At 37.3% G+C, this 72,089-nt stretch overlaps 2 protein-coding genes across 3 annotated transcripts; both read left to right on the plus strand.

Annotated features, from left to right (window-relative positions):
- The first annotated feature begins 15,649 nt into the window (after nt 1-15,649).
- On the plus strand, nt 15,650-44,655 carry SEC62 (SEC62 homolog, preprotein translocation factor). Of its 2 annotated transcripts, none has more exons than XM_059920504.1 (8): nt 15,650-15,719; nt 24,516-24,624; nt 25,665-25,770; nt 31,457-31,661; nt 31,907-31,999; nt 34,835-34,895; nt 39,493-39,612; nt 43,433-44,655. In XM_059920504.1, the coding sequence occupies exons 1-8, from the start codon at nt 15,684-15,686 to the stop codon at nt 43,900-43,902; spliced, it is 1,200 nt and encodes a 399-aa protein (XP_059776487.1). In that variant the 5' UTR covers nt 15,650-15,683; the 3' UTR covers nt 43,903-44,655. The 2 variants fall into 2 exon arrangements, with proteins under 2 accessions (XP_059776487.1, XP_059776488.1); XM_059920505.1 differs by having other exon boundaries at nt 44,490-44,655.
- Nucleotides 44,656-49,612: 4,957 nt separating this feature from the next.
- On the plus strand, nt 49,613-49,904 carry LOC132365293 (DNA-directed RNA polymerases I, II, and III subunit RPABC5-like). Its single transcript, XM_059921993.1, has one exon. The coding sequence runs from the start codon at nt 49,614-49,616 to the stop codon at nt 49,788-49,790; it is 177 nt and encodes a 58-aa protein (XP_059777976.1). The 5' UTR covers nt 49,613; the 3' UTR covers nt 49,791-49,904.
- Nucleotides 49,905-72,089: the final 22,185 nt, after the last annotated feature.

Genomic DNA, 72,089 nt, shown 5'->3' on the forward strand with positions numbered 1-72,089 from the left:
ACGGTCAGGTTCTGGCGAGAGTCGTCTTCCAGGTTGCAGACTGCTGACTTCTCGTTGCATCCTCACATGGTAGAACTCAGAAAGCCGGAGCAAACTCTTACGACCCTTCTTAGAAGGGCATTAATCCCATTCTTGAGGGCTCTACTCATGACCTCATCACCTCCCAAAGGCCCTACCTCCTCATACCATCACATTGGGGGTTAGGATTTCAACATGAATTTTGGAGGAACACATTCAGTCTATAACACCTTCACAGGCCCATTTTCTGTTAGTCTTCTCTCAACATTCTTGGGTTCTTTATGTCTAAAAAATTATTCAGCAATCTCAGATGCCCTTCTGTGTCTTTTTGGGGTAGGAGAAATAGCCAAATTTCTGAACTTTTTTTCCCCAGTTCCACTCCTATATAGAGAAGAGCTAATTTCACTTCAAAAAGGATATTTCGCTCCTAATAGGCTGGGCCACGAACTGCCTTGAATCACAGACTAGAAATGCCTTTCAACTGCTCTTTGAACACTGCAAAATGTCCTGTAGAAGCTAGAAATTTCAGTGCTTTCTATATGGGCCAGGTAGATAATTTGCTGAACGCTCAACTTGTTTTTTGACATTTGTGAGACTAATCCAACCAGTTTTGTGAAGGAAGCGCAATATTTGTTGGAGTTATGTCAAATGCAGTGCTGTGTTTTGCCTTGGTAACAGAACTCTGCTGCAGTTTTTTTTTTTACTTTCAAAACAGGTATGATAAGTGTTTATGAAAAGCATTTGTATAATTTAGTAAATAGTGGGAAACAGTTCCCTGATATTTTCAAAACTTCAGTTGCAGACCTCTACTATGGCAACATCTTTTTCATACATTTAGGTCCCCAGACACTGAATAAATAGAAACAGCTTCATTCCAAGCTGCAGAAAGAAATTTTGTCCATGTTAGGTTTTTTTTTATGAGTTAGATGATCAGGTGGTGCACTGTGTTAATGAGATTGGAGTTATTATTGTAGTCTAATAGTTGGTTTAGAATCCTTTAACACTCAGCTTTTCCTAAATTATCATCTTGGCTCTTTGTGCTTTAACACCAGTGGCTACCACTAAAACCACTCATTTAATTGAGTAAGCAAATAAATATTCACAGCACAGGAATCAGAATGAACCATCCAAAATCTGGTTGTATAGGCTGTATATAAGAAAGATATCAACAATTCCAAAGAATAAATCTATAACAGGCAACATTTTTTTTTTTTAAAGAAATTCACGTTCTTTTATTTATTTATTTATTTATTTATGACTGTGTTGAGTCTTCGTTTCTGTGCGAGGGCTTTCTCTAGCTGCGGCAAGTGAGGACCACTCCTCATCGCGGTGCGCGGGCCTCTCCTCTCACTGTCGCGGCCTCTCGTTGCGGAGCACAGGCTCCAGACGCGCAGGCTCAGTAATTGTGGCTCACGGGCCCAGTTGCTCCGTGGCATGTGGGATCTTCCCAGACCAGGGCTCGAACCCGTGTCCCCTGCATTGGCCGGCAGATTCTCAACCACTGCGCCACCAGGGAAGCCCCAGGCAACATTTTTAATACTGGGAGAATATGATAAAAAGTCTTTATTCCAGGCCTGATGACTGCTCCCATGCTAGAGGCATAAAAAAATCATTATTCACCAGCCTTTGTCTACACTCACCAACTCTTTAGGTAAATCATGTACAGAATAGATTCTAAGCATTGCTTCCCTCATAGAGAACTTTCCAAAGTGAATGGTCTGATTAGGTTACTTCTTATAATTACTATCCCTAAAACACTTGCTAATTCATAAATCAGGGCTTTCTTTTAAAATTTAGGATGAAGAATAACAATAAAATGCAAGCATTCTTGTGAAGACTCACTTTTCATGTTTGAAATCTTTAATTTGAAATAATAGTTTTTTCAATTATCTTATTTTAGGGTGGTGTATCAATTAGGATACTCTATGATGCAAATGACAGAAAACCCAATTCAAACTGGCTTAAACTATAAAAAGGAGCTTGTTGGATCTTGTAACTATAAAGTCTAAATGTTCGGCTTCAGGCGAGGCTTATCCAGTGGTTCAAATGATGTCACCAAGGATCCAGTTTCTCTTTGTGCTGCCTTCCTTTGACTCCAATGTTAAGTTCTACAGAAGTGGCTTCTGAGCAGTTCCAGGGCCTCTTCTCCTGATAGTGAAATGCCTCTAGCAGTCAAGACCTAATATTCTCAAATCACAGGATAGAAAGGAAGAGCATGTCTCTTCTAATAGATTCAAACTCCTGGGAGTCACTCAGTTTCATTGATTCCTTTGGCTCCTGTGCCCAATACCTATGAGCTGGATACAGATTGGTTCATCCCTAAAGCCTGAATTTGTACGTATATTTTAGCTCCTTAATTTTGTTTTTCATTTGTAATATCTCATCTCACTCTTTTGGGTATTAGCCCCTTGAAAGCAACTATGGAATCTAAATTTCTTGCACTATTTCAAAGTACCCACAACAATGAATGCTCAACAAATGGAACTGAATTATATGTAGCAGTGATCATAATGATCATTCTTTTATTTATGCACTGTCTCTAGCATCCCAAAGTACTTTGTAAAAAATATGTTAGAGTCACAGGATGACGAATGTTCTCCATTGGGAGTGGGAGGAAAGATAAGTTAGAGTGTTTGTTTATTCCTTGGGTTACTTTCCTGCAAGTCTGCTTTCCTCATAAAGCCCACAGCTCCTGTCAGGCAGCCCTCTCTAGAAACAACAGCTATGGCCCTTCCTAAGTTCTGGATTGTGGGAAACCAGCCCCTCCTCTTGTCATTTCAGGCGGGGGGGAGGATGAAATGGTTTCCTGCTATTGCTAGTTCTTGTTGGTTTCCCTTAACCCCACTCACACCTGTGTAATTGGTCCTTCATTAAACTCTCCTCAATTATCTGGTTTAAGTGTGCCATTTGTGTCCTGCCAGCATCCTGACTTACACACACACACACTATTAGAAAATCAAACTCAAACTGCCTTAAATCATCAATGGAATTTATTGAATCATGCAGCTAAAAAAAAAAAAGATGTCTTGCTTCAAGTCAGTGCAGTGGCTCAAATGATGGCATCAAGGCAATTAGAACTGGAAGAAACTTTATTAATCAGATTGTTATCTTGATTATAATATAATTAAATTTGTGTGCAGGAGGGATGAAAGGAAGGGGTTTTTTTGGTTTTGTTTTGTTTTTTAAGGGTTTTTTGCTCCGTTTTGCACTAAAGAATAAGGAAAATAGTTTACTGGCCCAGTTGTTTCTGAATCCTATGTTAGCACTCTGTAAACATTTGAGATAGATAAATGAGAACTTTCAGAGGCCAAAAGCAAAACTAACTCCACAGAACTATATGCAACCTAAAGGAAAAGTAATTGTTTCATCATTTTTATTTTTGCACATCATTAACTCTTTTATTCACAGTACCTGACACAGTCCTTACAGCGTAGGTTCAGTAAACTGATGGATGATGGAAAGTAGCCACTAGCTCTTTTCTCTCACGTGATGCTGGAGATGGTATAGCAACTGATGCACCTCTCTGTTCCCAAACAATTGCTGGCCATTCCTGCCAATTTCGTATAATGGAGAGACTGCGGAAGACCAAGGGCACTACTAGTAAATGATTTATAGGAACCAAGGACAGCGAAACATACACTAGTTTTAATTTTTTCAAATAAAAAGACTTTCACTCTGTACACAGTATTTCCAATAACACTATAATGTCAAAGTTAAAGAACAAGATAACAAAGTATGCTTAAAAGTTTCCCATTGTTTCAAGCACTTTGTTTTTCCCTGGGAACAATGGACAATTGTGCCTTTAAACTGAAATACTTGTATGAGATTTAACACAGCGGACTTTCTCTCAAAAAAAAAAATTCATCTTTTACGCTTTCTAAGTTAGGAAAAGATTATTTAAATGTTTTTGATTCATTTATTTCTTTTTTAGGTAACCAGTGAGTGTGTCTCTGTTGTTCCATGCTATGCCAATGACAGCAGTTTGTCCCTTATTTAGCATGGACGAGTATAACAATCAAGAGAGTAATGTGACCATGAGAATTAATGCAAAGCACTTGCTGCCCAAGAGGCAGTAGCTAGGGTAAGATAGGGCCATGGGAATACAAGAACAATCCCCTCCTCGTCCATGCTCCCACCCAGCCAGGGCTTCCCGGAAGCCAGACCTTTGGGGGAGGTGAGAGACCACCAAGGACACTTCAACCACAGCCCAGTTGGCTCTCTGAAGAACCCACACAGCATGACTTAGCCAATTTTTTAAATTAAAAATAACTTTTTTCCCTATTCCAAAAGCAATGCATGTTTATTATGCAGAATGTAAACATTTAAGATTAACAACAAAAGAAAGAAGAAGGTGGGAGAGAGTAGCCTTTAATTACCCCTCTTAGGAATGACCATGGTTAACTTTTTGGTGTATACGCAAAGCTCACTCACTCAATGTCTCCCTCTCTCTCTGGGATTTTACTATAAATATCCTTTTGAATATCTTTATACGCCATTAATTTTATTCATCTTTTATTCCTCACAGAACTTAACACAGTCCTGCATGAGGAGGTATTCAATAAAAGGATGAATGGCTGAAAGTCCAAATCAGCTCCTTTTATTCATATGCTGCTGGAGGTTAATCTAGAAACTCCTGCACCACTCTGTTCCCATGTGCCTGCCAAAGGAGGACCAGGTATTGGGACTCATCTGAAACCATCAAGGAATCACAGTATTTGCTAACTCCACTAGAAAACCCCTCCTTAAAAGGAATGCTTCACAAGTGAGAGAGCCCTTAACTTGGAGCTAGAAGATGTAACTTTGAATTACAACTGGTCATTTTATTTCTCACTTTACTTCTTTAAGCCTCCATCTTCTAATCTGTGAAATGAAGGCGTTGACCTATGATGTATAGGAACCCTAGCAGTTACTATCCTATGTTATCTATATGTGTCTGTCTGTCCATCCATCCATCCAACCAAACATACATACATGTTTGTGTGTAGATATTTTTAAAATTTTTTTAGTGAAGAAAGGACCCAGGTGCTAGGCCTTGAGGTGCTAGTATGACAAAATCTGGTTTTGTTTGCCTGTTTTGTAAAAACTGAAAGCCTTATAGGAAACCCAGCCAACATGCTTTTCCATGCCCACAAACACTCTCTGTGGCTAAATTGGGAAAATCAAAAGCATGAAAACCAAAAAGAAAAATAGAAAATAATGAAAGCATCTCTCTACATGTGGCTTTTATTAATTCTCAGATTCTCAGATGATTGTTGTATTCTGTCTGAGGCTCCCTTTCTTGTTTCATAGCTTTACACTCTGTTGTGTCATTTTCAAAATACTCCCTCCCCCCATTTCCAAGGTTACAAGCAGAGAATAGCTCTTCACTGATCTGTGAACAATGAGCTCTGTTTGGTAAGAGAACTTGACAACTGAAGCAAAAGAAATCCTAATATCAAAACAGGTTGAGACAGGAAAATGATTAGTAACTCAAGTGTCTGGGTGGAAAGGGAGTATGAACTATCACCACCTACCCATTCCTTCTCGTCAAGCTCAGAGCCATTTTAAAACCCCATACCAATTCCTGAGAGCATTTAAGAAATGATGTGTTTCCAACACGTTCTGGCTGATGCTGAGGGCTCCTCCCCACATGTGCCTCTTCACTCTGCCTAAGCAGAGGGGATGTTAAGCATGGTGGAGGGGACCAGAGGGAACCATACTTGGAAAACCCTGCTGCTAGAAGTTTGTCCACGCAAGTGCACCGAGGCTTTTGGAACTCACCACCTCCAGAGTGTTTGCTTTTTCCAAATGATCAATCGGAACAAGTTTGTTCATTCCTAATACAGGTGAAATGCACTCAATTCTTGCTCACTTCCTCTAGCTTGGGACATTCTGCCCCTATGCATGTAGCACCACTGTGCTAAGCCTGGCTGGAAGTGTTGTCTTTGATTCCTAGGGTCTAGGCCAGGCCTTGCTGAGCCAGCTATCACTGCTGTGGCCCCCAAATGGGAGGTGTGCTTAACACCTGGGCCCTCCTATCCCTGCCGTGGTGGGGAGCCAGTGCTGCTTCCACCTTGGCTAATAAATGCTGCTCCTCTTCCTCCTTCTTTTGCTTTTGAAGCTTAAATTTTTTAGTTTAAGAAAAGTAGTGCATAGGGTCACATGGCTCAAGAGGGTAAACCATGAAAAACCTCTGTTCCATCCTTCCTCCAGCCACTAACTGCCCTCCTGTAACAAGCAAAAATGTACATCTATTTTTTCACCCTCTTTTTATGCAAATGTTAACATGCTACATTTGAGAGGTTTTTTTTTTTCATGTAACAGAATATTACACTGTTGCCAGCAATGAGCGAGTGCCTGTTATTCCAGCTCTCAACAGCTTTTTTTTTTTTTAAGTTGAAATACAGCTGATTTACAATGTTGTGTTAGTTTCAGGTGTACAGCAAAGTGATTGGGTTTCATATATATATTCTTTTTTAGATATATATTCTTTTTTAGCTTCTTTTCCATTATAGGTTATTACAAGATAATGAGTTTAGTTCCCTGTGCTATACAGTAAGTCCTTGTTGGTAATCCATTTTATATGTAATAGCATGTATATTTTAATCCCAGAGTCCTAATTTATCCATCCCACACACACAGTTATTTTCATTAATACACTAAGCGACTTTTACCAAGGGTCACACTAAAGCCAGAGGTCTGTGTTCTACAGCAGAGGTAAGTGCTACATCAGTGATCTAAAATCTATACCTCCTCTGAAGCTAGCACTCTGTTTGGGTCTGACTTACCAGATCAGGCTCCTTTTTCTCTTATCAGGAGCTCCCATTGCTCTCATGCCCCACATTGTTCCTTCCAAAGCTCTGGTCTCCATGAGGACCACATCCATCACACTTGTTGTATATGCCTTCACAGAGTTCAAGGTCTTTTTCTTGGAAAGATGTTCAGCCCCAGTGCAGATCCATGGATGCAAACAGATTCATAGTGAGAGATGAATCTTCTCTATGATCCTCTCTAGAAAACCATACAAGTTCTTTTCCAGATCAGCCCCAATTAAAAAAAAAAAAAATCATCTCTTCAGATATCACAAAAGGAAGCAGTTCTTGGGGGGGTTGGGGGGGGAATGGAGATTACAGTACCCAAAGGTCATATTAATTCTCATTCACAAACCATTCCTAACTGCTGGTCTCTAGAGAGTCAAGCCAAACTGATAATTTTAAAAGTAAATAAATAGTGGCTGTATCAATTTACATTCCCACCACTAGTGCAAGAGGGTTCCCTTTTCTCCACACACTCTCCAGCATTTATTGTTTGTAGATTTTTTTGATACAGCCACTATGCAGAACAATATGGAGGTTCCTTAAAAACTAAAAATAGAACTACCAGATGATCCAGCAGTTCCACTCCTGGGCATATACCCCGAGAAAACCATAATTCAAAGAGAGACATGTACCACAATGTTCATTGCAGCACTATTTACAATAGCCAGGACATGGAAGCAACCTAAGTGTCCATCAACAGATGAATGGATAAAGAAGATGTGACACATATATACAATGGAATATTACTCAGCCATAAAAAGAAACGAAATTGAGTTATTTGTAGTGAGGTGGATGGACCTAGAGTCTGTCATACGGAGTGAAGCAAGTCAGAAGGAGAAAAACAAATACCGTATGCTAAAACATATATATGGAATCTAAAAAAAAAAAAGGTTCTGAAGAACCTAGGGGCAGGACAGGAATAAAGATGCAGACATAGAGAATGGACTTGAGGATACCGGGAGGGGGAAGGGTAAACTGGGATTGAGAGAGTAGCATTGACATACCTACACTATCAAATATAAAATAGATAGCTAGTGGGAAGCAGCTGCATAGCACAGGGAGATCAGCTCAGTGCTTTGTGCCCACCTAGAGGGTTGGGATAGGGAGGATGGGAGGGAGACGCAAAAGGGAGGGGATATGGGGATATATGTATATGTACAGCTGATTCACTTTGTTATACAGCAGAAACTAACACAACATTGTAAAGCAATTATACTCCAATAAAGATGTTAAAATAAATAAATAATAAATAAATGAATGAATAAACTATTTCTTATAATATTATCCCAATTAATATATGTAGAAGGAATGTTGACAATAGAAAATCAGCATTTAGCAACAGAAATAATTATTTCAGGCAAAGATAATTAATGAGTGCTAAAATGAGTGGGCAAAAGTATGATGAAAAGCAGGATATTTACATAAAGTATCCTCTATTAGATGCTAATTAATTTCAAAGGGAAGACCTGTAACTTGACAGTAGTGAAACCTGGCAGATGCCGTCTTAACTAAGTGATCAAGGTTAGCATCACCAGTGATGGAACACATCAACTATATTCCTCCTGATAGAATGTATTGAGCAGGGCACGATGTCACTTCTGTGACATTCTTGCCAAAAATTCATAACCTGAATATAATCATGAGGAAACATCAGACAAACCTAAATGAGCAACATTTTACAAAATAACTGGCCAATACTCTTCAAAGAGTCAAAGAAAGACAAAGAAAAACTATTGTTTCATTGTCATGAAAGACAAAGAAAAACTGAGGACTGGCCCAGATTAAAGACTAACAAAGCATGAAAACTAAATGCAGTCTAAGATCTGGGATTGAATCCTGAGCAAAAAAAGTAGTAGGACATGACAAAATTTGAAAAGGTCTGCAGATTACTTAGTAGTACTCTGTCAAGTTAATTTCCTGTTTTGAAAATGGTACTGTGGTTACACAAGATGTTAACATTTGTAGAAGCTGGGTGAAGAGTATATGTGAATTCTTCTATTTTTTTCAACTTTCTCATAAGTCTCAAAGTATTTCAAAATGAATAGTTGAAAAAATTAAAAATAAATTCTAAAAAACATGGTTGAGAAAAATTCACTTATAATATTGGTTTGTGGACAGAGTAAAAAATACATATTAATTAAAAGAAATATCTTCACTCTTGAGTTTAAGACTAGACAAGAAAGCTTTTTCTTTGATTAGTCATGTGTAGAATTATTCAGGCATTTCTTAAAATCACACTCTAAACTCTCAGCATATACTTTATTACCAAAAGTTGAAGTTCAGTATAGCAACTGTATGTAAAAGTACTTAGATAATCTTGGTCTGTCCTTGTTACAATATCAATAGACCTCTGCTGGGAACTGTTTTATTATGACAACCGAGCACTAAATTCACTAATCTTCAGGTCAGCAATTCCTGGATGTATAGAAGAAGAAAGTTTTCCATTTGGCAGATGAAAAATCAAGACCCCCAAATCCCTCTCCTTAGGAAGTAGAGCTTAGGAAAAGAGCCTAGTACTTTTTTGCTGTTTGCTCTGAAATATAGCACTTTAAATGCACTGAGTTCATTTCCAGTGGGGGTAGGGGTGACCCTGCATAACTCAGAAGCAACCTGTAGGGGAATAAAAAAAAAGGCAAGTGCAGTCATGGGAAGCAGAAGATTTTACATGTCACATAGGAATATAAAATGTTATAGTTAGTAGTTTCTTATATAGATATACAAAAAAATTGAATAACTACGGGGGGTAGACCCATAATTACCACAGCCTCCACCAGATTATTTAGATAATTACCTAAAAGTTAACATATCTACTCCGTAAGATTTACTGGCCTTTTGTTCTTTTCATTTTGGAGAAATCAGCATTACTGGACCAGTTCTTGAGCACAAGTGGTGTCTGAAAATTTTCTGAGGCCAATATAATGTGAACAAAATATTAATCAATAGTTGATCTAAAAAAGAAATGGAAAATTTTATTCGAGCCAAACTGAGGATTATAACCAAGGAGACAGTCTTTCAGAAAGCTCTGAAGACTGTTCTGCCCATTAGAGATCAAAACACAGTTATATAAGTTTTTGAGACAAAGGGTTATATGTCAAATGACTATTGACAATTTACATAATCCAGATCTAAACATACAAAGCAAGTAGTGGTCATGCTAACTTTTTTTGTTTTTTGTTTTTTTTAAATTTATTTTTGGCTGCATTGGGTCTTCGTTGCTGCACATGGGCTTTCTCTAGTTGTGGTGAGCGGGGGCTACTCTTCGTTGTGGTGCGTGGGCTTCTCATTGTGGTGGCTTCTCTTGTTGCGGAGCACAGGCTCTAGGCGCACAGGCTTCAGTAGTTGTGGCACATGGGCTCAGTAGTTGTGGCTCGTGGGCTCTAGTGCGCAGGCTCAGTAGTTGTGGCGCCTGGGCTTAGTTGCTCCGCGGCATGTGGGATCTTCCCAGACCAGGGCTCGAACCCATGTCCCTGCATTGGCAGGCAGATTCTTAACCACTGTGCCACCAGGGAAGCCCCATGTTCGTCACAAGATTAAGAAGGAATGTTATTTCCTAAGGAGGGCTGGTTAATGCAGATCCACAGTACACACTAAAGGGAAGGTAGGAGGCCCAAACAGGCAAAGAAAAATTTTTATGTTTAAGTTTTTCTTGTCTTGACATAAAATATGAATTTTATTTAATCAACAAGAAGAAAAAATGTTAGGATTTTTCTCCCAATCTGCATGTGAGGTCCAGGTCTAGATGCCCTGGTTTTCTTGGCCCTCCTGACTTCAGGTTCCATGAATTCTGTGCCAATTGAACTTCTGTTCTCACCCTTGCCATCCCTCTCCTCTCTTCCCATCTTCATAGATGTTGGGTTTGAACAGAAAACAAGCTCTAGATATATTAATAACCTATGAGGTTTAGCTTTCTTTCCTTGTCCAAAAGGTTTTAATGTGGGGGATTTTTTGCTTCATCAAACCCTGTATTTTCTCTCAAATTGCTGGGTTGGAGGTAGGTTGAGAAGGTGGATCCTTACACGTCTCTGTTCTCAGGTAAGACTACTATTATACAGGAAACCAAGCACAATGACTGAAAGCTAGAGTCTCTCGTCTTGCACAAGAAGTGCTTCCTGCATCAAATCTAGGGAAGCTTATTAAACCGGTTTTTTCTAATTTCATAGAGGACTATAGAGATAATAGAGGCCATGTATATAATGAAGACTTAACATAATTTTGTCCGTCTTGTAAGTATATTTCTCTCCATTTACGAAAGCTGTAGAGGATAAGGACTATGTCATTGTCATCATTCGTTATTTACTCCATTGACACCCATTCACACTAAGCCAGGCACTGGACTAGATATTGAGAACAGCAGAATAAGACATGGTACCTGCCTTTAAAAGGTTCACAGTCTGGTAGAAAGAAAAACAACAAATTATACTATTTGTTGTTTAAATTGTATTATATATATATTATATATATATATATATATAAATAATTTATATAATTATTTTACATATAAATATATTAAAACTATATTAAATTATATATACTGTAGCACTGATTGTATGAAATGTTGCAGAAACCCAGAAAAAAGGAACAGCTAATTCTACTGAAGAAAGAATTCAGGGAAGGTTTCACTGTGGAAGTGTTAGGTTTCTTGACCCTTGAAGGATCTGCCAAGAGAGAAGGGGAAGAAAAAAATAGGAAACATGTCGGTATGAAAAGGCATTTGGCAGGATGGGGGAGTAGGAGGAGAAGTGTGGTCTCACAGTACCAAAGATGAAGCAGGAAAGGAGTGAACCAGGTGATTCTAAGGAAGAAGATGATGGTTGGATATGGTCAGCTGGCACATGGCAAAGGATAGAAAGCTAAAGTCTTCATTTCTCAGACTCCCTTGCAGCTAGAGTCTGGTTCTAATTCAATGCACTGGTTGTACATCAGAAGGACAAAAGTGATGAGGAAGCCATCCTTCTGCTGCCGGCTGGCTTTCACTTTGCTGGCAAGCAAGGTCATGGAGACACAGGGTTCTTCTACAGCTCCAGTGTTCAGCCTTGATTGTGGGAGTTAAGAGGCAGTTGCAGCAGTGCTGGCAACAACTTCTGATCCTGGCTTCCTGGCAGGTTGATCACAGCTATCTGGTAATTTCTTGAACTCAGCGTTGCTACTGTGGACTCCTCACTCCTCCAAAGTAGAGATTCCCCTGAGTGGTTAGTTCTGCAGGGTCTGACAGGCCCAGGCTTGATCCCGCTCTTGCAAACTTCCAATGATTTTGGAAGCATCTAATCCCCCTAATTAAGTCTTTACAAACAGCAACATTAGTAGTACCATCTTCATTCACACACACGGTACTCATGATTTCCTTATCTTTGCTCTATTAGTTAGGGTTCAGTGCAAAAAAAGAGAAACTAATCTGTGTATTTTAACAAGGACTTAATTAGGGGAATGACAAAACAATTACCATTTCGGTTAAAAAGTCAAAGTGACTTTTAAATATGTTCTTAGTCTAATATTAGCGTACTAAAAATTCATGTATTGTGCTTTTTTCAAAACAAAATATTTACACTCATTTTTCAATAACATACTCGTTGTCTTATTTATGCTGTTTCCTGAGTGGAAGTCTGAAGAATCAACTCAATTTAAAACATTAACTGAAATTTTAAATAAAATTAGCTTTACTGTATTTTATTTTATATTAAACATATCTATATAACATTTTTTTTCTTTGTGATAACAGCATTAAGTAACTGATATTATCAATTAACATATTTTAAAGTGCTTTTACAAAAATAATGCCCCAAAAGGCCTGGGCATTATTTGCTATACTTCCCTACAATTTTTTTCTTTTCAGTTTAGTCACACATATATATTTAACATACAAGATGGACCCAGAGAAAGTGTTATTTAAAACAAAAACCTAAATGTATCAGTTTCCAGTTTGGATAAGTCTGATCAATGGGAATACATTTCTATATACTATTCCATTCCACTTACTGGGATGGTAGATCCCAGGAAACTGACTTTTTCAAGTCCCCACCTAATCACCAGTCCTCAAGCGAGGGGATCCAGATCAGAGAACCCTTTGTTTAGCAGAGCATGGTAATGAGTTTTTATATATTTATGCAGCCCAAGGAATCCAGTAAAGAGCAAAGACCTCAAATTCTCTACTCTATATAGCAAGAAAAATTCTGAGTTTCAGCCCCAAGGAGAAGAAGTGACAGAGTCCAGGGATAAACAGAAGTTTTGCTTTGGCAAAAGAAAGGGAGAGGAGCAATGTGCCTCAATTGGGTGAGAAATAAAAGTCAAGTGACAGGAATGAGATTGCAAATTCATAAGGAAATCAGAGCAAGAAGTGGCCAGGAGAGACTCCCCACTACCACCATCAAAGATATAAATGGGGTGATGAGAAGAGTGCTTGAGCTATTTTTATATAAATATTAAATGGAGGGAGGACCCAGAAACGTGACGTTTGGGTTATATGTGCAAACAGTAGCCATCCTTAATGTTGCTGTACACTCTGGGGAGCAATGGTGCCTGGCGGGTGGTTAACAAGGGAGTGGAGGATGGTCTGGAGCGTAGAGAGGGTAGAGTTGGGGTGGAACGATTAGCAGGCTTTTGCAACAACGTTTCAGGTAGGAAATGATAAAGACCTAATCAAAGCAATGGCAATAGGAATGATGAGGAAGGGAAGAATTCCAAACATCTCAGTTGCAGAGTCAACAGGATTGCTTACTGATTGGCATGGTTGAGATACCTCCAAGGTTTCTAGCATGAGTGATTAAGTGAACAGTGATGCAGTTACCAGAGTTGAAAAATACAGTAAAAGAGACAGGTTTTGTGGGGGGGGGGGGGGAAATGGTGATTTCTAGTTGGACGTTCAGTGGAGATATCCAGAAGACAACTAGAAATAAACATTTATGCAGTATTTTGGAATTAAGCTGTAAACATGAATAAGAATCCCCAGAATGCAGGGAGAAAAGGGAAGAAGGTGAGAATGGAAGCTTGGTGGCCAGGAACATTGAAAAGCTAGGTAAAGAGAGAGGAGCCAAAGAGAGATCAGAAGGAACAACCTGATACCATGAATGCCAAAGGAGGAGAACAAATTAAGTGCATGGTCAATATTGTCAAATCCTTAATAAGATGCTACAATTTCACACGAATTATTAATGGATGGTAGAGGTAGAAACCAAATTGTTGTAGTCTAAGGAGCGAATGTCAGTGAGACGTGGGGAGCGTAAATTAAACCTCTTCTGAAGAAAAAGGTGGTAGGGCAGTAGCTAGAGAGGTAGTTATTTTCCACGAAGGGCTTTCATTCCCCATCATAGTCCTAACCTAGCATTTTGCATCTAGTAGGCACTCAACATCTGTTAAATGCAATAATATTTTCATTTATAAACTAGCTTTCCTATGAAGAGAATCCAGTGTTCTCCAAATAAAACAGTACAAAACAGATCTACCCTCATTTTGAATGGGGAGGACTGAGGGAAATAAACACATTTCATATTCTGTGTTATGTTTTGGGTTAATTGGTAAGAATCATCATTTTCTCTCACCCCTCTCTGACTACACACACCCTGATTGTAGATTATAGAAGGAAAAGGAACCAAATGACTTGCTGATCCTGTCCCCAGACTGCAGAATTGCATAGTCCAAAAATGAACTTTAGCTGTTACTTTATAAAAGACTAGGCATCAAGATGCCACTATTTGCCTTAATTACATATTTAATTGCTATTAGGTTACATATATATGGGAAATGAAGAATTTTTTAAAGATATAATATATGCTCAGCATAACATTAAGTGAAAAAGGCATATTATGCAATATGATCTCAATTAGGGGGAAATATATACACACAAAGTATGAATAAATACTAGAAGAAAATAAACTGTTAACAGGTCTTTGGACGGTAGCGTTAGGAATTTTTATTTCCTTCATCTTCTCTGTAAATTCCCAATTTTCTATTATTTAGAATCTCCATTAAAGTCATGGTAATTTCTATCTAAAAACACTAACTAGCAATTTAAGCCCATTCTCTTTGATCTGGGTAGCTCTAAAATAACAATAGTTATAATAGTAATTCACCAGACTCCAAGTACCCTGCAGTCTTCTTAATTCCAACTTCTTAGAATCTCTCTCCTTATTCATCGTATTAGTTGCTTGTACTTCCCTGAGTTCTCTCTGACTCGGATTCTAAAGGTGCGTTTCGAGAAGCAACGTGGAGAATGGAATGGGGAATCCAAAGTTTGTTTCAGATGAGCCCGACTACCCCCTATATTGTACGGGGAGATAATTTGGCTTAGGTCTCGTCTGTGCCATCTACCAACTGTGGAGCCTTAGATAAATCTGTTCATATCGCTGCACCTCAGCTGTCTCGGCTTTCCCATCTTCAAAATGGGATTAGGAGAATTTACACGTGGGGAATAGATGATGCAGGGCTCACTGGCAAGAAAAGAAGTGCCACAGTTAGAGATGTCTAGAATTCCATAGGTCTCAGGAAATCATCTGTAAAAGGCTCCACCCCAAACCTACTGACTCCGAGGGGCGTGGGGCCCCCGGAATCTGTATTTTAATAGCTTCCCAGGTGATTCAGATGCCCAGTCAGGTTTGAGAACCAAGGACTCTTTCCAGTCCTCCTGTTCTTTGATCCACTTTTCAACTTCCTTCTGGTCCCAGCGATTTCCAGTTCCTGCAACAAAAGGAGCCAAGGAAAGAGGGGAGAGAAAGCGCAGCCAACACCCTCCGAGCCCTCCTCGTACCGGCCTCTCGCCAGCCTCCCCGTTCCGGCGCTAGCCGGTAGGTTACATAACAGCCCCGCGGCCCGCTCTCGCGATATTTCCGCTGCCCCCGCCTACCTCCACGTCAGAGGGAACCGGGCGGAGCGGCCAACATGGCGGAACGCAGGCGACACAAGAAGCGGATTCAGGTAGCAAAGCCGAGCCCTGGGATAGGGGACTCTCGGAAGTGGAAGACGCAGGGAAAGCTCCCGGGAAGGGCGGGCGAAATCGAGGACGAGGTGGGGTGGGGTTCCCCCGCGAGGTCGCCGGTTGCGGGCTGAGTCGTTGTGAGGGGCCTGAGGAAGGGCGGTGTTGGCGACGGCGGAGACTGAGGCGGAGGTGCTGGGGCAGCGGCGGAAGGCGGGAGGAGCGGCCGCCAGCCCAGGGTGGCGGTGGCGGTGGCGGTGGCGGCGGTGGCGGCGGCGGTGGCGTTGCCGGCCTGGGCCTGTGCCTGGAGGTCCGCGTCCTCCGAGCGCAGACACCGACCCTCCCCGGGCTCCTTCCCTCCCTTCTCCACGCCATCCTTTCGCCTTAGCTGTCCCGAAATTAAGGCCGCGATAATTAGGGTAGAAGGAGGCGGAGGACTGACCTAAAGCTGCCCGTTCTTTGTGCGCAGATTGAAGGACCGTAGGAGGGGGGAGTGATCGGGGTTTGGTCAGCTGCCCCAGGGGCCCAGGCGGCGATCTGCGTATCCAGATGTTCGTTTGCGTGCAGCCTCCTTTCTCCTCACAGTTATTAACTTAAGCGTCCAACTGAAGCTTTCCGGCTTTCTTTCAGCGACACAGTGTAAATAAACAAAACTCCCTTGGTACTGCAACGAGCGGGTCCCGCCCAGAAACCTTTCACATGCCGGTGTGTCATCCTCATAACCTACATAGCATCCCTCCCTCATTCCACATGCATGTCATCTGTGTATTTCTTCCTTGCAATTTTCCCCCTGTTGTTCTTGCTCTTTGCCGAGAGGATTAAATATGGGGAACATCTTGGACTCAGGATGTTTTGTTGTCTCCTTATTAGCTCCTGTGCCTAGAAACCTTCGTATGTCGTCATAAATTGATGGCGTGTTGTAAACTGTTAATATACTAATCACAAATTGTTACACTCGTCATTGCCTTTCTGTTCCTTACTATTTCATTGCTTAGATGACTTTCTAATGTTTTTTTCCCCCATTTTTATCACTTAACTGACTGACACCACAGGTGATTTGAGCTATGCAAGTTAAAATTCTCCTGAAAACTTTGAAGTACTAGGGAAAAAAACGATGCCAGTGATCAGTAAATTTGGAATTTTAGAATTAGGCAGAAATAAGAAAGTAGTTTCAAAAAGAGTGCAGAAGGGGACCAGAGACAATTGCCCCCCAAGTTCAGACAGGTCATAAAACCAAGGCTTAAGATTATTATGGAAGAAGTTTCTAATTATACTATTTCTAGTCTTTCAGAATTTAGTGTTATTGGTCAGGTATGGATACAAAATATACTTTTATTAGAATTTGTATTGAAGTTGTCAAATTAGGACTTACTGGACTTATATTTACACACATGGTACATTTTATGGCCTTAAATAAACATTGTTTTTACAGTTTCACCTGTTCTTTAATATTGTTGTAAAGGTGATCCTAATTCACTTTGAGTAGCTGCTCTATTTCAATTGTGATCTCATATTAAGCAGAAAGATAGATTTAAAAACCTGTATAGTAGTGGTAGTGACTGGGAGCTAAAACTTGTGCCTGTTTGTACCCCAGTGTCAATAATTATTGGCCGTGTAACTTTGGTCAAGTTACTTAACTTTTTTCCTCTATTTCCAAATCCATAAGAAGGAATATTTACCTTAAATATCCTCATTGGGTTGTTGTGGAAAAAATAGGTGCGTGGGTGACTTGTTATTAAAGGTTATAAAAGCTATTAAAAGAGTGCTTAGCACATAACTCCTTTTTCCCCTTCCCCAAGGATGAAGGCTTTAGGATAATTTGTTTTGGTTTTTGTTAAGCACTCTGATATGCTGAAGAAAGATTAACAGTTATCTATTCAGTAAATAAACCTTTGAGTTGTGAGTTCCGTAAAGAATGGCTATTTACTTACTGTTGTTTAATTGAGGATTAGATAAGTGTGTGAGGATCTGATTGTTAAAAATCAAGTTGGTATACTGCTAAGTGAAAATAAATAACATTTTTCACCTCCTCCAAGTTCTCTACATAGCTGTGCTATGTAAAATGTGGAGATCTTGGGAGTGCTACCTGGACTACTACTGTGCAGTGTCAACAAATTAATAAAAGTGTACAATATCTTATAAAACTCCTTGGTTTTTTTCCCTCCAGAGAATCAGAAACTCTATAATATTGGCATTACTTTAGACAAAAAGATCAAACGTAATGACCAAGTTCAGAGTTGAAGTTACAGAAAAAATTCTATTGTGAGACTCTGGGCAAAAAGATCTGTAATATTAACTCAGTTTCCTGTTGCTACTTGATGTTTCATGTTTAGAAAAGATTTTTATGTTTAGTAGATTTACTGACCTTGAATTGTAATTTGTATATTGGGGGAAATGATTGATACAAACAAACAAGTTCAGGGTTTTAAAAAGTAGTTAATTTGTATGCTTTTTCTTTTTTTTTTTTTAATTTGTTTTATTTATTTTTGGCTGCGTTGGGTCTTCGTTACTGCGCGCGGGCTTTCTCTAGCGGTGAGCGGGGGCTACTCTTCATTGTGGTGCGCGGGCTTCTCATTGTGGTGGCTTCTCGTTGCGGAGCATGGGCTCTAGGTGTGCAGGCTTCAGTAGTTGTGGCTCACAGGCTCAGTAGTTATGGCACGCGGGCTTAGTTGCTCTGCGGCATGTGGGATCTTCCCGGACCAGGGCTCGAACCATGTCCCCTGCATCGGCAGGCGGATTCTCAACCACTGCGCCACCAGGGAAGCCCTGTATGCTTTTTCTAATGTAGCCTAATTTTAGATTCTGGTATTCCATCAAAGTTGGAAGCAAGAAGACTATTTTGTCACATTTCCTTCTTGGGTTCACTTTACTGGTCACTGAAAACCAAAAGTGAGCTACGTGTTCACTGACGTTATATTGCAAAGTTTTCATGATTGAGATTCTCAAGTGAGAGTGATCTCAATTCAAATTAATAAAACATTTGAAAGTAAATAATTGTAAGTTTTCTAAGAAATGCAATTATGTAAGTTTTTAAGAACATTAAAATCAGTGCTTATAGGTTAACAAAGTGCTGCTTACTAGAAGGGTTAATTGAGAATCCTAATACCATAAAATTTTAGAGTTGAAAACGATTTTCAAATAGTAGGGGTTTTTGGAATCCTTTTGCACAAGTGGCAGCTCTTATGTAAAAGCAGAGGGGTGGGCCCAAAGCCCTATCACCTCAGTACCCCACTACTTCACTACCATTATTCCTCATCCTTAAGCTACTTTTAGGACCTAGATCTAAAAGTATTACTAGGTATAAAACATATTGATCTAAACCATTAACATCATTTTACAGATACACTGAGGTTCAGTGAGGTTATGTGGCTTGACCCAGGGTCACTCATCAAGATAGTAAAACCAGATTTAGACCAAGTCTTCTAATTCCAGTTGAATGTTCATTCCACCGCACCATTGATAAAATAAAAAATAAAAATAAATTGTTTTGACTTACTTTAATCTTGCAATCTTTATATTAAATTGTACAACAAAGACTTAACGAGACTTGTCCCTGCTAAAGAGACTCATCCCATTTAGTATTCTGCTTATGTGTAAGGTATCTAGTTGAGTTTTGGGACATTGAAATGGCTTATTCATTCCTAGAAATTTTAGAATACCTGCATCTCAATTAACTTTGTTGCACCCATCTGTCTCCCTGTCAGTAAAACCCTGACATATTACGAACCAATATGCTTAATTTCAGAAAAGGGAAAGTTTAGGATTATGCGCTCTGACTCTGGGACTTTCTGAAGGAAAGAGATGGAACCCAGGAAGCCAGTCCTAAGTGAAAACTACCCCCAGAGGCTTAATGAAGGGCTTACAATGGCAGGGGGTGGGGGATTTTAGAAGGGCACTGCCCAAGTCAAGATACAGAGACTCTTGTAAAGCTCTGTGAGTAACATACTGTGTGACTTTAAGCAAATGATATATCTAAGATCTCCAGCTTTCAGATTTTAACCTGTTAACCTATTTGCATTTTCACAAATATTTTATACTGTTTGTATAAAGATACAAATTGACAGTTGGTGAACTAATCTTTTTCTTTTGCTCAATTCATTCAACAAACTTATTTATTACCTAAGCTTATTTCTATTGAATATAGCAATTTTTAAAAATTCTAGTTGTTTTTGGGGGTGGGAGGATGGGGAAAAAAAATTCTAAGTCAAAAATTCTGTAAGATTGAAGTCCATGGCTTACTGACTCTTGATCTAATATTTTTTTTCTCAAAAAGATTATCTTAAGTACCAAAAATAATATATAGTTAGAAACGGTAACCCAGTTTCATTGTAGTATTTGAGTGTTGAAGTATTCTAAAATAAAAATAGTATTTGTTAAATAATTTAAAAAGAATGTTCTACCCAAACTTTCAATATTTGTAATTTTGGATTAAGAGTTGCAACACCCGGCATCTTGGTGTTTGGGTTGGCAGTCCAGCCTCAAAACGTACTGGTTCTTTGCTTCCTCACTCTAAGACATTTGAGCTCATTCATTGAGCTACAAAGTTCTCTTCATTCAAGGCTTGATGAGCTGGTTTCTCTTTATTAGTGGGTGATGCTATTCGCAAAAGGCCTTCACTTTTTGTCAGAAGGTTTCTAGAAAAGTTAGGAAAATATTCTGAAGATTTCTTCACATCAAAAGGGAACAAAGAGGGGAGGTACTATAGTCTAATGTATAAACAGGAAGAGGATAAGACTGTTTTAGCCTGCAGCAGGGGAGCAGTGAGAATGAAGATTCCTTGGCAGGCTCTTCTATATTACTAGCTTCCCCAGGTCATATTCTCTTGGTGCTCTTCTGTAGCAATCTTTCTTTCTGGCTTTAAAGCCCCAGCAGATGGCACAAATCCTGTACTGTTAGAGGCAGTCTACAGTATGTATGACTTATATGTGGTATAATGAATATTTCATAATATTTCACAGAGGATAATAGAAACTTTTTAAGGATTTGAACTTGAAGGAGGAGCAAGGAAGAAATCAGTTCTGTTGTACCAATATGTTGATAGAATTCACTACTTTTCTAGTCAGATGTTTAAGGGAAGTTAACTGATACTTTAAGAAAGTATCAATGAATAAGTAACTCTGTGTCTGGTTGGGAGAGATTATCCAAGTCCATGTTTTGTGGGTCTGTTCTCTTCATTCTTGCTTTGTAGTGCCTTTACCAAGGAGGGGAAGGGAATGCAAATAGAATACTTGAGTCTGTTTTTGCAGTTGTGGAAAAGAGTTTGGTGAACTTGAAGTTAATTGTTAAAATGAGATTTTAAGATGTGGATTTATGTATTATCAGATTCCCTATTATATCATAATAGAACTGACTTTTCAGTTTCTTGGGTATTCTAATAGATTTTACGTCTGATGCCTCTTATCAACAATCAGTAGATTAGTACCTGTATGCCTGTGTTCAGTAAGTTGTTTGAGTGTTAGTATGAGTGTAGACTTGTCATGCCTAAAGTTGATGTGATTGTTTTTCCCCCCAGAATCACCTTCCTCCCAAATTTCTGTTAATTGAAAAACTGTCCTTTCAGTTGATCAAATTAGAAATCTAACATCTTTTACTAAGCCATTTCATTCATCTTTTATCATTGAGTCCTATCTGTTCTACATTTGAAATGTTTCAAATGTCAAAATCCTTCCCATTCCTAGTCTAGTATCACATCACATCTTACTTGAATACTAAGTAGTTTCCCTGCCTTGTGCTTTTTTCCCCCAGTTCATTCTACATACAGGCTCCAAAATAGTGTCTAAGTCATTTTTTTTTCTCATTATGTCCTCCTTCTATTCAAAAACTAGTTTCTGTGACTTAAGGAGTAAATTTGAAATTTCTTAGACTGCCTTGAATACTGCTTAGCCCTATTATACATACTTAACCTCACAATTCTTCTTAACTTGTCTCTACTAGAGCCAAATTTTATGCTCTTTTAGCCACAGTATTTTTATGCTATTCATTTAGCTTATCCCAAATTTGTTCATCTTTCAAAATCCAGGTCCCTCTTCCAAGATGTCTTTTCATAGCTATTCTCATCCACATTGATAATCTCACTCCTTTTGTACTCCTAAAATATTTTTTCTACCACTCATTTTGGAAAATAACAGTTGTTGTTTTGGAAGGTTGTAACAGTGTAGGTATCATGCCTTAACAAATTTTTGGTATTAAAGGTAGCACCCGAAGTTATTATAGGGTAAACACTCAGTAAGTATGTATTTGAACAATTTATGTTTATTGAGACTTCTCCCCCACATACCATTTTTAATCAAGCATATCCCAGTAACAAGTTATCAGTTAATTGGATAAATCTTTAAATTGGCAACAGGTGTATCAACTGAGGGAAAAATTGAACATATATGGGTGTGATTATAAAATAGAATTGGTTTCTATAAAGCCAATTATAGTATCTCATTATTTCCAACTATTTATATAGTATTACTTTTTTGGCTGTACGTGAATATATAGGATATTATTTACTAATAGATAAGGCTCCTAGAAATGCAGTGCGTTACACAGACATAATTAAATGCTATCGTTTAACATATACTAACATATATGTTAATAATTTTAGTGTGATTTCAAAAACTGAAATATAGAATTTTTACTTTTTAGTTTGTCAGAAACTATATTTTGTGACTAGGACCCAGATTAAATAATTATGAACATTGTAGATGTTACTGAACTTGGAGTGTTAAATTTTGAATTTACAGTTTTTTAAGATTCTATTTTTTTGTGGTATGTGTTTTTATATATAAAACTAAAGCTTTTTTATTCACATAAATATTTGGTTTTTACTATAGTCTTCATTTGGATTGAATGGTTTGGGCTTTTTTTTTTTCTTTTTAAAAATTTTTATTGTATATTGGAGTATAGTTGATATACAATGTTGTGCAGGCTTTTAATTTTTATTGTCACAAATAGTAACCCACAAATGGGGTAGTACGAGAGTATAAGAATCATGCATTGTTAATTGGCTGTTGGAAGTAGAGAAGTTGGGAAGTGCAAAGAAGGAAATACGAGAAGTAGCTGCCAGGTGACCCAGCAACCACGACACAGATTTTCACTTCATCTCACAAATTACTCCTCTTCAGAATAAAATTAAAGCTGAAACTTTGATTTGTTAGTTGTCCCTTATTTTCAACAAACATAACTGAATGCAAACTAACTTGAAATTTGTGGGAAAACTGACGTAAAGATAGATGATTTAGAGAGTTTATTTTTCCTGTTTTGTGTTATTAGAATGTCTTGCCTAAAACATAACTGTCTTCAGCATTAATTTTTCTCAGCAGACTAGATTCTTGGCAGATGATTCTTTACTATTATTTGGCACTTTATTCATCTTAAGAAATAGACCTTCCTGAAATCATTCACATTTAAATTGTATATTGCTAGAAATATTGCTTGAGTGCTCTATGTACTGTGCTTAAACATGTAATTAAAGATAGTACTTTTATTATGATAGCTTACAGCAATAAGACAACTAAAAGTATATATATAAAAGATATATGCAAACATAGACTGACCTCATTTTCTTCAGTATATGAGTGGGGAGAATAAGTATACAGGAACATAAGTTCAGAATGTAAGGAAATAAAAGCAAGATGGGGAATGATAAACAATGAAGGTGGTAGAAAGTTTGGAGGAGGGAATGGAAAAAAGAAAACAAGGAAGGATTAAAGCAGCCTTTCCAAAACTCTTTGTGCCCTTCCATTAATCAGTTCTTAAATGAGATTGTAATTTATTTGTCTATTGCATTTTTATTTTTGCTTTACCCTGTTCAGAAAGAAAAGAAGAAAGGCAAGGTGAGAAAAGATTCCCTGACAGTATCTAGAATCTGTAACCACAGGGGAAAGGGAAGGGAATACAAATCTTCAGCATCTCTGATAGTAATTTGTATCTGGGACCACACTGGGACAGCTGTCTTTGGTTAATTTGAGAACTCCTCCTGCAATCTGTTGTCCATTGTTCAAGGTACATGGCTTTGGCTGTTATTTAACATTTATTTATGGCACCTGTTTCTACTTACTTTGACATTTGGGCACTCACTATTGACAACCTCTTAAAGTTTTGAATTATTGCCTTACGGCTTTTAAAAAGAGACCAGCTGGGCTTCCCCGGTGGCGCAGTGGTTGAGAATCTGCCTGCCGATGCAGGGGACATGAGTTCGAGCCCTGGTCTGGGAAGATCCCACATGCCGCGGAGCAACTAAGCCCGTGCGCCACGACTACTGAGCCTGCGCGTCTGGAGCCTGTGCTCCGCAACGAGAGGCCACGATAGTGAGAGGCCCGCGCACCGCGATGAAGAGTGGCCCCCACTCGCCGCAACTGGAGAAAGCCCTCGCACAGAAACGAAGACCCAACACAGCCAGAAATAAATAAATAATTTTTTTAAAAAAAGGCTAGAAACAAACAAACAACAACAAAAACAAATAAATCAATAAAAAATTTTTTAAAAAAATAAAAAGAGACCAGGCAAGAGTGAAGGTGAACTGGTACAAAATGATTACCATACTGGAAAAACAACTGAAAATAAATGCCTTGTAGCTGAGGCCAAGAGGCAGACAGGTTTGGGCCCTATCAACTTGTATTTGAAAAACGTGATTTTAAAAATCTCCATTCTGTCTTCTGTATACATTACCAGGTCTGCTCCAGAAAAAGCTTGAAAGAAAGGCCTGTAGTAAACTTAAAAAGATTTTCAGAAGAGATCTGTAAATTATTCTTCAGTGTATCAATGTCATAAGTAAATGATTACGTTAAATTAATATTCTTACTTTGCAGGAAGTTGGTGAACCATCTAAAGAAGAGAAGGCTGTAGCCAAGTTTCTTCGATTCAACTGTCCAACAAAGTCCACCAATATGATGGGTCACCGGGTTGATTATTTTATTGGTAGGATTACATCAATAAAATTATATTTGTGTACATATCTTATGAAGATACCTAATTTGGGGATAGGTAGATATTTTTTAAATGCTCTCCAAGCATGATTGGTGAAGCTAGGTGATGAGCATATGACAATTGATTATCCTCTTCTTTCCTTTTATGATTGAAAATGTCAATAAAAATAAAAGAAAGTGCTTTTTAGTAACGTTTCTTGGAAATTTTTAACATAGGATTTATTTTCATTACTAACATTTATTTTCAGTACTAACACTTATTATTCAGATAGTACATGTACTTAACGATACTCTTTGTAAAACTCTGGCATAGAATTCAGTGTGAAACAAGTGTGTCAGAACCAACTTAGGAGTGTTTGTTCTTCACATAATCGAAACAACTTCATAATAAGCTAATATTATCTGTAATATTGCCCCATAGCTTATAAATCAATAGTTGTTGAGTTTGCCTGTCTGATCAATTAAGGTTGAATTACCATTATTGGGAAGAAATTTATTTATCTTCTCTTCAGTGTTATGATTAATGATTTTGATAGTCCTTAAAAGTTTATAAAAATAGACATGCTGTTTTTTTCACATCTCATATATTTAGCTTCTTCCAGTGATGGTAGCTCGTTTCACAGAGCTTATTCCTCGGTGGGTTACAATAAAGCTTGGTGACAGAATTTCTGTTACTGTGGTAGAGGAAGATTTTTGGTTTGTTTATCCTATATTATGATTATTTGATAAGAGTGTTATTTACATTTATTTTGAATTTTTTAAAGAACATTTTCTCATTTATCTTGCTTTAGTTAATATTTTTGAATGTCATTTATTTCACAGCATTACTTTAAGAAAGATGCTTAATCAGTATGTTTCACAAATTGAGGTTTTGAGGAACTATTTGTCATGATTATGTCAGACTTAAATTTTCTGTTGAACTTGGTTTTATTTTCGGATGCCAGAATGTTGAAATTTGCCTTATAGAATATTGTTTAGATAGACACAAATTCTGCTGTATACTAAATTTAAAATAATAAATTTCTTCTTTAGCTTCAAAAGCAGTGGATTGCCTTTTGGATTCAAAGTGGGCGAAGGCCAAGAAAGGAGAGGAAGCTTTATTTACAACGAGGGAGTCTGTGGTTGACTACTGCAACAGGTAGTTTTTATTTCTTAGTGAAGGATAATATGAATAGTAATTTAAAAATATTCTCCATGGTCCTGAAGCTCCTTCCCTATTTCATAATTAAGCATAGCTCAAGTATAGCTTTTACATGTAATCTGGATTTCTTCAGTACCTCTGGAAATGCATTTATTTGGTGTTAGGCTATCATATTTTTATAACTTTTATTTGTGTTCTGTTACATTTGTACATTTGCCAGGCTGAACTGAAGGATCAGCAATAAAAATCATATACCAGTGCCTGTCGTGAACAAAAAAGTTCTTTCTTTTCTAGAGCAAAAGTTGGGGAATCTTTTCCAAAACTTTGTCAGGGATTCCTAATAGACCTGTTGTCCCTGTTTTGTTTTGTTTTTTCAGTGCCTACTGAGCCATTAGCCAGGCACCCTTCCCTATTTTGTTTGTGATTGCTAATATATTCCTTGTGAAATCAAGGCAGCTGAAACATCTGTCTTTTCTTCATTCCAAGATGAAGTATAGACAGTTCAGTAACATATCCATGTTTTTTATAATAAGTACTTCTCCTTTGGGAAAAACTTTTCATGGTGAATGGTGTACAAAAATCACTTTTCTGGGGAATTCCCTGGTGGTCCAGTGGTTAGGACTCCTCGCTTCCACTGCAGGGAGCACAGGTTCGATCCCTGGTCAGGGAACTAAGATCCCACATGCTGCACGGCGCAGCCAAAAAGAAAATCACTTTTCTCTTGGAAAGAAGTATGCTGGGGTTTTTTTTTTTGTTTTTTTCCTCCTATTTTTCCCTTGGTTTATTTACTACTTAAACATATTTATTAAGATGTTAGTAAATCAAATTTTGTTTTTGTGACACTGAATTTTATAATTGGTGGGAATTTGACATTTTAGATTATTTTATATGCTTAGCAGGGAGATGCACATAGCATTTACTAATATATTGCTTAATGGCATTTAAAGTATCAGCCACATGAGACCCCTCTTAAAAACCACTATTTTACAACCTGGTTTCTAAAGCTGTAAAGTTGAAGAATTATTAACTATTTCTTAAAATTCTTAGCTGCCAGGGACTTGCCTGGCAGTCCAGTGGTTAAGACTCCGCACTTACACTGCCACGGGCCCAGGTTTGATCCCTGGTCAGGAAACTAAGATCCCACAAGCCACACTGCACAGCCAAAAAAAAAATTCTTAGCTGCCGTAAACTAGAGTCACTAATGGACCTTTCAGAAACAATGGAAATTTCATTGTCGGGGCAGGGATTAGCTAACAGTGGTGTAGTCGGTATTTTCCTTTACAGCCACCTGTGTATTAGAACTCCAAAGTGCAAATTTCCCTGCCTGCCTCAAAACAGACTTTATTTTTTATATATATAGTGTAAAAATTAAAAGATGCTATAAATGCAGAAACAGAGAAGTTAAATCACTTACCCAAGGTCATACAGCTAATAAGTGGCTGAGCCAGAATTCTAAATCCAACAGTCTGACTTCATAGTCCATGCTCTTAACCACTGCACTATACTATCTCCTCCAAAATGATGATGCATTTAATGAAGCAAAAATTAAGATGAAGGATTAACCTGTCAATACTATTTGAATATTAAATCTGAGCCCAAGTCTCTGAGGAGAGCAGCCAGTATTAATACACTTCACTTGGCCTTTTAGGAGACTTGATACTTCGTTATATGAAAAGCCAAAAAAACCTGAGTACAGAGGTTGTCCTAGCAATACACTCACTTTCTGTTGTATATGTTATTCCCATTCATATCAAGCTTTTTGTGTCCTTTTTGCATTAAGATAGAGAAGCATAACTACCTAAAGTTTTCAAAGCCACTTCTAATAATAACTATGGTGACCTCATGATGGCCAGCCCTCATGGGTTCCTGCCTGACTACAGGCAAAACCACAAAGGGACACTTGTCCTGTCTCATTTTCTGAAGTGGTCTTGAGGGAGTCTAAGGAAAAACAAAAGAAAACAGGAAACTGTAGGATGTGCCTCTTTATGGCCTATTTCAAGTACAGACTCTTCAACCTTTTATCTAGCATCATCCTAACCCTCCTAGTGACTTTGCATCTCCAACCCCCCAGTCCAGTAGTGTCCTTCTCACTCTCATTCATATACCATACTCATTCTCTCTTCTGGTCTTTCTTTGATAATAACCTGCCACTTTCCGCAAACAGTTCTTGCTCTATCCTGCCTGCCTCTCAATATAAATATCTCTCAAATTCCATCTCAGCCATTTAGTATTCCCCAGATCCTCTAGCCCACATTAATCTAATGTTCTACAGAATTTACAAAGGTAATAGCATACAGTTTAGTCCTTAACTATTTAAATAGGATTGTTGCATGTGTGTTAGTTTTTCTAAATTTCTTGCCCGCTAAATCTGAAGGCAATTGGAGGACTGTTTTATACTTTATTGTAACTCCACAGCAATTAGCACAATGCGGGCATTCACCATTGTCAGATAAGTGAAAGTCCTAAACATATGTCTGGCATTTAATAAACGTTTATTAAACCTGGTAAAAAAAAATGAAGAGGTGAAGAAAAATAATAAGCAATTTAGTAACTTTTTACAAGCTGCTTTTAATCCATTCATTTATTCTAGAAATACTTATCAAATATCTATTATAGGCCAGGCCTCAGGAATACAGAGATAACTGTGACTTGGTTCCTGCCTCCAAAGCACATATTATCATCTGTTAGAGAAGATTTGTGACTACTTACAATACAGTATGTTCTGTAAGAAAGACAGAAATGGGGAAACTTCAAGAATGGCCTCTCAGGGAAAATGTTTTAATCAAATTTTGAAACAGAAATAGGTGATTACCCAGCAAACAATAGGAGAGTGGACATTTGATCCTGGCAGAGGGCACAGAACATACTGAGATAGGAAAGTATGAGTAGTCTGTGAAAATGTCAGAGTTTATGTAGATGATCTGTACTGTACAGTGTGTTTAAAGCTAAATAAATGGAGGCACTGATTTTATTACAATAGTAAATGTCATCTCATTTTTTGAGGCATAGAGTGAATTGAAGTAGACATTCTCTAAGGAACTGTCAAGGAATAAGTGAATGATTCTATTTATTAATGAATGGAATGAGGGTATAATGTAACTATTTATAAAACCAAATGTGTTTGTGTTTTCCATGACTATCAGTATTAAATGAAATTCAGGATTTTGCTACAGCAGTAGTAATGGCTAACATTGAGAACATGCAGGCCAGGCACCGCACTAAACAATCTACATGCTTCTCATTTATACCCCATTTTAGAAATACACTAAAATGAAGTAACTTACCCAATACTACATAGCTCGTTAAGTGGTAGAGGTGATATTTGAACCCATCTACCTGAATGTCAACTTCTCAAGACCAATTTGATTGGTTAATAGTCTTCTTTTCTCTCAAGGGGTTGGGGCAGCTGTACAGGAGGAGTAACAGAAGCAGGTGTTCCTGCTGATTCTGTGCTCTTCTGTATCTGCTGGTCAAGGGAAGGATTTTTTTTCTCTCCTAAAGTTCTGTGGTTTTTTTTTTTTTAATTGTTTATTTCTTTATTAAGAACATTTTTTTTCACTAAAGTAAATTTGAGAAAATTTTGAAAATGATACAGAAGAAAATCCAAATTACTAATAATGTTGCCTCATGGATAATTATATTACCATTTGAGACTATATACTCAAGTATCTGTGTGTGTGCACATGTACTCTTAATATATGGAGAGCTATAATATGAACTGTAGTATGAAATGCTGGTTTTCAATTAACATACAGTGAATAAGATGTATTTTTGTTTTCATATTAACACATTATTGACTGGGGTGGGGGGTTTTGCAGAAACTAATGCCTGTGGTGTTAATACATCTGTGGTCAGTAATGTGTGAAGTTGTAATGAATGATCCTGATAGAAAATCTGGAAATCATCTAAGTGCAAAAATAAAGAGATTAGAATATTTTCATTATAAATTTTTGTAAGAAGTTCTGAAGTAGAGTAAAAATTAAAGATCCCCCTTCATATTCAAATACCCACCACTACTCTTTAAGTCTCACTTTCTACTCATAAGTAGTTAATTATTAAGGGTCTCATTTCAGATTTTTGCTTGTTTACATATATATGTATATGTGTAGCAGATATTAATGGTGGATTCTTTGGGGGCGTTTCAGACAGTGGCATAATTATATATGCTGTATAGATCTTATGAACAAGTAAAAGTCCAAATGAGGAGACCTAGAAGTTAGCTTTGTGGAGATGTTCATAGGGTGGACCTAATTGAGCAGCAGAAAGAAGCCCAGCCAAGCAGGTCAAAACACAGGTGGGCACAAGATAATGATCAGAAATAAGTGGTCTTTAGGCAAGAAGGAGGCATCTAGTTAGCAAGTGGTATGATGTGCTGGAGTAGGCACCAGTGAAGGTATTGAATAGAAAGGTGGATAGTTAACATTAGCAGGCGCAGATGGTGGCAGTGAGACCTAGCTTCTAGTTGTGTTTTGGTAGTTGTACTTTATCAAGTCAGGAATAAAGAAATCAGGAACTCTGAAACTGGAACATAAGATTTGAAAAGATGGCTTTTAGATGACAAAGGTAAGGGTAAACCAGTTTCTTGAGTAGGATTAGAAAAGATTGAGTCAGCCAAGGTTGACTTAATTTGGGGTCAGCTGAGCTTCTAAATTCATCAGATAAAGATGTGAATAAAGTAAGGATATTACTCTTAAGAAGTTTACAGTCTAGTGAAGGAGGCAAACAAGCATGTTATAAATTGTATATGAAACTAAAAGAATAAATGCTGTGGCTAGGATAACAGGAAACAGGAGGAAGGATGGGTGATAGATTTATAATTTTAAACAGGGTAGGCTTAGTAGAGAGGGTAACATTTGAGGGAAGACTTGAAAGAAGTGAGGAAGTAGACCAAAAGGACATGCTTATTTGGGGGAGGAGCATTCTAGGTAAAGGGAATAGCCAGTGGAAAGCCCTGAAGTAGGAATATTAAAACAAAAAAAAACCAAAAAAACCCCTGCTAAATAGAAGAAAGAACAGTTTATTGAGAGAAATTAGTGAAGCAAGGAACACATGGTGTTGTTTTGCTACATATATTGTACAGTTTTCAACTTGATACTGTGAAGAGTTGTTTTCGGAGTCCAGAAATCTCACCTTAACATATTTAATTATTCATTAGTTAATTGGAGATATTTCATTGTAGTGACAGGCTGAATAGTGAAGTACATGGAGAGAAGAAAAATACATCAAGAAGGACAGCTGAAGACACGATTTGGATCAGTCAGATCATGGGCACATTTTTAATCTGCTAACATTTCTTAAACTGTTATATTTATTTTCCCCATATATTTATATACCACTTATGTCTGCTCTTGAATTTGAGACTTAACTTTAAATAGAGTCTTGATTACTCCTAATGAACCTAGAGAAAAACTTAAGGATAATTCCAAACCTATAATCTCATTAAATTATACAGTTAAAAAATGAAAATTAGGTTGACAACTTTCATATAATCAAATTGGCTACACAGGTTTTCAGTTAGATATTTTTGATTGTTCTTCAGTGGGCTTACTAGTTGTAATTTTTCTTGTGAGTTGCCAGTGTATGTCTTCCTTTGCTAATTTTATTCAGGTCTTGATATTTTTGCTTTTTAGTCTGTATCTATATAATGTATAGGGAATGTAATGTCATATCTTTGTTTCCAAAGGCTTTTAAAGAAACAGTTTTTTCATCGGGCACTAAAAGTAATGAAAATGAAGTATGAGAAAGACATAAAAAAAGAAAAAGAGAAAGGAAAAGCTGAAAGTGGAAAAGAAGAAGATAAAAAGAGCAAGAAAGAAAATCTAAAGGATGAAAAGACAAAAAAGGAAAAAGAAAAAAAGAAAGATGGTGAAAAGGAAGAATCCAAAAAGGTGATTTCAACTAAAATTAAGTAAAAATCAAAAAATTATTACTTGCACGTTAGCACTACTGGTGTATCAGCACTTTAAAATATTGTGCAACAACCACTTAAACCGCATTAGGGTTCTTACAAATACCGTGGTTGAGAATTTTGATTTCTGTGTCTCATATAGTGAAACTTTGACTATACGGATGTTACATTGCTTTTTGCTTGTTTGCAAATGTGTTTTCTTCTATTCAACTTGTTTTTTAATAGGAGGAAACTCCTGGAACTCCCAAAAAGAAGGAAACTAAGAAAAAATTCAAGCTGGAGCCACATGATGATCAAGTTTTTCTGGATGGAAATGAGGTGAGAGTATCTAGCTTATAAGTAGAAATCCAATTTTCCATAGGAGTTTTTAGAATTATCTTTGATGCCTTCACTAAGAAAAGAAGTAATTTAGATAAATTTAACCATGTAGATACAAAATCTACTTTTTAAAAGTGAATGTCTCTGAATTTAGATTTATAAAAAATTTTTTAAATCAATCCGAATCGGGTTCAGCTGTCTGTGATAGATAGGAAACATGAAATAACAGTGGCTTAAAACAAAACAGATACTTGTTTCTCTCTCATTAATGAAATCGGAGGGTAAGCAGATACGGCAGCTCCATGGTGGATCTGAACTTTTCTGCCTGTGTGAGGCAGTTAGTAAAGATTACCTCGTGGTGCAAAATGACTGCCAGCCTTATATCTGCATCCAGAGGAGGGAAGGAGAATGAGAGACATGCTTCCTTTTTAAGGATACTTTCCAGGAAGCTGGCGATTTTATTTCTGCATGGATTCCATTGGCCAGAACCTACTCATATGGTCATGCCTACCTGCAGAAAAGTCTTAGAAATATGCTTTTTATACTGGATGGTCATTTGCCCAGTAAAATATAAGATTTCCATTAGAATCAAAGGAAAAAAAGTACAATGGTTAAGGAGGGACACCTACAGATTTCTGCCTCTTATAGTTAGACACACGACTATAAGGGTCTAAAATTTTCAACATTACTTGATGCTTTACTCAAGGAGATCATTTTTATTTATTTAGTGGCTTATTTGTAGGTTGTAGCCTTCCGTGAAGACCACTTAATTTAATCATTTAACCAATACAAAAACATTTACTTATATACTGGCCATTGAGTTGTGAATTTCTTGCTATACCTAATACAAAAGTAGTATAAATAGAAAGCAGTGGTTCCTGGAGCTATGAGCTTGAAAATCTGGGAAGGCTTTTCACAAAACATGTGCACTAGGCTCATTCCAGGCATACTTGCATGAGGATCTCTAGGGTGGAATCTACAGTAAGTGAGTGTGTGTATGGATGTGTGTGTGTGTGTTGTATAATGTATCCCTGGGTGATTCTGATGTGAACCCCTGCTTAAGAACCAATGTAATAGAAGACCACAGGTCTTTCTTAATGTGAAAGCTCAAATACCTTCAGTTAAACATCAAGCATTGGCTATATGCGAAGTCATTTTTATAGGTGTTGGGAATAACATGATAAATAGGATAAAATTATCTTCTTGGAAGCTCTTATAGTCTAGCAAGCATACAAGTGTTTAAACATGGTATGGGCATACCTCATTTTATTGTACTTCTCTTTATTGTGCTTCAGAGATAAAGTTTTTTGTTTGTTTTTTTGTTTTCAGCAAATTGAAGGTTTACAGCAACCCTGCATTAAGTCTATCAACTCTGTTTTTCCAACAGCATTTGATCACTTTGTGTCTGTCCCGTTTTGGTATTTTTCACAATATTTCAAACCCTCCACCAGCAAAAAAATTAAGACTCACCAAAGGCTCAGGTGATGGTTAGCATTTTTTAGCAATAAAGTATTTTTTACTTAGGGTATGTACATTGTTTTCTTAGACATAATGCTATTGCACACTTAATAGACTATAGTATAGTGTAAACATAACTTTTACATGCACTGGGAAACCCAAAAAAAATGCATTATTGCGGTGATCTGGAGCTGAACTGGAAATACCTCTGAGGTACACTGTATATATTATATAGTACAGTATAATATAGTACATGCCTGTACTATATTACAGCATGGTGAGTATTATGATGGGAGAATACCAATTAGGGATAGGTAATTTAATCAAGAGAGGATAAGGAGGGTCTGGAGATTCTGGACACTTGACCTGAGCCTTGAAGGATGACTGGTAGATTGCCAGGTACACTGCAAAGGAGTTATAGGTCTGTTAGACAAAGGAAGCTTTTTCCTGAGCAAAAGCATGGGTGCTTGCATTCCCAAAAAGGCTAAGATTTTATTCTGCAGAAAGAAACAGGCTTTGAAACTTTTAAAGATGGGAAACGTCTTTAAAAACTTGTTACTTTAGAATGCTAAATGGCAGAAGTGATGTCTGTGGATCCGATTTCCAGGATAAATGTGCAGCATTAAAAAAGAGGAATGTTAGAAATAGAAGCAAATCAAAAAGCAGTAACCAAGAGTGCTAGTCAAAATAGAACCAGGAAATGGAAGAGTACTGTTATTTATAGAAACTAAGAGATAAAACTAAGAGTTTTATGGATGATGAACAGAGTTCTGATTATTCTAAATGAAGTAAATTTCTGTTTTATAAAGTAAGCTTTAAAGCAGTGGTTCCCAGCTTTGCGGCTACAGACCCTCCGTGGGGAGCTGGCAATGAAATTATTGCAGGGAGTCATAGAATCTTTATGTTCACTGAGCAAGATCTTTAATAATGGTTCTTTGCTTCTCATCAGTTGGGTGGAATTGAGAGCTGCTGGATCTTAAATAGGGCCTGACTGGAATCTGTCTTAACTGTGCTCTTAGACTGGTTGGTTCTACTCTACTCATGCCAGTATACATCATTACATTAGGGGCAAAAAGGCTGTACAATTGCTGGTCTTTAGGTTGAATAAGTAATGGTTAAGTAATGGTTTGCACACAGGAGTAAACTGTTAAAAGCATGCAGGTACATAGAAATGTACTTAACTGCGTTAGGTAATTTATAGTTTTTAAAATAATTTTCTAACTGAATGGATACCAAAAGAAACACTGCTACTAAAGGAACAGTCTTTGGAATTTGTTTACCTTTAAAAGTAGTTCTTATATGTTAAGAGGTTGGAAGTAACTGTTGTTCTAATGTAACCTTAGAACTTGAACCACTGAGGTTTCTTGATTCTTCTAGGTATTTGTGTGGATCTATGACCCAGTTCACTTTAAAACATTTGTCATGGGATTAATTCTTGGTAAGTACAATCTCTAAAATTTAGAAAGGAATATAAACAATGCAGAAGCCAGAAAGAAAATGTTTAACATAAAATAGTTATTTTTTTAAAGTACATTTTAAATAAAGCCAGAAGATAAATGATAAACTGAGGAGAATATTTGCACTACATCTTTAAGAGATTAACAACCTGCTAGAAAAATGGTAAAGGTAACTCACAGATAAAGAAATACAGTGACCGGACTTCCCTGGTGGCGCAGTGGTTAAGAATCCGCCTGCCAATGCAGGGAACATGGGTTCAAGCCCTGGTCCGGGAAGATCCCACATGCCACGGAGCAACTAAGCCTGTGCGCCACAACTGCTGAGCCTGTGCTCTGGAGCCTGTGAGCCACAACTACTGAGCCCACGCGCCTAGAGCCCATGTTCCACAACAAGAGAAGCCACCGCAATGAGAAGCCCACTCACCACACGAAGAGTAACCCCTGTTCACCATGACCAGAGAAAGCCCGCATGCAGCAACGAAGACCCTACGCAGCCAAAAATAAAATATAAATAAATAAATTTATTTAAAACAAAGAAAGAAATACAGTGACCAATAATTGTGAGTGATACTTAATCACACTCATATTAGATACAAATTAAAGTAACAGTGATTATCAAGAGAATTATAAAGTTTAATAGTACCTACTCTTAGTGAAGGTCCAACACTTAAGAAAAACCAATACTCTCCAATAATTGATGATATGTCCGTTGTTTTATTTTTTATGGAGGGCAGTTTGGCAATATCTTCCAAATTTTAAATGTGTACACACTGACTCAACTATTCTACTTCTAGGAATTTATCTCATGGCTGTTCCTAATACAGTTGCACAAAGTATCTATTCAGAAATATGCATTGACACTTTATTCTAATCCATATCCCTCAGACTATATTTAGGAGGGCCATTAGCAAATATCTTTCAAGTTTTTTTTCTTTTTTTAATTTTTTAATTTAATTTTATTTATTTTTTTATACAGCAGGTTATTAGTCATCAATTTTATACACATCAGTGTATACATGTCAATCCCAATCGCCCAATTCAGCACACCACCATCCCCACCCCACCGCGGCTTTCCCCCCTTGGTATCCATACGTTTGTTCTCTACATCTGTGTCTCTATTTCTGCCCTGCAAACCAGTTCATCTGTACCATTTTTCTAGGTTGAACGTACATGCGTTAATATACGATATTTGTTTTTCTCTTTCTGGCTTACTTCACTCTATATGACAGTCTATAGATCCATCCACGTCTCAACAAATGACTCAATTTCGTTCCTTTTTATGGCTGAGTAATATTCCATTGTATATATGTACCACAACGTCTTTATCCATTCGTCTGTTGATGGGCATTTAGGTTGCTTCCATGACCTGGCTATTGTAAATAGTGCTGCAATGAACATTGGGGTGCATGTGTCTTTTTGAATTACGGTTTTCTCAGGGTATATGCCCAGTAGTGGGATTGCTGGGTCATATGGTAATTCTATTTTTAGTTTTTTAAGGAACCTCCATACTGTTCTGCATAGTGGCTGTATCAATTTACATTCCCAGCCAATGGTGCAAGAGGGTTCCCTTTTCTCCACACCCTCTCCAGCATTTGTTGTTTGTAGATTTTCTGTTGATGCCCATTCTAACTGGTGTGAGGTGATACCTCATTGTAGTTTTGATTAGCATTTCTCTAATAATTAGTGATGTTGAGCAGCTTTTCATATGCTTCTTGGCCATCTGTATGTCTTCTTTGGAGAAATGTCTGTTTAGGTCTTCTGCCTATTTTTGGATTGGGTTGTTTGTTTCTTTAATATTGAGCTGCATGAGCTGTTTATATAGTTTGGAGGTTAATCCTTTGTCCGTTGATTCGTTTGCAAATATTTTCTCCCATTCTGAGGGTTGTCTTTTCATCTTGCTTATGGTTTCCTTTGCTGTGTAAAAGCTTTGAAGTTTCATTAGGTCCCATTTGTTTATTTTTGTTTTTATTTCCATTCCTCTAGGAGATGGATCAAAAAAGATCTTGCTGTGATTTATGTCCAAGAGTGTTCTTCCTGTGTTTTCCTCTAAGAGTTTTATAGTGTCCAGTCTTACATTTAGGTCTCGAATCCATTTTGAGTTTATTTTTGTGTATGGTGTTAGGGAGTGTTCTAATTTCATTCTTTTACATGTAGCTGTCCAGTTTTCCCAGCACCACTTATTGAAGAAACTGTCTTTTCTCCATTGTATATCCTTGCCTCCTTTGTCATAGATTAGTTGACCATAGGTGCGTGGGTTTATCTCTGGGCTTTCTATCTTGTTCCATTGATCTATGTTTCTGTTTTTGTGCCAGTACCATATTGTGTTGATTACTGTAGCTTTGTAGTATAGCCTGAAGTCAGGGAGTCTGATTCCTCCAGCTCCGTTTTTTTCCCTCAAGGCTGCTTTGGCTATTCGGGGTCTTTTGTGTCTCCATACAAATTTTAAGATTTTTTGTTCTAGTTCCATAAAAAATGCCATTGGTAATTTGATAGGGATTGCATTGAATCTGTAGATTGCTTTGGGTCGTATAGTCATTTTCACAATATTGATTCTTCCAATCCAAGAACATGGTATATCTCTCTATCTGTTGGTATCATCTTTAACTTCTTTCATCAGTGTCTTACAGTTTTCTGCATACAGGTCTTTTGTCTCCCTAGGTAGGTTTATTCCTAGGTATTTTATTCTTTTTGTTGCAGTGGTAAATGGGAGTGTTTCCTTAATTTCTCTTTCAGATTTTTCATCATTAGTGTATAGGAATGCAAGAGATTTCTGTGCATTAATTTTATATCCTGCAACTTTACCAAATTCATTGGTTAGCTCTAGTAGTGTTCTGGTGGCATTTTTAGGATCCTCTACGTATAGTATCATGTCATCTGCAAACATCTTTCAAGTTTTAACTGCCTTTACCCTTTGACATAATAGTAACACTTCAAGGAATTTATCCTGTGCTGTAATCACAATTGCACACATGTACATGTACATTGGTATTTGTTGCCCTCTTGTCTATAATAGGATAAAGCTGGAATCAGATCAAGTCCCTCAGTAGGAGTATGGTGAAATAAATTACAGTACAACTGCGTGCCAGAATATCATGCAGCTTTTAAAGAATTAGATAAGACTAATTCTTATTAGTACTCATGGAAAGATATCTAGAATAGATTAAATGAACACTGTAAAAGAGTAAGAGTATTATAAGCTCATTTTTGTAAAAAAAAAAAAAATTCTGTGTAGCTAGTTTTAATTGTATATAGGCAGTCTCTGGGAGTACAAATAAATCATAGTAATTAACCTCTGGGGAATGGACCAAGAATTGGATGAAGACTTCACGTTATACCTTTTGGTTTTTTATTGTTTTTTCTTTACTGTTTTCGGTTTTTGTTTGTTTGTTTTGGGGTTTTTTTGCTTGTTTTGTTACCATAGGTATGTGTTATTCCTGTAAATTTGGTGGGGGGGAGGGGAGGGTATAGGAGTAGAGGGAGGGAATGATTTAACAAATAGAAAAAATAGTTAAACAAGTTTGATCAATATGATCATAGGATCCCATTCAAAATAATAAATCCAATCCTTAGCTTATAAATGAAATAGCTAGAATTTGAATTTGAATCCTGATCTCTTTTGCTGTAAATACCTAAAAACCAGGTCTTTCTTTTGATTGTTCCATGTGGTCCCACTGTACTTAGAAAAAAACTGGAGATGCTTGTATACAGCTTCCCTAACTACCAAAAATGATCTGTATCACAATTTCCTGGTGAGCGTTTCATTTGGTAGATGTCAGAGCTTCACCCCAGAACCAATCTGCAGGGAGGGATCTTTGGAATCATTTTTGGTTATTTCTATTGTTTGGTTGTTGTTTCTTTAAGCTTCCCTATTTGATAGACAGATATCTTATAGTCAAAAATAAGGTTGGGCTTCCCTGGTGGCGCAGTGGTTGAGAATCTGCCTGCTAATGCAGGGGACACGGGTTCGAGCCCTGGTCTGGGAAGATCCCACATGCCGCGGAGCAGCTGGGCCCGTGAGCCACAACTACTGAGCTTGCGCGTCTGGAGCCTGTGCCCCGCGACGGGAGGGGCCGCGATAGTGAAAGGCCCGCGCACCGCAATGAAGAGCGGTCCCCGCACCGCAATGAAGAGCGGCCCCCACTTGCCTCAACTAGAGAAAGCCCTCGCATGAACCGAAGACCCAACACAGCCAAAAATAAAATAAAATAAATAAATAAAGTAGCTATAAAAAAGAAAAGTGCTTTAAAAAAATAAATAAATAAGGTTGACAGCAGCAGCAGTTGATTATTTAAGGAGCTAACAGTCTCACATTTTTAGACAACACTTTTTTCTAATTATATATAATTTATAGTAGAAAAATCCTAGTCTGATTTAAAAATAGTAGTTAAACTATTAGGTTGAACTATGAAATGGTTGATAATCGACCATTTTTTACCTATAAAAATGGCAATTTTATATGTTTCAATATGGTTATGTTTTATTTCTCCCCCTAGGAGTATATTCACTGTTATGGCAGCTAAGCCATTTAAAATTTTAACCTAAAGGTTATGTATGTAACTTTTTCATTTCTTGTTCCAGTGATTGCAGTGATAGCAGCCACCCTCTTCCCTCTTTGGCCAGCAGAAATGAGAGTAGGTGTTTATTACCTCAGCGTGGGTGCAGGCTGTTTTGTAGCCAGCATTCTTCTCCTTGCTGTTGGTAAGTATTGTTATTAGTAAGACTGACCTCAGTAAGAGGTAGATATTGAGCAGTTTGGACTGTAATCTGGAGCTTCAGTAAAGTTTAACAGCGAAATTAATGTAAGTGAATCAAGAAGTATATGGGCCTACTTTTTGGGTCATATCCCAAAACTGACTCAGGCTTGAAGTAGTATATGTGCTTGATTAGATTTGGTCTGTTGTGATGAAAGGATTTAATATGTCTCAGTCTGCAAATAGTTATGCTTTAAGATTTAACTACCACAAGGACTTCAATATTTTTACAGTGGTTGATCATTTATTAGACATAATACTTTCAGTAAACACTTTTTTTTTTACTTAAGACAAATGAAATTTATTTTAAACATTTACATTTTATACAGTAAATGATTGTAAACAATTGATTTGCCATTTTTAGTAAAAATCAGTTTGTACCATGTACCAAGATAAATTCTTGATGGATTAACAGGTTGTAAAATGCTGTTTAAAAATCAACAAGAAAATGTAAATAATGTTATTTTATGTTTCTGGTTGATTGGGGTCTTTCATAGCTAAAAATAACAGTATAAAAATAACCCAATTCAAAAGAGGAAATTCAAAACAATTGATTAATAAATATGTGAAAAATGCTCATCACTAGTTATCAAATGATAAAATTAAGATAATGAGGTATTTTTTGCTTATATAATTAGGAACTTTTTTTTTGTTTTGTTGTTTTGTTTTGTTTGAAATGGAAATAGTGCCAAGGAGGGTTTGACTATAAGGAAATATGCCTAAATATAAATGGTGGTGGTAGTTTTGAATGATTTTAATGTTCTTCTTTACACTTGTCTGTATTTTTTACAATGAACATGTTACTATGAGAAAAAACAAGTATTATTTTGCTTAAAATTCTAGTCTTTGAAGATTTTCCTGTATAGGGTAAACTGGTCTAATTTAGTTTTTCATTTTGGGAAAGAAATAGGAATTTTTTTATGCTTGTCTAAAGCTCTTTAGTGATTTTTTTTTTTTAACGTTATATATAATTCTTTGAACCATCGAGAGTTTATGTTGGTATATGGTACTAAGTTCTGATCGTTTTCCTCAAATGACAAATAAGCTTTTCCACTATGACATATAGGAGTACTTCTTTATAGAAATGTTTTTAAATATCCACATTAATGATTTAATATCTGTTTTTAGAGGACATGATTTGACCAAGATTATCTGAGGAGGGTGTGTGTTATTCTGAGATTCTATGATATATAACGTAATAGATTCTTATGTTTATAAAACATTACTGCTATAGCCCTAAGCAGTTCCCCTCTGCACATCCCTTCACCCTGGACATCAAAGTGTCCTGAGTTGGTGCCACCACCCATGGACCCAGGAATTCATTGAGTATTTTCATTCAATTCATCTTGTTTATGGGCCTCCATTTTTTTCTGGGATCTCTGACTGTGTGTGAAGCCTTTTTCATCCACCTTTCAGTTTTTCCTTCCTCTAGCTTAGTCACCTTGAAAATAGCCCCTGAAGTTTCTGCATGTAACAGCACACTTGTAGGCCAAGAAATAATATCTAAGAGTGTGAAGCAGGTAATTCGTGGTAGTGTACTACCTGCATCAAGAATGAGAAGCCATAAACTTTTATCTGCCGTTAGATATACTAATCAAGTTGGTGTCTTCTGGTTCCCAAATCTCTGAAAATTTAGAAGCGCTTTGAAATTTTTCAGCAAAGGTTTAACTCCACTGAATAGAATTAACCCACTTGGTTATCTTTTATTTAAACCAATATTCACAGTAATTTATGGTTATTATCTTGTTTTGCTTTTTAAAGTATTGTTTCTTCAGTAATGTTTTCTATAATTTTTCATTTTAAGTACACCATGGATTTAAGTAGCATTGTGCATTAAATAGTCTTGTGAATCAAATCAGAAAATAAACCCAACGTTTCGTTGCTTCTCTTAGAAAATGTTGTTTCTCTTGGAAGATTCCAAATATACTTTCAGATGGTTTTGATCTGTACCCCACTTATAAATTGGAGACTTTTTTAATATTATCTCATGAAGTATTATATATTGGTCAAAATTATATTTGGTGCTACTTTGAATAGATATTCTTAGTATTGCCATTTAAAATAAGATCTTTGCCGATTTTCTAAATATGTCACTTTTAGTATAGAAATGGTATGACAATACATATCACAGCAGTCCTCTCCTTTTGCCCCTGATAATCTACTGCCACATAGAGAAAAACTGTAAAAAATGTTAGAATTCTGCTACACCCAGTTTATATATGACATTAGAATTTAGATTTTATTTGCCATTTCGATATTGCTCTTTCTTGGATTTGAGGCAAGATTTCATATTATGAACTGTCTGTCTTACAACCCTTCAAAGCCTATCATAACATCATAATTCTATTTGGAGGGAAAAATATGCAGCCTCCTTAAGAGATGTTCATTATTTATTTTTATCAGTGGGGTTTATTCACTGATTATTCCGTAATTTCAAAGCATATTTGCCTTTTCTGTTTGTACCACAAAAGATACTGATGTATACACACACAGTCTTTCAGAATATTTATGTTCTTTTGTGAAAATAGAAATTACTGCTTTATAAAAGTCAAGGGAGCTATAACCATTTTATTTGTCCAAAGCAATATAATGGAAGAAACATAGATGAGCTTTTCTCAGGTCTTATTTGAAAACAATGATATAATTATCAGTAAAGAAAACAAGAACTAAAATAAAACCAAAAAACCTGTCATAATTGATTAGTGCATAACATTCACATAATCATGACCTTAAAAAAAAAGAAAAAGAAAAACCAGGCAAATCACTCACTCAGCTCTTCTATATGTTTGATAAATAAGAGAAAACTATATGAAATATTGGGGTTTGTGTTTGTGATAGCTCATTACTATAAACTTTAAAATTCTCAATTTCTTCCATTATCTAAACCACAGTTTTGTCATATATTGCTCTAAAAGAGTAACTTCAAACCTATTTGTTGAAGCAATTTGGCTTTCATTAGCATTGTATGTTTCCTAATATTGAGAGAAGGTTGGTCCTCAAAATAAACAGAAATTATATACTTATTTAAGAAACTCATAACTTTTAGTAAAACATTATCTTATTGTTCAAAAGTATTTTTTCTTAGAAGACTTATCCTTTAGGCAGGGTAGGCACATGCCTTGAACTCAGGATACATTTAGGGGCCCGCGGAAATTGTTTCATTTTCATTTCTTTTAAAATCAAAAGTAATAATATATACACATGTATATCATAGTGAACCTGCACAGGATTATATTTGTATTTGTACCAGTATGGTCGGAAAAGCAGCATTTTTAATATTTTTTAATGAAGGAATTGCCTTACAAAGGCAAAAGTGTCTGGGGTCTAGGGAAGTCATGGTGCAGCCCTGCTTTCTCCTTTTTAAGGCTGCTTAAGGTATCCTTCATCCTGCATTTGTTTCCTTTTTTTTCTACCGTGGTCTCATGTGTACTTCAGGGTCCAACTGGCAGCTGTGCTTATTGAACTATAACATACCAAAGTGCATAAATCATAAGTATATCCATGAAACAGCACCCGAATTAAAAAATTATAAAAGCAATTTTTTGAATGGCATTGTAGCATTATGCCCTCAAGTTCAGAGAAGAATGCTCTGTGCCTAGAATACTGTTGATAGCTGCTAAACTAGGATTTAATTGTTTATACTTAAGGTGCATGTAATATGCAAATAATAAAACTCTGAATGTTTTCCCACTTTTTCATTAACAAATATTCCGTGCTTTCTGAGTCAATGCTTGAATTATTCAATTAGAGAAATTTTTCTCCCACAGCTCGTTGCATTCTATTTCTCATCATTTGGCTCATAACTGGAGGAAGGCACCATTTTTGGTTCTTGCCAAATCTGACTGCTGACGTGGGCTTCATTGACTCCTTCAGGCCTCTGTACACACATGAATATAAAGGACCAAAAGCAGACTTAAAGAAAGATGAGAAGTCTGAAACCAAAAAGCAGCAGAAGTCCGACAGTGAGGAAAAGTCAGACAGTGAGAAAAAGGAAGATGAGGAAGGAAAAGTAGGACCAGGAAATCATGGAACAGAAGGCTCAGGTGGAGAACGGCATTCAGACACAGACAGTGACAGGCGAGAAGATGACCGATCCCAACACAGTAGTGGAAATGGGAATGATTTTGAAATGATCACAAAAGAGGAACTGGAACAGCAAACAGATGGGGATTGTGAAGAGGAGGAAGAAGAAGACAATGATGGAGAAACAACTAAATCTTCACATGAAAAATCATAATCTGACTAATGTGGGGACTAAATAAGTGCAAGAGGTTGGATTTTCTAGGTTGGCTGATCATCATAATGTACACATGACATTTGTAGCATTCTTTAAATCCATTTACTGAAGTGGATTTGACATCCAAGCAGTTATATTCAGCCCCTCGTTTCATGTAATACTATTATTGGTACAGTCTAAAGCCATTTGTAAGTTTTATCTATTTGATAATTTTACAGTAAATAGGTCTCATTTATTTTGATAGTTATCAAAGATGCACTTTCCACAGTGACATTTACATTAATGACATTTTTTGATAGTTGTATGGCTTTTTACTGTTAGACTAATCAAAATAACTAAAAGGGATAAAAACAAACACCAACGTTTCAGATTATGCATAGTTATGTAGCCATTTCACAGTTTCTTTAAGGTGAAATGCTTAAATTATTGTTCTTGATAGTTTAGCTTTTAGTGATTATAAAATTATACCAGAAAATTTCCAAGATTCTGAGTTAGCAGGGTTCAAAAGCATTTTGTGGAAACAAGCCAACTAGTAATAATGCAGCAACACTTTTAGTTTAACTACAAATTCTCCTTTTCCAACTTAGGAAATCCAAACTGATTTGTACGACCGAGTCAGAGTAAGGTGGTCATCTCCAACAGAGGAAGCAAGCAGCATTGGTTGGAAGGTGATGGCTCTTCTTCCCATTTTCTTGTCATAAAGTAAAATGTATTCTGTACATAATTTACAAATAAACATTTTATTTTAATTGACTTCTTATTTAGACATTTTCTCAACACTTAAATTTGTAAAATTAAGACCATTTAAGCGTATGTTTTTAGAGAAACGGAAGTTTCAATAACCCAGAAAACATCTGTGATCTTTCTGCAGCAGCTTCAGTTTTGTGCCAACATTCCATGTATTTGAATATGAATTAAAACGATCCTTACTAAATAAGAGCAGACTTAAAGTAGCTGTTTGTATGCCTTAATGTTCATTTTGATTTATCTTAAATCTCTACATTCAGAAATGGGGTGCTGTATTATCAGACCAGGAGGACTGCTATGAAAGATAATTTACTGTTCTAAAATATCAATTTAAAATAAAGAACATAAAAGAAAACATAAGAGAACCATTGGACTCTAATTGCTTTAAACTAGTTTTGCAGTTTGATTTCATGTCTTGCAAACCTTAGTTACAAATCTTTAGGAAAAATCATGTGTTTACCTATGAGCATAATCATTCCTTGGAGTTATACTCTTATAAAATGATAATATTAAATTATTTTCCTTCAGTCGCAGTGAAAGCATTTTGCTTTGTAGTTGAAATAGGTGGTGTGTATAGGTCTTCATTTTTCTTTAGGCAGTTTCCCACCTAAGTGTTAGACTAAAGATGTTAAATTTTCCTAATTGTGAAAAAGTGCACTGTCTGTATACTGACACATTTTGTTATACATGGCTTGTTTGCTTCTTTATAGTATTCCTTGTTAAGTGGACAGAAATGTGGCTATTTGATGTTAATGCAACTCTATCAAGGCTGCAGTCAATCAGTTTAAGTTTCCTCCTAGCAAATGTTCATTGGTTTAAGTGCCTGGGTGTTTTCCCCTCACATTTTCAGAGCTCTTCTGCTTTATTTCCCCAAAAGGGATGCATAATTATAACTTCTGAGCTTCTTAATCACCAGTAGCATTAATACCTGTTTTGGGATATGATAATGGTACCAAAAGTGTCTTTCAGAAATAAAAATGATTTAACCTTTACTGTTGTGATAATGCCCAGGCACTCAATATTTATCCTTAAGCTCTTTATAATATATGTACTATGTCTAACCTTTAAGACATTTGGAGCATGGCAGGAAAGTCAGCTTCTTATCGATATGTGTGGATTCTTAAAGAATGTTAGTACAAATTTTTATAAATATTTGGTGGTCCCTGGGGGAAAATGTCATTCTTACTATGGTTAGAAAGCAAGTTCGAAATTTCAGCTCTTTTACTATTCAAGGTTGTATACTTTAAACAAAAAATCAAAAGACTGCCACTGTTATATTTCTTAGAATAATAGATGGCTGTCTTTGTTGACTAACATTAAATATTCTTATGCCAGAGCATGGAAAATTGTTTACATTAGTCATTGGAATCGTGATTTAAAAAAAAAAACTTCAGGTTTGCTATGCTACTGTAAATAGAAGCATGAAGCTTTTGGATAATTTAGGATTTATTGTGGAGTGGGTATAAATTGACTTAACTAATAAGCAGGATTGAATTAATGAACTGAGTCCAGATAATAATAATAACGCATTTGTGATTGTAAAGTCAATGTATTAAATAGGTTGTTTCTCCTTTTCCCTCCCACTGATTTCTTTAATTTTCAAACTATATGGCCTTCTAGATGACTTTAATTGAAATAATTTGGATTTAGCCAAATACTATCAAAAAGTAATAAATTTCAATATATCACATTAAAATTATGCAGTGGTGATGGGTTTTAATGTTTTCCCCCCTTCTGGTTTTATATTATGAGTACCAATTAGCTGCTAACTATAGAAAAATCATCTTGTGTCTTTTGTAAATTGAATTTTCTTTTTTGAATCTTTATGAGGAATTGGAAAACAATAAGTACAGTTGATCATCATTATTCGTGTAGTTAGGTTCTGTAAAGTCACCACCAACACGGAATTAACAAATACTGAATCATTGCTCCTAGGGGAAATACTGGGGTTATTGTGTGAGCTTCTGGCCACATTTTCACCAACTAATCAATACATAAATTTGTTTTAGGTGTCTTTCTGTTTTGTTGAGTTAACTAACATTGAACTCATGGTCAACAGCACCATAACTTCATGCCCGACCCAAGCTTATCTAACACACGTGCTTTCTCCATGTGGTCTATTACAGCCTTCTAGTACTTAGGAACACTAGACAGCATTTCAGCACTATATTTGAGGGCCATTTTAAACAGTAAAATCACCAGTAAAAAAGCACAAAAATGCAAAAAACAATGCACTAAATAGAGCAAAGGATGCTTGTTTAAGAGAGCTGAACCAAGGACACAGCATGTCAACTTGTCACCCTCAACTGGGAACATATGCATTGGGCAAGTCAAATTTTTCACCTCTCTATGCATGATTGTGAAAGTACCACAAAAGTTTTAAACAACAGGCAAATTTACAAATACAGAATCCACAAATAAGGATCAACTGTACTTAACTGTATTATAAAGCTGTGACATATCTGTCTGATCTACAGAATAGGATTTATTGCTGAATCATGCTCCAGTATTTCCATAACATTTTAAATATCCATTCTGTCTGAAAGTAAATACTTAGTTCCTAATTGTATGTAGTAGTTTCCTTTTGCTCTTTGTTTTAGCAGTATTTCAGGTCTTTGTCCATTTGTTCAGAAATACCAAACACAACGTGCCAGAATTTTAGGTGTAGCCATGAATTTTAAAAGAAGTTTTGCCCTCTTGGACCATCAGATAGTGTGAAAAGTGCTATGGTAGGGATTTGCCAAATGTGCTGGATATCTCTGCCTCTCCAGTTCCACTCTGCTCTCTGCCCTCAAGAGACTTACGAGTGGACCACGGCAGTGGGCTGCTTCACCTCCTGGCTTCTGGGTGGGTGTGGCTAAGGAGTGTCCTAGCTGGAGATCTGAGGATGGTCAGGGTAACCTCTCTGCTCTCCCACTATGGGCTGCCTCAATAGTCAAAGGTTACCACTTCCTGTAAACTTTTCTTCACTCCTTTCCTTCGAGTTGCCACTTCCTGTTCTCTTCCCTTCTGGCCAAGGGGTGATGTCAGCTCTGCTGATACTAGCCTGGAGCTGTTGAAGCTATTGTGCCTCCTCCTGTGGCTCCCCTACACCCCACATCTTTGTTAGTATCTCCTCAGAGTATCTTAATTTAAGAACCATCTGCTTCCTATTGGGAACCAAGACCAGTAAACCAGAGAAATTCCTAGAGAACAATTCTGATGAAGAGTTTACCTCTTTGATGGGTCCTTGTCCCCAAACATTATTAGACAGTATCTCACAACCTTACAGAGCATGCCCTAAGAGTTTTGTTTTTGTTTTTGTTTTCTGGGGGGATTTTTTTGAATTTTATTTATTTTTTATACAGCAGGTTCTTATTAGTTATCTATTTTATACATATTAGTGTCTATATGTCAATCCCAACCTCCCAATTCATCCCACCACCACCACCCCCGCCCCCCCTTTCCCCCCATTGGTGTCCATACGTTTGTTCTCTACATCTGTGTGTCTATTTCTGCCTTGCAAACTGGTTCATCTGTACCATTTTTCTAGATTCCACATATATGAGTTAATATACGATATTTGTTTTTCTCCTTCTGACTTACTTCACTCTGTATGACAATCTCTAGGTCCATCCACGTCTCTACAAATGACCCAATTTCGTTCCTTTTTATAGCTGAGTAATATTCCATTGTATATATGTACCACATCTTCTTTACCCATTCGTCTGTTGATGGGCATTTAGGTTGTTTCCATGACCTGGCTATTGTAAATAGTGCTGCAGTGAACATTGGGGTGCATGTGTCTTTTTGAATTATGGTTTTCTCTGGGTATATGCCCAGTAGTGGGATTGCTGGGTCATATGGTAATTCTATTTTTAGTTTTTTAAGGAAACTCCATACTGTTTGCCATAGTGGCTGTATCAATTTACTTTCCCACCAACAGTGCAAGAGGGTTCCCTTTTCTCCACATGCTCTCCAGCATTTGTTGTTTGTAGAATTTCTGCCCTAAGAGTTTTGATAACCAAAATCCTATTCTGGTAGATACCTATGCAGATAACCACTCAAAGAAACAAATTTGTCTTCTTTAGCAAGCTCCTAAGCCAATGTCTGCAGCATTTAGTTATAAGTTTTTGAGTAGGTCCAAATGCATTTACTCCACTCTTCTAACCTAGCCCAGAGACCCTCTGAAACTAGAGTAAATCACACATAGGTCTGTAGTTTTGGGATTGTCCAAAAGGCTCGTCATCTCTATTTCAGCATGGCAGTTGAAAGAGTAGAGTGGGCTAAGGTTCTCTGGAGTCAAATCATCACACTTTGGTCTCATCTTGTTTTAAGTGAATACCTAGATCACTTCAACTTTTTGTGCCATGGATCCTTTCTCAGAATAATGTTTTTAAGTGCAGAAAATAAAATGCATAGCATTACAAAACCAATTATGTTGAAGTGTAAGTTATCAAAATATGTACATGTGTGATACAGTAATATATGTTCATTTAATAGCCAGATCTAGCAGAGAGTTTAATAACTGCTATGACATTGAAGTAGCATGAACAATATATTGAGATCTCTGCAACTGGAATGTGATATGAAAAGACCTGATTTCTGTTAGTGACGAAGTCACGTTACTGCCTAAAACAACTCTGGATTGTTGTATGCATTTATAATCAAAGGAAATACTAAATTTCAGTTACAGTCTAGTGAAAAAAAAGTAATTTTTTTCCCATCCAAGTTCACATATCCTCTGAATTCTATCAAATCCCTTAGAGGTCTGTGGACTCCAAGGTAAGACCCCTTTACCTAGCTAATCTGATACACCAATATCAAGTGAGACTACAACATTATATTCAAAGGCCAGTGATGCTTAATTGAGCATAATTTAGTATTTAATGTGATTCACAGCTCATGTCTACTTCATTAACACATATTTAGCAAGTTCCATGGTGGGACAGCCTTCGGGACCAGCCAGATGCTGTGCTGTTGCCATGATCACACCTGTGCACTGCTTCACGTGTAGCAGGATCGTCAGCAACAAGTGGGCGGCCTGCCTGGGGCTGCTGCAAGCCGAGTACACCCAGGAGGACTCCCTGCAGTGCTGTGTGCCGCTGGCCCACACGGACCTGACCGAGAAGCTGCTCAATTATGCACCCCTGCAGAAGTGATGGTTCTGGAGCCCGGTCATGGTTTGCTTAAAATCTCTTCCTTTGGGGAACACTCCTTCCTCTTCTGTAGTCTCCTCATTCCATTCTAGGGTGACTGGCCCCATGGAAGAGCACATGACCCAACCCAGACCAATCCAAGTCCTCTCTTCAGGATCTAGAGTTCTAAGGACCAAGTGGGCCTGGAGGCACCAATGGCTGTGTTTCCTTCAGGTGGACCACGCCTGCCTAGAAATAAAACCAACGTGAAAAAAGCAGAACCAGGAAAGACAAGACATAATGCCATCTTGGAACTCCTAGATCTAGCCCTGCCTGGATTTTTCAGTTACATGAGTGAGTGAATTCCTCATTTTTGCTTAAACTATTTTGTGGGGCTCTGTCCCTTGGAACTGAAAGATGACCGACTTACACGGGATAATAAGTATGAACAGTGACACTGAAGTTCTGTTGGAGGGAATTAACTCAAAGTGGGGAAATGCCACAATCAAATTTGCATCTTAGACTATACTAACCACATGGAAATAGGCTCATGAGGGGCAAGTCTAGAGGGAAGGAGAAGATGTGGCTCTTGGAGCGACCATCAGATTCTCTGAATATTTCTAATAGTTCTTAAATTTACGTGTTCTAACCAAAACTTCCCTCTTGTTTTAAAATAGAGATTATTTTCTTATTACAGAAAACTCAGAAAATACTTAAAAGCAAAAATAAGGAAACAGAAAACCCCCAAATCTACCCTGCAGGGACAACCACTGTTAAAACTTAACGTTTATACTTCTAAACTCTTACCTGTGTAACTGTGAGTTCACTGAGGTGGGAAAATGTATTAAATAAGTGCAAGTACCTTGCACTTAGAATATGCAAAAATTGCTGATCTGGAAAAAGAATATGTGCGAAACTACAGACTTAACATTTTTTCCAGAAGAACAAATCATTGACCAGCTTATGATTTTAAATTGTATTTCTGTTCATCAACTTCAATCTTCAAATTGTGAACTTAATGTTAACCTGAGACTAAGTATATGCCGAATACATGTTACAAAGATTTCACATTAGGATGTGTTTGATGATGAACATAAGAGGGATTTAGATGAGGAAGATTTAATGGTTAACTTACCCATATCTTTACCTCTTACAATTATAGCAGTTTGTACTGCAAAGAAAAAGTAAAGATTACTAACAAACAAATTAGTCTACAACTGAAGAAAATAGCAATGAGTATGTAGAAACTGGTCTGCATTTATTGAATATATAGTCTATACAATATCTGTCAGACTTCACTGCTAGAAAGAGCTATTAGATGCTACATAAGTAAGACAGATCACATCTCCATCCCTGCTCTCTAGTTGCATATACTCTGCAAGGTTTACAAGATTGAAACTCTTATTCTTAATAACTTTGTTCTCACTGTTTAATAGAACCCTCAGAGTTCTCCACTTCTCAAACTCCTATACATTTGCTTCTACCTCATCTTCCAGCCTGCCTCCAATTCAGTCTCTTTCCTAAGGACAGATTGTAAATTTTATTTCTTAAAAACAGCATATGCAAGGACTCTGAAGATGTCTAGTGATTCCCTCAGGCTCCAACCAAAGCGACTTATTAAATAACAGTACTGGAAGGCAGCATGGAATGTTTGTTTTAAAGTTTCCATCAATGCCAAGGCACAATTATAAACAGTTTCCCTATAGCAAGGGGACCAATTCCTGGGAAATAAGCTCAAATTTTCAGCCCCATTGCCTACTCACATTCTTTTTTTTTTTCTGGCCATGCTGCATGGCTTGCGAGATCTTAGTTCCCCTACCAGGCAGTGAAAGTGCTGAGTCCTAACCACTGGACCGCCAGGGAATTCCCCCAACTCACAGTCTTTATTCCACCCTATACAGATTAAGTGGAGTGTGGTGACCAGTAGGGACAGAAGGAATGCCGTTTAGACTCCCAATATAGACCATAGACTGCTTTTCCACGAGGCAATTACAGTTTTCTGTAGCACTCAGGAAGTTGGTCATCTGAAGAATCTTGAAACTGGGAGACCCGATCCACCTTCCCTTCTTTTCTTCGTTCGGCCAACTGAGCCCCTACTATGTACCAAACAAGGAAGATACAACATGAGGAACCTGTAGTCCCTGCCCCCAAGCAGCTCACAGCCCAGGGAAGGAGCATGCAGCAAGCCTCTGCCCATACAAGAACAAACACGGTGCAGAAGGAGATCCATCCTCTACCCTAAGAGCACAGTCTCTGCCACCTGAAAGTTTCCAGCCTTGTGGGGGAAGATAAGGCAAATACAGAGTCAAACCCTGTGTGCCATGGAGACAAAACATTGGTGCTGTGGGGCTTAGATCATGAAGGAAAGACTGGGGAGGCAAAAAAGGAAGACGGTTAGGGTAGCGCTTCTGCAACAAGCAAGGGTTTTACCGCTGCAATCACTCATTCCCTGTGCTTCCTTTTTACCATCAACAGATGTTTTCCAGAATTGGGAATATTGCCCTCCAGGAGTTTACAAATCCAAGTGAAAAATAACCGCAAACTGTTGGAGTAGAAAGGAAAGGAACAAAAGAATAACTCCTTGGGCCTCTGTGATGGAGGCTTCCAGTACACAGCCTTAACATCTGGGACAATGTCAAACAAGCATTCCACTTATTTCTTAAGTATCTTGTGCTTATCATAGTTAAACCTGCTTAAAATAAAATCCACCAGGATGCTCATTTTGTTTACCCTATGCTGCACTACAAAGAGGAAGCAACCCAAGACATTGTTCTGTGCTGCTGAGAACAATTCCATTTCCTTCCTGTTGGCTGATTTTATTTTTCTTGATGCAACATGTAATTAGGGGCATTTTTTTCAAACAGATGTGTACTATAAAATTCAGTCTCTACTGCAGCAACATAAGATCCTCCTGCAGATCAAGGCAGCCAAGAATGGTGCATTTAGAGAAGGGGGTTTGCTTTAATGTTGTGTGTGACCAACTTCCTGTTGCCTTTTAACGTTCTCTTGCTGGAACAGCTCAATTGGATAATTAAGAAATGCACACATGCACAGGAAATCTTTTTAAATAAAATTTTGAAATAAAGTGTAACATACCTAAAGAAAAGTATACAAATCCTAAGTGTATGGCTCAGTGAATTGTCTCAGTGAACACACCCACGTGACATCAGTCAGACCAAGAAGTAGAACACCAGCACCCAGAAACCCCCGTGCCGCCCCCAGCCACCTGACTCTTCCCTTCCCCACCATGCTCACTTCTGCCTGTTTTTAACATCATATAAAATGGAACTATCTTATGTACTCTTTTATGCTGGACTTTTCAACGTTGGGAGATCCATATTGTACGTAGCAACAGTTGCGTCACTTTGCACAGATGATTAGTCACCTCCTGGATGGGAGAGAGAACCACACAGACGAGTGGAGGTTTCCCTCAGACTGGGACTCCAAGTGCTGTGCCATTGCCTCGTCTCTGCAGTCTAACACTGGATGCACAGAGCCACCACTATCCACTGCGGGTGGATTCCTGGCTGGGAGAGCAGTTTCCTGAGAACCCTCTGACCATTAAACCTCAGTCCCTATTAAGAATTCTTCTGTTCCCTTCACTGTGAGTTCAACTAGTATTTGCTGAGCACCCCCCCCCCATGTGTAAATCCCTGTGCTGTGTGAACGCTGCAGGAATAACAATCCCAAGAAGATGCAATGGGAGCAATGAGACAGTACACCAATAACTGTCATTCAAGGGCTCAATCTGATTAGAGGTGATAAGAGAAATACAAGGTACTTTGGGAGTTTTAAAGTCGGAGGAAATCACACTCAGGGATCAGAAAAAGACTTGGCAATGGTGTTCAAGACTTGGAGGCCCAATGAGATCAATAGGATGATCTGTGGAAAGACTCCAGGCCAAGGCTATATGCTGAGTAAAAACAAAAAACAAAGACAAGTAAGGATCACTTTGTGGAGAGTAGTAAGTGACCCAGTTGTCTTAATCATAGGGAATATTGGGAATTGAGGGGTTTTTTTAGAAGTATAGTTGATTTACAATGTTGTGTTAATTACTGCTGTACAGCAAAGTGATTCAGTTATACATATATATACACATTCTTTTTTAATATTCTTTTACATTATGGTTTATTGAATATAGTTCTCTGTGCTATACGGTAGGACCTTGTTGTTTATCAGGAATTGAGTCTTGAAAGCCAGGAGGAAATCATTTTGCAGGAGGCCTTAGATGTCAAGGTAAGGAAGGAATTTATTCCAGTGGCTTTTTCCACTGGCTTCTGCCCTTCAGCCTACAAGGGTGCTCAGACCTCCCTTTTCTAACAACTTCTGTCCACTTTTCCTCTCTCCTAAGTATCTTTATTCCTCCCTTCACTCCTTGTCCTTTTTAAGAATCTTATTCTCCATTTCAGTTTAACCCACTGCCAGCTGGTTTCTATACCGAACATTCTTCCAAAATTACTATTGCTGAGATCTTTGTATGTCTCAGAGTTCTTGGTTGTAAAGAACTGAACCAGCTCTGGCTAGAGGAAGGAGAAATGGGATTTACGGGGAAGGATATTGAGTGGCTCCCAAGATTGAAGAGAAAACTGGAAAAGTACGCTTAGAAAACAGGAAGGAACAAAGAAATATCTGGCAACCTAGAACCCAGCCACCAGAACAGGCTACTCAGGTCTCCATGCCATTGAATCCTCCTATCACACCTCTGCTTGATTGATCTGACTGCCCCAACTCTTTGCATCACTCTTTCAAGGGTCAAGGTCCTGGGTGGGAGCATCCTTCGGGCTGACCTTGGGTCAAGGGTCTGGCCTCTCACCCAGGAGTCAGGGAGGAGAACTATTTACCCTTATCAGCTTTTTAGTGAGAGGCAGAGTTTCCAAAATAGTAAGCTATTTGAATAAGTGCAACCTCTCCCAACTGCTAAGCCAAACAGCCTCTTTTGAGCGTTCATTCCACTTTATCTCTGCATCATTCATCACCATCAGCCACCAGTCCTCCACCTCCCACCTTCTTAAACTTCCCTCTTCCTTCAGCATCCAGGATATGGCTTTTTCCTGGTTCTTCTCTGCTTCTGGCCACTACTCCTCTATCCCCCTCTTCAGTGTTGAGGTTCCCAAAATCCCTTCCTTGTCCTCGCTCCTTATATAGACTCCCTCGGGAAATTACATTTATATCCTTGGCTCCAAATGTGACCCTAAATTTTTTGCTCCAGCCTTGATTCTCATTCTGGGCTTAAGTCCCATAGACACCTCAATATCAGTGTGTCCCAGATGGAACTTCAGGGCTGCACGCCTTACTGGCCTCAAGTCACAATTGGCCCAACTGGAAATCCAGTCATCCACGGTCCCCATATATAGTCAGCCACCAAATTCTGTCCATTCTATTTCAAAAGTGTCTCTTTACTTACTGAAATATTTAAAAGGTCTCTTGACTGCCATTCTGCTTCCTGATTAGCATCGAAGATCTGGACTGCGTTTGACTGCTGGAGCCACAGCCTAGAGAGACAGAAGGGGAAAAGGGAGCCCTACGTGGGAGCTCACCAGCTTCTATACTTCAGGGTCTTCAAGAGCATCTTCTTTTTCTTCTCTCTTTTTAAAGTTTAATTTTGTATTATATTCACCTGGTTCAAAAATCATAAGTTATAAAGGGTATACAAAATCTCTCTCTTAACTTTGCATCTGCCCAGTTTCTCGTCCCACTCCACCCCCTCCCCTATAGATATCCTTCCAGAGTTTCTTTATGCATTTATAATAAAGTATGAATAAAAGTTCTTATTTTCACTCCCTCCCACCCTTTGTTTTTACCCTAAAGGCACACACTATATCCTCTCTTCTGTATCTTACTTTTTGTCACTTAACAAACATGTGCTGGTAAAACTTTCCATATCATTGGAAGTAGAGAGCTGCCTTATTTTTTTAAATTTTTATTTTATATAGGAGTATAGTTGATTTACAATGTTATATTAGCTTCAGGTATACAGCAAAGTGATTCATTTATACATATACATGTATCTATTCTTTTTCAGATTCTTTTCCCATGTAGGTTATTACAGAGTATTGAGCAGAGTTCCCTGTGCTATACAGTAGGTCCTGGTTGGTTATCTATTTTATATACAGTAGTGTGTATGTGTGAATCCCAATCTCCCAATTTATCCCTCCCCCAACCTTTCCCCTTTGGTAACCATAAGTTTGTTTTCTAAGTCTGTGAGTCTGTTTCTGTTTTGTAAATAAGTTCGTTTGTATCAAATTTTTTAGATTCCCCATATAAGTGATATCATATATTTGTCTTTCTCTGTCTGAATTACTTCACTTAGTATGATAATCTCCAGGTCCATCCACGTTGCTACAAATGGCATTATTTCATTCTTTTTAATGGCTAATATTCCATTGTATATTTGTACCACATCTTTATCCATTCATCTGTCAGTGGACATTTAGGTTGTTTCCATGTCTTGGCTACTGTAAACAGTGCTGCAATGAACATTGGGGTGCATGTACCTTTTTTTAAAAAATAAATTTATTTGTTTGTTTGTTTATTTATTTATGGCTGTGTTGGGTCTTCGTTGCTGCAGGTGGGCTTTCTCTAGTTGTGGCAAGCAGGGGCTACTCTTCGTTGCAGTGCGCAGGCTTCTCATTGTGGTGGCTTCTCGTTGCGGAGCACGGGCTCTAGGCACGCGGGCTTCAGTAGTTGCAGCACATGGGCTCAGTAGTTGTGGATCATGGGCTCTAGAGCTCAGGCTCAGGAGTTGTGACGCACAGGCTTCGTTGCTCCGCGGCATGTGGGATCTTCCCAGACCAGGGCTCGAACCCATGCCCCCTGCACTGGGAGACGTTTTCTTAACCACTGCGCCACCAGGAAAGTCCCATGCATGTATCTTTTTGAATTATGGTTTTCTCCGGATATATGCCCAGGAGTGGGATTGCTGGATCATATGATAAGAGAGTTGCCTTATTTTAAGAGTATTTTCCTAACATGCTGGTGTCATAAATGCCTGAAAAGTTTATTATACGTGTCTTTTCATTCAGTCTGGTTGAATTGCCCATCAACCATAATATTTAGGCACTACATTTTTTTAATTGAAGTATAGATGATTTACAATGTTGTGTTAATTTCTGCTCTACAGCAAAGTGATTCAGTTATTTATATATATATATTTTTTTTTTTATATATATATATACACATTCTTTCTTACATTCTTTTCCACTATGCCTTATCACAGGATATTGAATATAGTTTCCTGTACTATACAGTAGGACCTTGTTGTTTATCCATTCTATATATAATAGTTTGCATCTGCTAACCCCAAATTCCCAGTCCATCCCTCCCCCACCCCCCCTTCCCCTTGGCAACCACAAGTCTGTTCTCTGTGTCTGTGAGTCTGTTTCTGTTTCGTAGATAAGTTCATTTGTTAATATTTTAGATTCCACATACAAGTGATATCATATGGTATTTGTCTTTGTCTGACTTACTTCACTTAGTATGACAATCTCTAGGTCCATCCATGTTGCTGCAGAGGGCATCATTTCATTCTTTTTATGGCTGAGTAATGTTTCATTGTATAATATATATGTGCCACATCTTCTTTATCCATTCATCTGTAAATGGACATTTAGGTTGTTTCCATGTCTTGGCTATTGTGAATAGTGCTGCTATGAACATAGGGGTTCATGTATCTTTTGAATTATAGTTTTGTCCAGATATATGCACAGGAGTGGGATCACTGGATCATATTGGCAACTCTATTTTTAGTTTTTTGAGGAACCTCTATACTGTTTTCAATAGTGCCTTTACCAACTTACATTCCCACCAACAAGTAGGAGGGTTACTTTTTCTCCACACCCTCTCCAGCATTTGTTATTTGTAGACTTTTTAATGATGGCCATTCTGACTGGTGTGAGGTGGTACCTCATTGTAATTTTGATTTGCATTTCTCTAATAATTAGTGATATTGAGCATCTTTTCATGTGCCTGTTGGCCATCTGTATGTCATCTTTGGAGAAATGTTTATTTAGGTCTTCTGCCCATTTCCTATTGGGTTGTTTGTTTTTTTATTGTTGAGTTGTATGAGCTATTTGTATATTTTGGAAATTAAGCCCTTGTTGGTTGCATCATTTGCAAATATTTTCTCCCATTCTGTAAATTGTCTTTTCATTTTGTTTATGGTTTCCTTTGCTGTACAAAAGCTTGTAAGTTTGATTAGGTCCCATTTGTTTATTTTTGCTTTTATTTCTATCGCCTTGGGAGACTGACCTAAGAAAACATCGGTATGATTTATGTCAGAGAATGTTTTGCCTATGTTCTCTTCTAGGAGTTTTATGGTGTCATGTCTTATGTTTAAGTCTTTAAGCCATTTTGAGTTTATTTTTGCATATGGTGTGAGGGTGTGTTCTAACCTCATTGATTTACTGCAGCTGTCCAACTTTCCCAGCACCTCTTGCTGAAGAGATGTCTTTTCTCCATTGTATATTCTTTAGGCGCTTCATTTTTTGAGTACAGCAGGTTTGAGAGCAATTTGCTGGAAATATTAACCAGTTCTCATCTTTTCTCTATTCCAAATCAGCTATAAGAATAACTGAAATTTAAACGCACATCAAAGATTATTACTCCACATGAGAAAACAGGATGCTGCCACTTTTCAGAATAAATGCCTGTTGGGGGTAGAGTGGCAAAAGTGTAGAAAAATCTGTTTGGGGGTTAACAGCAGGAAATCAGCAGACCTACAAAACTGATAGTGGTCAGAAACTTGGGAGTTTGGAGGACTGGGATGGAATGGCTGATTCAGGTGTAGCAAAAGGAAAATGTCACCATTGGCTAAAGGCAAATGCAGAGGTGGATCTGGTGTCCTCCAGAAGTGCAGAGCTGAGCTCTAGACATTAACTCTCTCTCACTTCCTAGACTGATGACTTGAAGTGATTGACTTGAAATATAATCAGCAGAAGCAAACTACAAATAGAAGAAATTTTTCTAAATCCGATAAAGAGTACCTACAAAAGTCTGTTACAAACATCACATTTAAAGATGAATTACTGAAAACTTTGCCACTAAGACTGGGAATGAAACAAGAGGGCCTCCTATTCAATATCATACTAGAAGTACCAGCTGATGCAATAAGGAAAGAAAAAGGAATAAAGGGCATAAGAATTGGAAAGAAAGAAATTGTATGACATGATTATATACAAAGAAAATACAAAAGAATTTACAGACAAGCCACTGGAACTAGGAAAGCTACTGGATAAAGGTTAACATAGATTAAAAACTCAATGGAATTTCTATATACAAACAACAAACAAGTAGAAATTGATTTAAATGATACCATTTACAATAGCATCAAAAAATGTAAATTATCTAGGATTAAATCTAACAAAATGTGCTGAAATAACACTTCTCTACACTGAAAACTGAAAATATTAAGATGAACTAAGACATTAAGAAGACACAAATGGATTAATATATAACATGTTCCTGAATTATGACAATATTATAAAGATTTCAGTTCTCCTCAAATTGATTTATGTGTTAAGTTCTAATCGGTATCCCAACAGGGATTTTTTAAATACAAATTGATAGGCTGAGTCTAAAATGTAGATGGAAATATAAGGGCCCAAAATAGCCAAGACATCCTTGAAAAAGATTAATACTCATGTTTATATTCACTTGATTTACAATAAAGATGATACTTTAGTCTGGTGGGGAGTGAATGTGAGTCAATTGGATATCTATATGGAAAAAAATATATTGACCCGCTACATCATGTCATACACAAAAATGAATTCCGGATGACTAAAGGTCTAAATATGAAAAGTAGAATAATAAAGGTTTATGAAGAAAAGAGAGGAGTATATCTTCATGACCTTGGGTATGTAAAAATTTCTTAAACAGGTCACCAAAAGCATGCAGACTATAAAGGGGAAAAAAAATGATAAATTTAACTACAGTAAAAGTAAAAACTTCTGTTTATCAAAAGATACTATTAAGAAGGTAAAAAAATAAGACACAGAGTAAGTGAAGATATATATAGTACTTATATCTGACTTATATCCAGAATATATAAGGAACTCTTATGAATCAGTAAGAAAAAAGCAGATAACCCAAATAAAAAGTAAGCAAAAGATTTGAACAAGCATTTCTCAAGTAAGCATATGAAATGTTTCTCAAATAAACATGTGCAAACATCCTCAATATCAGTAGTCATCAAATTAAAACCACAGTGTGACACCACTACATAACCACTAGAATGGCTAAGATAAAAGACAGAAAATTCAAGTGTTGGTGAAGATGTGAAGCAAATGGAATTTTCATGCCTTGTCAGCAGGAGAATAAATAGATATAATAATTTCAGAAAGCTGTTTGGCAATATCTTCTAAAGCCGAACACATGCCAATTCTATGACATAACCATTCCACTCCTAGGAATATACCAAACAGAAATGCATCAAAAGATGTTTACAAATTCTTTTTTAAGATGAATCCAAGCAGCATTATTTGTGATAGCTAAAAACTGGAACCAATACAAATGTCCATCAACAGTGGATTGGATATACACATTGTGAGATATTCACACAATGGAACACTGTGCAGCAGTGAGAATGAATGAACTAAAACTACAGGCAGCAATATGGATAAATCTCATGAACATAATGGTTGAGCAAAAGAAACCAGACACAAAAGAGTACAGTTCCATTCATATAAGTATCCAAAACAAGCAACACTAAGGTACACTGTTAGAGGTCAGAATAGTGGTACCCTTGATGAGGGGACAGTGACTGAAAGGGTGGGGGGCTCAAGGTCTTCTTTGGTGCTGGTGGTGTTCTGTTTTTCAATCTGTGTGCTGGTTACCCTAGTATAATCAGTTTCTGAAAATTCATTGAGCTGTACATTTATGATATGTGCACTTTTCTATATGTAGATTATACTTCAATAAAAAGTAAAGCAAAAACAAAAATTGTGGAGTGTTAGAGAATATGAGAAAAGAAGTCTTTTTTTTTAATTGAAGTGTAGTTGATTTACAATGTTATGTTAATTTCTGCTGTACAGCAAAGAGATTGAGTTATATATATATATATATATATATATATATATATATATACATTCTATTTTTATATTCTTTTCCATTATGGTTTATCATAGGATGCTGAATATATTTCTCTGTGTTATGCAGTAGGATCTTGTTGTTTATCCGTCTCTAGCTGCATCCATGTTGCTGCAAATGGCATTATTTTGTTCTTTTTTATGTCTGAGTAGTATTCCATTGTATATATGTACCACATCTTCTTTATCCATTCATCTGTTGATGGACATTTAGGTTTTTTCCATGTCTTCGCTATTGTGAATAGTGCTGCAGTGAACATAGGGGTGCACGTATCTGAGAAAAGAAGTCTTTAGTCAAAGGTACTATGGGCTATTTACTTTGATATCTTTTACGTACTTAGAGAAAATTGAGAAAAGAATGGACTGCTCCTTCCTTGAAGGTACTGGGCTCTAGATCATGCATCAGGCACTGGTAGAAGAAGACATATGCCTCCTTATCCTTAAAGATACTCTTGCCTATGGCTTAGACCAGTGTGCTACTCAAAGTGTGGTCTTAGGAGTGGTGCTGGGCTGTGACGGTTTTATTACTAGACCACAAAAACAAAGAAAGCTTGTGCAAGAATGTAGTCAACATACTGCTTACTTCATCAAGAAAGTCTTGATCTGAAAAAAAGTCAGGTACTGAACAATGTGCTTAGTGATACAGTTGATTTATATTCTGTTGCAAACCTCATCTGATTGCAGACCAATAGCAGCAGCAACAAAAAAGCCATAATATTATTTGAAAGTACACTGTGTTAAGTTAAAGATCTATATTGTAAACTTTAGGGCATCCACCAAAAAAAAATTTTAAATGCATGATTAATAAGTCTAGTGAAGATTAAATAAAAACATAATAAATACTCAATTGATTAAATTAAAAGGCAGGGAAAGAAGGGGAAATGAATTAAGAACAGATCAGACAAACAGAAAGCAACTAGAAAGATGGTATGTTTAAGGTTAACACTAAGAGTAAGTGGTCTAAGAACCACCCCCAAGTAAAAGTCAGAGGTTGCCAAATTGGATAAAAATAAAGGTATAGATAGGCTAAAAAGAAAAGGATGGAAAAAGATATACCATGCGAGTGAAAATCAAAAGAAAGCTGTAGTGGCTTTATTATAACAAAGTGGACAACAATAAAGAGGGACATTACATGATGATAGAGGCATTAATTCATCAAGAAAACATAATCCCAAATGTGTGTGCACCTAAGAACACAGTTTCAAAATACAAGAAGCAAAAACTATTAGAACTGATAGGAGAAATAGACTGTTCTACAAACACAATTAGAGACTTTAACACTATTGTCTCAGGACAAGTAGACAGAAAAATCAAAAAGGATATAAAAGTGAATTACACTATCAATCTTTTTGACCTAATTTCCATTTATAGAACATGCTACCCAATCACATCAGAGTACGTATTCTTTTCAAGTGCACATGAAACATTCGCCAAGATACACCATATCCTAGGCCGTAAAAAATGTTTTAAAGAATTGAAATTGTAGGGCTTCCCTGGTGGCGCAGTGGTTGAGAATCTGCCTGCCAATGCAGGGGACACGGGTTCGAGCCCTGGTCTGGGAAGATCCCACATGCCGCGGAGCAACTAGGCCCGTGAGCCACAGCTACTGAGCCTGCGCGTCTGGAGCTCATGCTCCGCAACAAGAGAGGCCGCGATAGTGAGAGGCCCGCGCACCGCGATGAAGAGTGGCCCCCGCTTGCCGCAACTAGAGAAAGCCCTCGCACAGAAACGAAGACCCAACACAGCCAAAAATAAATATAAATCAATAAATTTAAAAAAAAAAAAAAAAAGAATTGAAATTGTACAAAATTTTCTGATCACAACAGTTAAAACATAAATATAAAATAGAAGGTATCTGATCAATCCCCAAATGTTTGGAAATTAAACAACATGCTTCTAAATAACCTATGGGCCTAAGAGGATGTCAAATAGACAATCAGAAAGTATTTTGAATCAAATGAAAATAAAGACAAAACATATGGGAAATTTGGGCATATAGCCAAAGCAGTGCTTAGAGAGAAATTTATAGCACTAAATGTTTACATTAGAAAAAGAGAAGGTTTTCAAATTAAGAACCTAAGCTGCTACCTTAAGAAACTAGAAACAAACAAATAAACTAAGTCCAAAGCAAGCAGAAGGAAACCATAAATAGAAAAAGTGATATCAATGAAAAGGACAGAGCAAAATCAATGAAACCAAAGTTCTCTGAAAATACTTTAAAAGGGTATACCTCTAGCCAAACTCATCAAGAAAAAGAAAAAAGACACAAATTACAAATATGAGAGCCTACAGACATTAAACAGATAGTAATTTTTAAATTGTTTTATATAATAAATTGGATAAATTAGATGAAATGGACAGATTCTTTGAAAGATGCAAATGATCAAAGCCCACTCAAAAAGAAATAGATAGGGAGGAGTCAAGATGGCGGTGTGAGAAGACGTGGAGTTAGCGTCTCCCCACAACTGCCACTGACTGGTGGCGAACTCTGACCACCAAGGATCTCCCCTGAAGCAGGGGAGATCAGGAGATGCAGGTGGGAGGGGCCCTCGGGGAGGAGTGGGAGAGGAATGGAGGGTGATTGCCCCACCCACTCAGCCCGGGGAGCCTGCTGAGCTCCCAAGTTAGTCCCCTGCCCTCCAAGGTGCCCCCTCCCACCCCACCCCCACCCACATTGGTCCTGGGGGCATAGGAGGGAGGCCAGGGAGATCAGGAGAGGCAGGAGGGAGGGGCCCTCCCAGACCCCAGACCCGAGGAGCAGGAGAGGAGGGTGTTTGGCCCACCCACTCGAGCCCATGAAGCCTGCTGGGCTCCCAGGTGAGGTTCCCTGCCCTCTGAGACCAGGGGTGGGGGGCACGCCTGGGCCCCTTCTGTTCCTTGAGCCTAAGCCCCACCCCCACAGCCCCCATGGCCTTTTCCAGCCCTGTGGGTCCTGAGCACTGGCCCAGCCCACTGCCCAAACCTCACCCTTGCTTAGGCCCTGCTCTCCACAGCCAAGGCCTTCCCCCCAACCCCGTTTTTTTTTCCTTCCTCTTTTTTACTACTGTGGCACCAATGTACCTTCCAGTTGTTGATTCATCTATATTTTTATTTTTACATTCTTTCTAACATATCTGTTAGTTTCCTAGTCTAATTTAATTTTTTACTTTGTTTTTTTTGCCACCCCACGTGGCTTGTGGGATCTTGATTTGCAATCCGGGGTCGTGTGGAAGTTCCTGCAGTGGGAGCTCTGAGTCTGAACCACTGGACTAACAGAGAACCTCAGACCCCAGGGAATATTCATTGGAGTGAGGTCTCACAGAGTTCCTCATCTCAGCACCAAGACCCAGCTCTACACAATAGTCTACAAACTCCAGTGTTGGAAGCCTCAGGCCAAACAACCAGTAAAACAGGAACACATTCCCACTCATTAAAAAAAAAAATGAGACAACAAAAAATATGTCACAGATGAAGGAGCAAGGTAAAAACCTACAAGACCAAATAAATGAAGAGGAAATAGGCAATCTTCCTGAAAAAGAATTCAGAGTAATGATAGTAAAGATGATCCAGAATCTCAGAAATAGAATGGAAGCACAGACTGAGGAAATAAAAGAAATGTTTAACAAAGATCTAGAAGAACTAAAGCACAAACAAACAGAAGTGAACAACATAATAACTGAAATGAAAAATACACTAGAAGGAACCAATAACAGAATAACGGAGGCAGAAGAACGAATAAGTGAGCTGGAAGACAAAATGGTGGAAATAACTGCCAAGAAGCAGAATAAAGAAAAAAGAATGAAAAGAAGACAATCTCAGAGACCTCTGGGACAACACTAAATGCACCAACATTTGAATTATAGGGGTCCCGGAAGACAAAGAGAACAAGAAAGGGTCTGAGAAAATATTTGAAGAGATTATGGTGGCAAACTTCCCTAACATGGGAAAGGAAATTGTCACCCAAGTCCAGGAAACACAGAGTCCCATACAGGATAAATCCTAGGAAAAACACACCAAGACACATATTAATCAAACTAACAAAAATTAAATTCAAAGAAAAAATATTAAAAGCAGCAAGGGAAAAACAAAAAATAACATACAAAGGAATCCCCATAAGGTTATCAGCTGATTTTTCAGTGGAAACTCTGCAGGCCAGAAGGCAGTGGCAGTATATACTTAAAGTGATGAAAGAGAAAAAACCTACAACCAAGATTACTCTACCCAGCAAGGATCTCATTCAGATTCAATGGAGAAGACAAAAGCTTTTCAGACAAACAAAAGCTAAGAGAATTCAGCGCCACCAAACCAGCTTTACAACAAATGCTAAAGAAACTTCTCTAAGCGGGGAAACACAAGAGAAGAAAAAGACACAAAAACACAAACCCAAAACAATTAAGAAGATGGTAATAGGAACATACATATCAATAATAACCTTGAATGTAAATGGATTAAATGCCCCAACCAAAAGACACAGACTGGCTGAATGGATACAAAAACAAGACCCATATATATGCTGTCTACAAGAGACCCACTTCAGACCTAGGGACACATACAGACTGAAAGTGAGGGGATGGAAAAAGATATTCCATGCAAATCAAAGAAAGCTGGAGTAGCAATACTCATGTCAGATAAAATAAACTTTAAATTAAAGACTGTTTCAAGAGATAAGGAGGGACACTACATAATGATCAAAGAATCAATTCAAGAAGAAAATATAACAATTATAAATGTTCATGCACCCAACATAGGAGCACCTCAATACATAAGGCAAATGCTAACAACCATGAAAGGAGAAATCGACAGTAACACAATAATAGTAGGGGACTTTAAAACACCCCTCTTACACCAATGGGCAGATCATCCAAACAGAAAATAAATAAGGAAACACAAGCTTTAAATGACACAATAGGTCAGATAGATCTAACTGATATTTATAGAACATTCCACCCAAAAGTGGCAGAATACACTTTCTTCTCAAGTGCACATGGAACATTCTCCAGGATAGATCACATCTTGGGTCACAAATCAAGCCTCTGAAAACTTAAGAAAATTGAAATCATATCAAGCATCTTTTCTGACCACAATGCTATGAGATTGGAAATCAATTACAGGAAAAAAAATGTAAAAAACAAAAATACATGGAGGCTAAACAGTGCACTACTAAATAACCAAGAAATCACTGAAGGAATCAAAGAAGAAATTTAAAAATGCATAGAAACAAATGACAATGAAAATACTATGACCCAAAACCTATGGGACACAGCAAAAGCAGTTCTAAGAGGGAAGTTTATAGCAATTCAATCTCACCTCAAGAAACAAGAAAAATCTCAAATAAACAATCTAACCCAACACTTAAAACAACTAGAGAAAGAAGAACAAAACCCAAAGTCAGTAGAAGGAAAGAAATCATAAAGATCAGAGCAGAAATAAATGAAATAGAAACAAAGAAAACAGTAGCAAAGATCAATAAAACTAAAAGGTGGTTCTTTGAGAAGATAAACAAAATTGATAAACCCTTAGCCAGACTCATCAAGAAAAAAAGGGAGAGGATGCAAATCAATAAAATTAGAAATGAAAGAGGAGAAATCACAACTGACACTGCAGAAATACAAAGGATTATAAGAGACTAGTACAAACAACTATATGACAATAAAATTGACAACCACGAAGAAATGAACAAATTCTTGGAAAGGTACAATTTTCCAAGACTGAACGAGGAAGAATTAGAAAATATAAACAGACCTATCACAAGTAATGAAATTGACACCATATCTTAAAATCTTCCAATAAACAAAAGTCCAGGACTAGATGGCTTCACAGGCGAATTCTATCAAACATTTAGAGAAGAGCTAACACCGATCCTTCTCAAACTCTTCCAAAAAATTGCAGAGAGAGAAACACTCCCAAATTCATTCTACATAGCCACCATCACCCTGATACCAAAACCAGAAAAAGATATCACAAAAAAAATTATAGACCAATATCACTGATGACCATAGATGCAAAAATCCTCAACAAAATACTAGCAAACAGAATCCAGCAGCACATTAAAAGGATCATACACCATGATCAAGTGGGATTTATCCCAGGGATGCAAGCATTCTTCAGTATACACAAATCAATAAATGTGATACACCACATTAACAAATCAAGGAATAAAAACCATATGATCATCTCAATAGATGCAGAAAAAGCTTTTGACAAAATTCAACACCCATTTATGATAAAAACTCTCCAGAAAATGGGCACAGAGGGAACCTACCTCAACATAATAAAGGCCATATATGACAAACCCACAGCAAGCATCATACTCAATGGTGAAAAACTGAAAGCATTTCCACTAGGACCAGGAACAAGGCAAGGGTGTCCACTCTCACTATTCTTATTCAACATAGTTTTGGAAGTCCTAGCCACAGCAATCAGAGAAGAAAAAGAAATGAAAGGAATACAAATTGGAAAAGAAGAAGTAAAACTGTCACTATTTGCCAATGACATGATACTATACATAGAAAATCCTAAAGATGCCACCAGAAAACTACTAGAACTAAACAATGAATTTTGTTAGGTTGCAGGATACAAAATTAATGCACAGAAATCTCTGGCATGCCTAAACACCAACAACGAAAAATCAGAAAAAGAAATTAAGGAAACACTCCCATTTACCACTGCAACAAAAAGAATAAAATACCTAGGAATTAACCTGCCTAAGGAGGCGAAAGAGTTGTACTCAGAAAACTATAAAACACTGATGAAAGAAATCAAAGATGACATAAACAGATGGAGAAATAGACCATGTTCTTGGATTGGAAGAATCAATATTGTGAAAAATGACTACACTACCCAAAGCAATCTACAGATTCAATGCAATCCCTATCAAACTACCAATGGGTTTCTTCACAGAATTAGAACAAAAAATCTTACAATTCATATGGAAACACAGAAGACCATGAATAGCCAAAGCAATCTTGAGAAAGAAAAACAGAGTTGGAGGAATCAGGCTCCCTGACTTCAAACTATACCACAAAGCTACAGTAATCAAGACAATATAGTACTGGCACAAAAACAGAAATATAGATTAATGATACAGGATAGAATGCCCAGAGATAAATCCATGCACATATGGGCACCTAATTTACAACAAAGGAGGCAAGAACATACAATGGAGAAAAGACAGCCTCTTCAATAAGTGGTGCTGGGAAAACTGGACAGCTACATGTAAAAGAATGAAATTAGAACACTACCTAACACCATACACAAAGATAAACTCTAAGTGGATTAAAGACTTAAATGTAAGACCAGACACTATAAAACTTTTAGAGGAAAACATAGGAAAAACACTCTTTGACATAAACCACAGCAAGATCTTTTTTGACCCACCTCCTACAGTAACAGAAATAAAAACAAAGGTAAACAAATGGGATTTAACTAAACTTAAAAGCTTTTGCACAGCAGAGGAAACCATAAACAAGACAAAAAGACAACCCTCAGAATGGGAGAAAATATTTGCAAATGAAACAACAGACAAAGGATTAGTCTCCAAAATATACGAACAGCTCATGGGGTTCAATATCAAAAAAACAAACAATCCAGTTAAAAAATGGGCAGAAGACCTAAATAGACATTTCACCAAGGAAGACATACAGATGGCCAAGAGGCACATGAAAAGATGCTCAACATCACTAATTATTAGAGAAATGCAAATCAAAACTACAATGAGGTATCACCTCACGCCAGTCAGAATGGCCATTATAAAAAAAGCTAGAAACAATAAATGCTGGAAAGGGTGTGGTGAAAAGGGAACCCTCCCATACTCTTGGTGGGAATGTAAATTGATACAACCACTATGGAAAACAGTATGGATGTTCCTTAAAAAACTAAAAATAGAACTACCATATGACCCAGCAATCCCACTCCTGGGCATACACCCTGAGAAAACCATAATTCAAAAAGAGATATCCACCACAATGTTCATTGCAGCACTATTTACAATAGTCAGGACATGGAACCAACCTAAATGTCCATCAAGAGATGAATGGATAAAGAAGATGTGGCACATATATACAATGGAATATTACTCAGCCATAAAAAGAAATGAAATTGAGTTATTTGTAGTGAGGTGGATGGACCTAGAGTCTGTCATACAGAGTGAAGTAAGTCAGAAAGAGAAAAACAAATACCGTATGCTAACACGTATATATGGAATCTAACAACAAAAAAATGGTACTGATGAACCTAGTTGCAGGGCAGGAATAAAGAGGTAGGCACAGAGAATGGACATGATGACATGGGGTGGGAGGGCAAAGCTGGGGCGAAGTGAGAGTAGCATTGACATATATACACTACCGAATGTAAAATAGTTGGCTGGTGGGAAGCAGCAGCATAGCACAGGGAGATCGGCTCGGTCCTTTGCGATGACCTAGATGGGTGGGATAGTGAGGATGGGAGGGAGGCTCAAGAGGGAGGGGATATGGGGACATGTGTATACATATGGCTGATTCACTTTGTTGTGCAAAAGAAACTAAATGGTATTGTGAAGCAATTATACTCCAATAAAGATCTATTTAAAAAAAAGAAGAAATAGATAACCTGAATACTGTTATATCCATTTTTAAAAACTAAATTTGTATTTTAAAACCTTCTCACAAAGAAAATTCCAGGTTCAGATGGTTTCACTGGTAAATTTGAAAATGTTATCTACATAATGATTCCATTTATGTGATATTCTCAAAATGCAAAAGTACAGAAATGGAGAATGGTTTAATGGTTACCAGGAGACAGGGATGGTGGTTGAATATAAAAGGGTAGCACAAGGGAGTTCTTCTGTGGTGATGAAACAGTTTTATATCTTTATTGTGGTGGTGGTTACATGAATCTATGCATAAGATAAAATACATAGAACTATACACACAAACACAAATGAATGTATGTTAAAAATGGTGAAAACGAAACCTTATCTGTATTTTAACAGATACAGATAATTGGTAAATTAACAGAATTGTACCAATGTTACTTTCTTGGATTTGATACTGCTCTACAGGTATACCACTGGGAGAAACTGGAAGAAGAGTACAGGGACTCTATGTATGTTTTTGCAACTTCCCATGAGACTATACTTATTTTAAAATAATTTTTTAAAAAATGAACTGAGCACTAGCGAGCTGTGGAACAACCTCAGGGAGCCAAATATATGTGCAATTGGAATCCCTGAATGGGACTGCAGAGGGAGAACTGAAAGCATTAGAAGAAATAATGACCAAATTTTTCCCAATTTGATGAAAACTTTAAACTTACAGATCCAAAAATTCCAACAAACACCAAGCACAAGAAACATGAAAACACAAATTACACCAAGGTGCATCATAATCAAATTGCTCAAAACCTGGGATAAAGAGAAAATCGTAAATGTAGAAAGAGAAAAAGACACATTGCATACAGAGAAACAAAGATAAAGGTGACATCGGATTTCTCATCAGAAACAATGAAAATGAAGACAAAAACAAAAATAAACAAGTGGAACTATATCAAACTAAAAAGCTTCTGCACAGGAAAGGAAACCATCAATAAAATGAAAAGGCAACCCACCAAATGGGAGAAAATATTTGCAAATAATATATCTAATAAGGGGTTAGTATCCAAAATATACAAAGAACGATTACAACTCAATAGAAAAAATAAATAAATAAATAAACAATCCGATTAAAAATGGGCAGAGAATCGGAATAGCCATTTTTCCAAAGAAGACATACAGATGGCCAACAGGTACATGAAAAGGTGTTCAACATCACCAATCATCAGGGAAATGCAAATCACAACCACAGTGAAAAAAAAAAAAACACAGTGAGAGATCATCTCACACCTGTTGGAATGGCTATTATCAAACAGCATGATGAGTATAGTTAATAACACTGTAATGAATATATGAATGTTGCTAAGTAAGTAGATCTTAAAAGTTCTTATCACAAGAAAAAAAAATGTGGCTACGTATGATGATGGACATTAACTAGACTTATTGTGGTGATCATTTCACAATATATACAAATATCAAATCATTAATTTGTACACCTGAAACTAATGTAATGATCCGTGTCAAATATACCTTAATTAAAAAAAGAAACAATGCTAGTGAAAAGACAGTAGGGCAACATCTTTACAATACTGAAATAAAACACTGTCAACTTAGAATTCTACTACCCCAGTGAAAATATTTTTCAAAAACTAAGACAAAATACACTTTTTCAAACATACAAAAAGTTGAAAGGATTCATTACCAATAAACCCACACTGCAAGAAATGTAAAAGGAAGTTATTATTCACATGGGATGAAAAGATGCCAGATGGAAGTATGGATCTACACAAAGGAATGATGAGCTCCAAAAATGGCAGCAGTTCTCAACGTATGGTCCAGGGGAACTCCTGGTTGTCCCCTTCCAGGAGATCTGCAAAGTCAAATTATTTTCATAATAATGCTAAGTAAGAAGTTATTGCCTTTTCATGCCCATTCTCTCACAGTGTATAGTGGAATTTTCCAGTGTGATTTGGCAACAGAATAAATGCAGAGGCAGATATAAGAACCAAGCTTTCTTCTATTAACCCAGACATTCAAGAGGTTTGTTTAAAATGTAAAATAGTCACTCCTCACAAATTTTTTGTTTTGAAAAATATATTTTTCATGATAACATTTTATGTTAACCTGTAATCTCTTTCATCGTTATTTTTAAATTAATTAATAACTATTTTTTAAATTTTTGTTTTTTAAATTTCTAATGTAGTAAAATACTGACAAATAATCCACAAAAAAAGCTTTTTAGCATCCTCAATAATTGTGAAAAGAGTATTTAAGGACTCTAGAGACCAATAGGTGTGAGAGCTGCTGTTCCAGAGCAGCTTAGCATTTAAAGGCCTTGGACAAACATGACTGAAAATAAAGAGGGTTTGATGACACACAGAATCATGTGGGTTTTAAAAAAAAAAAAAAAAAAGGATGAAGGAAGGGCTTTAGAAATGGAGGCAAACAGAATAGGACCAGAAAATCCAAGCTGGAGATTTACACAAAATGGAGGAGGGTTAAAAGCCCTGAGGAGATTGTCTCTGGGGTGTAAATCATTTACCTGCTCGGCGTGGACCAGTTGCACCCAGCAAACAAAACTGCCAGGCACCTTCAGCAATTAGTTGTTTGAGACACATGTATGAGCGCAGATTGTGGCTGCATTTAATAACAATCCCATTTAAATTGCATCTGGCACAGAGGGACACTGCCCAG

This window comes from Balaenoptera ricei, chromosome 4 (assembly GCF_028023285.1).
Source record: "Balaenoptera ricei isolate mBalRic1 chromosome 4, mBalRic1.hap2, whole genome shotgun sequence".
In the NCBI taxonomy this organism is placed as follows: Eukaryota; Metazoa; Chordata; class Mammalia; order Artiodactyla; family Balaenopteridae; genus Balaenoptera; species Balaenoptera ricei.

Bases quoted from the DNA above. Each gene is read 5' to 3' on its own strand.
- SEC62 (XM_059920504.1), top strand. From the start codon at position 15,684: ATGGCGGAACGCAGGCGACACAAGAAGCGGATTCAG. The intron at 24,625-25,664 runs GTAGGATTACAT...TTTCTTCTTTAG, and splicing joins CCGGGTTGATTATTTTATTG to CTTCAAAAGCAGTGGATTGC. The intron at 31,662-31,906 runs GTGATTTCAACT...GTTTTTTAATAG, and splicing joins AAAAGGAAGAATCCAAAAAG to GAGGAAACTCCTGGAACTCC.
- LOC132365293 (XM_059921993.1), top strand. From the start codon at position 49,614: ATGATCACACCTGTGCACTGCTTCACGTGTAGCAGGATCGTCAGCAAC.